The sequence below is a fragment of the Meles meles genome, chromosome 13 (genome assembly GCF_922984935.1).
Source record: "Meles meles chromosome 13, mMelMel3.1 paternal haplotype, whole genome shotgun sequence".
Taxonomy (NCBI): Eukaryota; Metazoa; Chordata; class Mammalia; order Carnivora; family Mustelidae; genus Meles; species Meles meles.
In genome coordinates this window covers 944,493-1,015,664 of record NC_060078.1, presented here as the reverse complement: position 1 = coordinate 1,015,664, position 71,172 = coordinate 944,493, and the positions used below count along the sequence as shown (strand labels likewise).

General features: G+C 45.0%; 2 protein-coding genes across 13 annotated transcripts; one reads left to right on the top strand and one right to left on the bottom strand.

Moving 5' to 3' along the window:
• Positions 1–11,725: 11,725 nt before the first annotated feature.
• On the bottom strand, positions 11,726–39,389 carry URB2 (URB2 ribosome biogenesis homolog). 3 transcript variants are annotated; one of them, XM_046026360.1, is made up of 11 exons: positions 39,269–39,389; positions 37,551–37,744; positions 35,368–35,506; positions 33,734–33,910; positions 28,686–32,004; positions 25,362–25,522; positions 23,350–23,460; positions 21,277–21,519; positions 18,684–18,771; positions 15,948–16,087; positions 11,726–12,194 (listed from the first exon to the last, which is right to left on the bottom strand). In XM_046026360.1, the coding sequence occupies exons 3-11, from the start codon at positions 35,491–35,493 to the stop codon at positions 11,997–11,999; spliced, it is 4,563 nt and encodes a 1,520-aa protein (XP_045882316.1). In that variant the 5' UTR covers positions 35,494–35,506; positions 37,551–37,744; positions 39,269–39,389; the 3' UTR covers positions 11,726–11,996. The 3 variants fall into 3 exon arrangements, with proteins under 3 accessions (XP_045882316.1, XP_045882315.1, XP_045882314.1); XM_046026359.1 differs by lacking the exon at positions 39,269–39,389 and adding an exon at positions 38,201–38,334; XM_046026358.1 differs by lacking the exon at positions 39,269–39,389 and adding an exon at positions 38,172–38,302.
• On the top strand, positions 38,586–68,501 carry TAF5L (TATA-box binding protein associated factor 5 like). 10 transcript variants are annotated; one of them, XM_046026364.1, is made up of 6 exons: positions 38,587–38,722; positions 44,205–44,281; positions 49,250–49,394; positions 51,933–52,037; positions 59,625–60,349; positions 66,454–68,501. In XM_046026364.1, the coding sequence occupies exons 3-6, from the start codon at positions 49,253–49,255 to the stop codon at positions 67,249–67,251; spliced, it is 1,770 nt and encodes a 589-aa protein (XP_045882320.1). In that variant the 5' UTR covers positions 38,587–38,722; positions 44,205–44,281; positions 49,250–49,252; the 3' UTR covers positions 67,252–68,501. The 10 variants fall into 10 exon arrangements, with proteins under 10 accessions (XP_045882318.1, XP_045882320.1, XP_045882322.1 ...); XM_046026365.1 differs by lacking the exon at positions 38,587–38,722 and adding an exon at positions 39,425–39,527; XM_046026362.1 differs by lacking the exon at positions 44,205–44,281 and having other exon boundaries at positions 38,586–38,722.
• Positions 68,502–71,172: the final 2,671 nt, after the last annotated feature.

The window sequence follows — 71,172 nt, the reverse complement described above, 5'->3', positions numbered from 1 at the left end:
ATCATAAGTCTCCTAAATGTGGAACACATCGTATACATAGAATACAGCCCAATGGGGACTAGTCCCATTTCAAGTGCTCAGTAGTCACACATGGCTAGCTAAGGGCTACCATGTTGAACTGCACAGGTCTAGACACTTGATTAGATTACAGGTAAAAATTTTGGTGGCGATTATCTAAGTGATGGTGTGTGAGCAGACCACTACTTGATGATATTAAGTTTACTGGGGTCTTTTTTAAATATTTTATTTATTTATTTGACAGACAGAGATCACAAGTAGGCAGAGAGGCAGGCAGAGGGGGAGGGGGAAGCAGGCTCCCTGCCCAGCAGAGAGCCTGATGCGGGGCTCAATCCCAGGGCCTTGAGATCATGACCTGAGCCAAAGGCAGAGGCTTTAACCCACTGAGCCACCCAGGCACTCCTATTATGTTTATTGTTAACATGTCCAGATCTCTCTGTGATACAGATACCTTCCTCCCTCTCTGTCCTCAGTAAGTAATCCTTGAGCTGATACTTTGGCATCATACAAATACTCTTCTTGGGACAACTGGAAAATTTGAATGTAGAAGACTGAACATTAGAGGACTTTATGGAGTTATTTTGATTTTTCTCAGGTATGATAAGGACATTGCAACAACGCAGGATAATGTCCTTATTACTAGAAGCAGGAACGAAACCTCATGATGTTTGCAACTTATGCTCACACTGTATTAGCAGAAATGTTACATATGAATACGTGCAGATGTACATAAACTGATATGTTCAAAAAGAGGTAAAGCAAATATGTAAAATACTGACAATTTTTAAAATCTAGGTGCACAATATATGGGTGTCCATCATGCTATATTTTCAATCTTTCTATAATTTTGAAATTTTTTACAATAAAAAGCCAATGGCAAAATTTTTGAACAATAAATAATAGCACTTATTTTCTTCCAGGGACTGTACAAAAAATTGTTAAGTCTTTCCTACATGAGCACATTTAATCTCTGAAACAACCATACGAGGTAGGGGCTGTATCATCCGACTCTTCCTGACAAAGAAAACAAGGAACAGAGAGGTTACATGATTTTGCACAAAGTTACACAGAGCTTACCCAATGAATGACAAGACTGAGTTGAGTATGTGTGATCTGGAATCCAAGATTTGAAACACGAAAGTATATTACCCCTCAGTATTCAAGAGAAAGAATTAGAGTTCAGGGAAGTCCTTTTCCTAGGTCTTTCCAAACTCCACCTTTATTCTATTTTTTTAAAAGATTGTATTCATTTATTTGAAAGAAAGAGTGAGCGCACGCGTGAGAATACAAGCATGAGTGGGGAAGGGACGAGGCTCCTGGGATGACCTGAGCTGAAGGCAGACACTTCACTGATGGAGTCACCCAAGTGCCCCTCCTTCTTTATTCTACAGACCTAGAAGCAGTGGGATGTGAACTCAGAGAAACTATAATCTTGACTCAGGACCCTGCTGGCGAGGTCACCCACCATGACTGCAGGGAGGGTGCCGGCCTCCTCCCAGGACCAGAGCCACTGCGTCAGTCTAATGTCTCCAGTAACTATGATGATTTTCTCCAGCCTCCCACAGGCAAAGGGCCAACACAAGTCACTTCAAATACTACCGGCAAGGTCGGATTTCCACTCACTCCCCTCTAATGGCTTACAGAATAGCGATGATGCGAACTATAAGTTACTATGTATTGAACACTTGCTGTGTACCAGACACCTTTCCAAGTGCTCTTCATAAACGGCATAACTAAAGTCTCCTAACAACTCTGAGAGGCATGTTCTAGAAGGAAAATGAGGCACAGCAGTTATAGGTACTAAGTACAGGCTGGATAACATAATTTCAGAGCACATACTTCTCACCACTGCGTGGCAAGATGGAAGGTGGCCTCCCCAGAGTCTGTTACACTGGAACGGGGGTGAGGGCAGGCTGGCCATGAGCGCCTTGCCGGCAGCCACTGCCTCACACTGCCCTCTGGGAAAGGGAGGGAGGACTGGCAGAGAGAGAATTCACAACCGCTGAACTCCTTCTATGTGCTATATTGGGTGAAGCCCTTCAAACTCCATTATCTTGTTTAAGGTACATGACCCCACTAGGGGTAATTAATAGTTATCTCCATTTCACAGATGAGAAAACAGAACTCAGGAAATTAAGCCACTTCCTCAGAGTCTCATAATTAGGAAGCGGTTCCTGCCACATAGCATAAGTTAACAAAGGTTTGCTAAAGCAAAGCACAAGTCGTTTCATGAGTTAAAAAATAAAAATACAGGGACTGTCATACATGCCATAAGCTAAATGTAGCTGCTTGTCAAAAGGAAGACTGTGGCTCAGTGCCTGAGGCTTCCATGTCATAACAGAGACAGCCCTGGCATGGGGGCAGTGCTGGGAGTACCCGGCGGGAGGAGGCAGTAAGCAAAGGGAAGCAACGGGAAAGAAAGGGAAAGAAGCCAGGGCCAAATCCACACATCTGAGCAGGCACAAGAAACCCAAGGCAATACCAGCTACCTCAAAAAAAAAAAAAAAAAAAAGAGTCTGGAATGAAACCTGGGGGCAGGTGGGGAGGAAAGAGGTGCGAGGGGCATTGACCGCTCCTGCAGAGGTATCTGAGCATGCTTTAAGGTGCATGGGTGGGGCACAGGGTCAAGTGGCATGGGAGACCACTGGTCACTGCAGAAAAGCAGGTGAGCAGAACTGCCCTGGAGCTAAGAGGAAAAGGGGCCTGCTCTGGGTGGACACAGGACCCCAGGTACAGTCTCTGCAAACAGAAATCAGCAAATTCCAGCCCTGACTCGTTCCTTCAGCCAGGCACTTTGGCCATCGTGCGAACACACCAGCCCAGAAGCTAACCAGGTTAGTCCAAGAATCCGTATCAGACAACTCTTAGTCCCACTGCAGAGCTCTGTGTAGATTTCCGACTCTCGGAATTCTGAACACTTGCAGACACAGCCTCACCTCCTACACCACTGCTTCCCTCGATGGAGGCCTCCCTCTCCTCCCCTACCTGGTGCCCACACAATGCAGAGGCAGGCCAGAGGCCAAGGCAGGACCGTGCCGTCCTATTAGCTCTCTCTCCTCTGCTTCACGGCCTGTGTCCTCTGTGTCCACTGCTCCCTGGGATTGGACTCCATGAAAAGGAGATCACACACATCCTGTCTCATAGTCTGCTTTCTGGGGAGCCCAGGCTAAGACAGAATAAATGAGCCACAGATCCACTCCTCAGAAAACTTCACATATGAACTGAGGCACGAGGGAGGGTTCAGTAGCTTTCGGCACCCCTGAAGGTCAGCATAAGAATGTGAACTTAAGGGGCGCCTGGGTGGCTCCATTGGATCGAGTCCAACTTGAAGGTGGCTGCCTTCGGATCAAGTCATGATCTCCTTGGTCGTGGGATCAAGCCCCACATCAACCCCCACATCGAACCCCGCATCAGGCCCCCTGCTCAGGAGGGAGTCTGCATCTCCCTCTACCCCTCGCCCCTGCTTGTGCATGCTCTCACTCTCTAATAAATAAATAAAATCTCTAAAAAAAAAAGTGACCTAAGGAGAAAAGGTAGAGGTTATGGTTTCTAAATCGAACCACATTTTCTTCTTCTTACCCTTGGACACACGCCAGGACTTCTGACTCTGGGAAAACTCGGGGATTGGTCACAGAGAGGGGAGCTCAATAGCACTCAGAAGCCTCAAATCTTTCACCAGAAGCTAAAACTGAGGAGTCAAGCAGCTGTCAAAAATGACCAAAAAGGACGCCTGGGTGGCTCAGTTGGTTGGGCGACTGTCTCTGGCTCTGGTCATAACCCTGAAGCCCCGGGGATTGAGGGTGGCATCCAGCTCCTTACTCCGCAGAGCCTATTTCTCCCTCTGACCCTCCCCCCACCTCGCGCTCTCTCTTTCTCATTCTCTCTCTCAAATACATAAATAAAGTCTTTTTTAAAATTACCAAAGAACTGGATGAGGGTTTAAACTGGATTTTGATCTCCAGCTCAAGTTCGAGATTGGTATCCCAATCTCGGCATACATCTTTTCCCCAAACGCCCTTTGTGTTTTAGCAAGAAGCATCAAAATTGTTCAGTAAGATAAAAGGTTCACTACAAAACCTTCCACAGTCCAGAAGCCCACAGGCAGGAAGAGCCATTCGCCCAGATCACAGTTGTCTACGGCCCTGCACACAGCCATCCGAATCACCACACATGGCCCCCAACTCCTACACCAGAAGGAAAATGCCACTGGGGCTTGAGGGGGGATTTCTGTAAGTCACCTCCAACCCAGGTATCCTGAAAGGAGAAACATTTGCCCTTCTGGAGACTTTGAAAGGAAACTTTACTGTTCTCCCTCCTCTTCTCTAAGGAGGAAAGGGAAAAAGCCCCTGGCCACATGCCTACATCTGTGATGAATATGCATTTCAGCGGCCGGAGGAAACCATCAGCAATCGCTGAGCGCACAGCTAATTCAACAGTCTTGGACATGCATGCTAATCATCTTGACAGCCTGTCAGCTAAAAACCAACAGAGGCATCCAAATGCCACCTAGAGAGTCCTAGGAGACCGGTAGTCCATTAGGTCTCTCCTGCACCCTGCTCCATGCAAAGGCACGGCGGACAGAGGGAAGGGCTGCTCTAAATGCACTCCAGCGCCTCTGAATAGTTCCTCCTCTCTTCAGGCCTCCTCTTGCAGAGGAGCCACCAGTCCCTGCATTTCCAGCACCCCATGCCAGAGCCAGCTGCAGGATGTGTGGCCAGGAGCCTCATCAGACCATCAAATCTGGCGAAACTGTCTTCCGCCTGCTCTCAAATCTGAATGACGACCAAAACGAGGGGCCTTAGCAAACACGTTCCAAAAAGCTCAGCCTCTGGGACTGAAAGCAGCCCTCCTGACATGGGTGGATTAGAGATGGTGCATCTGGAACTCTGACAACCAGGAAACTAAAAAACAAAGCAAACGAAACACAACGCTACTGCCACATGTCCCGGTTTTATTGCAGTGGAAACCGTGGCGGTAAGTGGAATGATGACACAGTTGGGTGTCGAGCTTCAGTAACATCCCCAGCAGTAAGCAGTGGCTTGTGCAGACTCTGGCTGGGAGGCTGCAACAGGGGATGCAAATCCTCACTGGCGCCTTCCCCTGTTGTTTCAAATATTTATTACAAAGATGCACTCATTGACATTTATGGAGGCGGGAGGGTGGAACAGAGGTTTTCAAACTACTCTGCTGAAAACCCCGAGTTCCCAGGAGGTCTTCATTTAACGACTACGAACTGAACACCTACTACGTGCCAGGCACCATGCTGGGTGGGTGCTGAGATGGAGCAATGAGCAACAGCACCAACAGCCCAAGTTCATGTGGATCTTAACTCCTAACGAGGACACCAGACAAGTTTAAGGAGTAAAATACACAGTAAGCTGGAAAGTAATAGTAATGATAATTAGCAGTTGTGGTAATAATAGGAAAAAGCAATAAAGCAGGGAGGGTGGGGCTTTAGATCAGGTTTCTAGGGAAGGCTTCACAGAGAGACTTCTGGGTAAAACTCGGAAGGAAAAGGAGACCCTGGTAGTCTAGCAGAGCCAGGGAGGGAGGGTGGGGGCAAAAGCCAGGGAAGTGGGGGCGACTGGGTGGGGGACATGTGGTCAGGGAGGGGAGGGAAGGCAGATCAGAGAGGGAGGACAAAGGAGGGAGGACTGAGCGGGCTATGCCAGGTGACCCAGTTTTCAACTATGGTAGCCCTTTCATCTGTTTGAAATACTGACGTTCTGCATTGGCTTTTGTTTTGGGAAATCATTCACTGCTAAAAAAGAGCAGGGCTGGGGGAAGGGTTGAAAACCCACGTGCAGTACCAAGCCTTCGAAATAAGACAGTGCTGGGTTCAATTCCCAAGTTGGTCACCTGTAGCCTGAGTTTCCTGGAGCTCTCACTTTCACTCTTGTGTGCAGCCAGCGTGGGAAGACTTGGAGAAGGAGCCACTGGCCTAGGGTTTGGAACTTACCAGAGCACAGTGGATGGTTTCCCTGTTTCTATCATGGTTTGGGCTGCACTTGAGGGAAGCATGGACATGGAACCTGCCTTTGAGGAACACATCAGCCAGTAAACAAGGTGAGATGATGCACACAAAGGCAGCACCAGGCCGTGGTGAGCTAGAGAGTTCATTGCCAGAAGCCATTATTTTCAGCTACAGGAACCAGGAGAGGGCAACCCCAGAACGAGGCCTGCAAGCAAAGGCAGCTTTTTTAGCACAGGGTATGAAGCAGGGAGGACACTGCAGGGGAGGGGACGGCACAAACAAGATGCAGGTTTAACAAGCAGGATGTGCTTGAGAGACGACAGAGAGACCACCTTGCTGAAGGTCCCTTCTTGACCGCTAGGAAGATCATAGACGGTAGTGTAGTCTGATCACGGAGAGTTTCTAGCGCGGAGATAAAGGGTCGGTTTTCAGAAGACAAAGGGTCCTTGAAGATTTTCAAGCAAGGCAGAGCTACAATCATTAAAGCGATTTAGAACAATACAGGGGATGACCAGAGGCAGCAAGAGAAAGGAGGGAAGATGGGGGCTGGTGTGGCAACCCAGACACCGGTCATGCAAGCTCAAGCCAAGAGTTAGACGAGAGTCTGGAGGACCCAATGTGAGAAATCCACTCTGTCCTCTCAGGCTGTCAACTCAAGAAACAAGGCAGGGTGGTTCAGTGTAGAAATTGGGCCATTTGAGAGAATCTTGGCACAGAGAAAAGTGGTGACATCAGAAGACTGGAAGGGGGACAAAGTCAAGACAGAACTGCCAAGGACTGATCCTGGGGGACGTGAGCATTGTACGGCGGGATAGAACAGGGAGCCAGTGGAGGTAAGAAAGCATCAGAGATATGGGAGTCCCTAGAAATAGAAAAGCCAGAGAAACCAATGGTGGACCGGACAGACCAAGGGTGCCTCAAGACCAACAAGATGAGCCATGGCGTTGGGTGGTTAAAACTGATCGAATTACCTTTCCGAGGGTTTCAGTGGGAGGATTATCAAGATAAAAGGGTGGCAAGATACGAACAACAAATATAAGCTACCCCCTATATTTGGTTCGCAGTCGAGGCTGTGTTTTGGGAGGATAACAGGAATAATACTCAAATTTTTTAGATTAGGGGCATTCTGTGTACGTCTATAAACAGAAAGGAAACTGACAGACTCAAGACACAGAAGGGATATGGTGAGAACACTGGAAAAAGATTGTTTGGCTCATTTCACCTGTGATAGAAGCTCGAAGGGGGCTTGGAAGAAATGCCAGCACATGTGGCATGTCCACAGAATCTGGACACGGAAGGCTGTGGGCGCCTCCACACTCATGCACAAGACAGCAATCACCTCAGTCTTTAAAAGTGACCACAGTCCGTAAAAGTGAGCGTGACCACGTCCTCCACCGTGATGCTGGTACGTGCCTGTGCGTTTATTCCTGTGGCTTCCCTCGGGACTCTGCCCCTGGGGGATTAGCACCAACGCGGCATCTGGCCAGGCTTCACTGTAGACTCTTCCATGGTCCCATTTTTCTGAAAGTGTCTCTCCTCCCACACACCAGGTGAGCTGGTCCCACTGCATGCGGCATGGTCGGCGCTGAGCCACTTCGCTCAGTCCTCGGAGGCAATGAAACGCCTCTCCTGCTCCTATCGGTTGTGTCCATAATGGAGCACCTTACAGACCTTTCTCTTGTCCATAAATTTATGTTCCACAATCAACCAGAACGTCATACTAAAACCACTATAATAAGCCAGTCACCACTGACTCATAACATGTTGCCTCATGGATGCTTCTTCGATTAAAAAATAAAAATAAAAAATTTTTTTAAAAAGGTATTTTCCTCCAAGCCTGTGGACTCAGCTGAGATAGCAGGATTTTGTGCAGAATCATCCCCAGGATCCTATTCCCCTCTCTAGGAACAAGCTTGTCCCTCTGGAGTAGGACAGGGGGAGGGGGAATGCAGGAGGATAACCAGGGGCATCTCCAGAGCATGACAAAGTGACAACAGCCAAAGGAGGGAGATGCTAGATGTGGCGATGGGAGCAGGGCCATGGTGGACGCAGTGGCAACAGGGAATAAGCTGGGGGGAGGGACAACAGGGCAGACTGAGACGAGGTGGCACAGAGGGAAGGGGACATTGGCTCCTTGGAGAGACGATGGCTGATGGACAGCAGAGGTGGAGACCTGTAAATGTGAGGCCGGAGTGCCAGAAGGGTCTTCCCTGTGGACACTGAGGCTATGAAGGATACCGGGAGGAAACAAGAGGGGAGACTGGGGACAGAGAGCGCTGAGAGCTGCAGGCATAGATGCAGCGGCTGGCAAGAGAGCCTGGCGCAGAAACTGCTGATGGGAATGGCAGCTCAGTGTCCCCAACAGCAACACGGGGAGGAAAGATCCCTCAGGACCCAAGGCCCAGGCGACACAAGTCACACCCATTAGAGAGACAATGGTTACCTACAGGCTGAGCAGGAAAGGAAAAACTAGAAAAAGAAAGGAGAGGGAAACTTGAGCCCCTCAGAAAGGAAAGGAAAATGAAAAAGTGAGTGTTGAGAAGACACACCAGGGAACAAAGAATCAAACCCAGGTAGGACCGCGGCCTCTGCAGTGGATTTTACTGCACCCAACGCATAAAGATGGGAGCTTTTTAGACAAAAGACGCAGGGCTGCAGCCTGACACATGAGCAATCAGAGTAATCTCTGTGACTATTTGGAAGATCTGACCAGATCACTTCCAGGTCCGCCCTGCCCTCCTTGACATTTTTTCTTCTAAGCCTTTTCCTTCCACAGCATCAGGTAGTTTCCACAAAGCAGCAGAGAGGACGTGGCAAGAAAGGAAGGAAGATCACGAGGAAGGTCTGCATTTCAGGAAGCTGAAGAGGAAGATAGGTTGTGAAGACCTACCCACTGTGGTCCAGGGGTGGTGGTCAAGGTCAAGGCTGGAAAGTTGGTGGTGTTCCCACTGGGGCTACCTGACGGGCTACCATCCAGTACCACCCCAGTGGCTCCTGCAGAGCCCACCTCACCGCCCCCCAACCCCAGCCTTCTCCCTCCTAACTTCCCCTACATCTGCCCCTCCCTTCAGGTGCCTTATCTCTGCCCAAACCAGTCTGACAAGCGAATTCCGAGCTGGCCTCCTTAAAAGCCCCTGCCCTTCCATCAGGCAGCTCTCAGCTCAAAGGTCACCTCCCCAGGATGGCCACCTCCCCACCAGCCTCTGCACTTGTTTTCTTTGCTGCCCATCACTGTGACCACACCCCAGAATGATCCTGCTTAACCGACTGCTGGCTCCTTGTCCCTGTCCCCCAGGGGAAAGCAAGCTATGAAGACCAAGAGCACAGCCCCAGCACTTGGCAGAACACAGAAGAGACTGATGCCCACTTGTCTAAAGAATGTAGCCAGAGCCTTCCAGTGCGGAGGCGTCTGGTTCCACGTGGATCTGATGGGGTCCTGCTCAAGCCATCTTTCACTGTCACCCCGAAAGCCTCCCCCCCGCCTTGCAGACAGCTAGCCGGGGCCGACTCTCCTGGCCTGTGAGATCTACTCTAATCAAATAAAATATACCGCGTAGCTGCCCTGACTGCCGCTACAAGGAATGTCTCCTCTTCCCATTAACCAGCAAAATAGAGTTGAAAATCATTCTTTCCTGAGGGAGGTTTAGAGTTCCCCGAGCAATGATGGTGAGGAGAGGGGCACAGTGTTTCTCAGGAACAGGCACACTGCAGAGGCAGCATGTCTGAACTGTGCAGGAAGGCCACGGGGTCCACAGCCTTCTCTCCCTCATTGCCTTTCTTCCCAGGCGGGGAGCCCTTACACACAGGCGTCCCTGCATTTGCTCCGCGGCCGCGCAGGAAGGCCTTCAGCTGCGGCCCGCAGTGCCACCGTGAGGACGCCCGAGGAACTGCTCCGTGTTGGTCGGGGCCTCATGCACATTCCCAAGGAGGAGAAAACGAACACTACTCATCTCTGGCCACGGTGAACTCTGTCTGGGCAGGAAAAAATAGTTACGACTTCATGAGGGAATTCTGAGACCAGCGACCCTCATGTCTGGGCACTTGATCAAAACGATAAAACCAAGAATGTGGTTTTAATTCCAGCTTTTTTTTTTATAGCCTGTGTCCTTGAAAGGTCACCTGCTTGCTCCAACACACCATCTCCAAGTGTGAACAAGAAATAACCATCAACCACGTCTCTTGGAGGATTCTTCAGGGAACTGGGCACAGAAACAAAATTTCATCAGTACAGCACATTAAGCAAAAAGATGCCAGACCACCTGAATCCACTTTGGGTTACTGGAGCTTAGAAGCTTCTGCACACATACCGTCTAGACAGAGGGAAGGAAGCGGACCGAGCATGTAGCATGCAAAGCAGAACCATCTCCACAACTCAGTCAGTCGATGAAAGAAACAAAATCAAATCTGCGGCATGAAAAACGAGCTGTTTCTCTTAGGTAGCCAAAAAAAAATCCATTTTATATTGTCTACTCCAATCATATGTGCTTGAAAAAGTAGGGTAAAAACAAGCCTTTGCTTAGGTATGATCCTTCAAATAATTTAAGTCTCTATTTCAGGAGAATTCCAACACAAATTCCACAGTGTAAGAAAAAAGGCAAATATCCCAATTGAGAAACAGGCTAATATTACATAAGAAACCTAATTACATAAATAGAATTTAAACAAGAAATAAGAAACGGTGAATATGAAAAATGTATAATCTCCAGGTAACTAAAGAAATTCAAGACAAAATAACATTTCTCTATCAAGGAAACATAAAACCAGGAAAATCAATTAAAGTTGATTCACTGGTGAGAAAATAAACTAGTACTCTTTCTGGAAGTAATTTGGCAATATTTATGTAAATAAAAATGCATAGGATTTTTTGACAAACTATGCAAGTAGGGGAGTTCATCTTATGGAAATAAAGATAGAAGGAAAGAGTCAGCTGCAAGCACCATGTGTAAAAGGAAGTTTGGAAAGATCCGATGTCTAACCATGGAAGATGTATTAAATTAAACAGCTGTATCTACGCAATGGACTACTACACAGCTGTTAAAAAGTATGTCAAATATCTTTACTGATCCAAAGATGTTACTGCAATATTACACAGGAAAAAGCTAAGTAACTGAAACAAAACAAATATGCATTTAAGATCTGATTTGGCAACTATGTATTTACTTACATATATATCTAGACAGATAAATGCACAGCAAAGAGATGGAAACAAGGGACTCAAGATGACAGACACTATCCGTGTAGCTGATACGAGGTGTATTCTGTTAAATTTTTTCCCTTTTATTTTTATTTTCTGAGGTTAGTACAATAAAATATATTGGTTAATTAAAAAAAAAAAAAGTATTTCTCAGACTGAAAAGAAAAAAAAAATTCCAAAATAAACTTCAGAGAGCTGAAGCAGGAAGAGCAGAGCAGGCAGGAGAAAGGAGCGCTGACGAAGCAGACCCACATCACACAGGCTGCGCACCCCTGCCCCGGAGCAGGCCCCTCAGCTAACACCGCGTCTCAAAGCTCTAACGGTCCCCAGCCCCCATCAGAAGATATAGTCGGGGAAGGTAGAGCAAGTGACATTTCAAGAACACTATGCGTTTTACTTGGAGAATATAAAAGGCAAAGATATTTAAATGGAATTTAATTATACAGCCACGTACCGAGGTAGTTTCCCATGGGGAGAAGAGATACCAAACTTCTGGATGAGAGAGACAAGAATTCCATTTGGAACGGCCACGAAAGACATTCGGCAATCTTTTTATTCAAGTCACCTTATTCTGGGGTCAATTATCAGGATTCTATTTGTAATACATAGGCTTAAAAAATATGTTAAAAAATATTCATTATGAAAAGCATAGCTATCGAAGACAGTATATACAACACGAAGTCCAGAGTGTAGTCCGCATATCCCAACGTCACAAATGAGAACACCTCTGGTCCCCCTTCCCCAGCTCTTTCAGACTGGAGGGCCAGAGCCACTCCACAGTACGGCCAGCAGTGCTTCCAGAAGACAGCCTCAGGCCGTGTATCTTCTCTCTCCTTCGTGTTTTGCCTTGTGATATTTCACATAATCATTGTGCAGTTCCTTAAAGATGTCTCTCACCCCCGGCTGCAGGGAGACCCGCAGGAACTGGACGTCCGGCTCAATGCAGAGGTCTAGGATGAGGTAAATGCCCTCCTGCAGAAGGCTCTTCACCGCCGGATACAAGGTGACCTGTGAAAGGAGGACACACCGTATGTGAGAGCAAACACAGACCAGGCCCTCGGAAGACCTGACAAGGAGGCTGAAGTTCGCCCCTCGACTTGAGAAAAGACATCCCTTTTAAACTATCGCTTTGCACAGAAATAAATATTCCTATCTTCAAAATTTGTAGTTTAGGGAAATAAAAGCCAACTTGAGTGACAAAAGGCTGGAATAAAACCTCACAAAATCACAGGGGTAGCTTTGCTATTTGGTGAATGATGCCTACCGGGGGCATTTAAAAACCAGAATCTTTAAACTTACAAATTGTATGAGAGCCACTTGCATATTGTGCCAAGTTCTTCAACATGACCAGTCGCCCGGGAAGTTGCGCTAACGTGGGACAATGGCAGCGATGTTCGCTATGTCACTGACACCCCCCACCCCCAGCAAGGCAGGTGGCCGGGCGGGATCCAACACTCCGCAAACTGATCACTGACTATATTATAATTAGGTCACATCATAGCCAAACAAATCATATGTGACTTACAATGACACTTAATACATCTTTTATTCCTATGAACAACAGCTCAATGGGACCTGAATATCTAACTGCCCCCGAATGGCTGAATCGCTTCTTGAGCCTCGAGATGCCTTTCTTCCCCGAACTTCTGGGTTAACGAAAATCTGGGGCACAGCAGGAGTGGGCAGTCTGGCTCCAACGTGGCTGCACTGGCTGCTGCACACACGCTTTCAGATCAGAGGTTCACACTGTCTAGACAAAAAGGCCAGCAGAGCAGGCTCTACTCGCATCCGCCGCGACCACTGAGGCTACAGCCAAACTGCGCACTGAACCTCTGGACACTCCAGGATCCGAAACCAAAGAGCAACTGGACGGTCCGGACAGGCAGGCCTGGGATTTGGCAGATTCTTTATTAACATCTTAATGGCCTAAAAGCGTGAGAGCCCCTCTGCAAGCACGCAGCTTCTGGGGAGGATACGTGGTATTCACTTGGAGAAGTCTGATTCGCCAAAGCAACGGCTGGGAGGACAGTTTGTTTCTGTCGCTACGACAGTACTGATTTTCAAGTTGCCGTCATTTTCACAAGACAGCTCAAAAAACTTCTAACAATCATCTTAAGTTTTACTGTTTATAGATGGTAAGAACACTCGAGAACGGACAGTGGAACTGTCCGTGATTTCAGTGGAAAGCGTTAGAAGGAAGGAAAAATAAAACAAAAGAAGTCCTGAATCTTACCAGCCGGGTGAGGACCCTGTAAATGGACCACCCATCTATTCCTCTCATCAGCACTCACTAAACAGGTAACTCCACCTCCAAAAGCAAAGGTGAACCAACTGTCCCAGCGACAGAATGAGAGCAGAGCCCCCCAGTCGGAGGCCAGGGCCCATGCGCTCCACCATCCCCTCACCCGGGGGCTCCTTAGCCAGAGGACAGCGCTGAGCACACAGCCCTGCTGGGTCACTGGAAGGCCAGCCACATCTGGTCTACACAACCACTGCGCCTCTTTGTGTTTCAGCCCACTTATTCATAAAACAAGTGGAAAAAACTCAGTTTCTGTGACACTAAGATCACTGACCTCTGAATGAAAATATCTCTAGGTGGCATAATGGGACCTTACGCAGGACAGGCAGTACAAATTATGTACTCTAGGCTGTCAACACAGACAGATGTAAGTCTGATCTATGGATAAGATACCGGCGACCATCATTTCCCCTGGAGCCTCCCCACTATGACACATTACTGCACGGAGGGTCCAAGGTCTGTAGGAGTCACTGCGTGTCCTTCCTGACACGGTCTCACCAGGTCACCACCAGACCTTCACCGATACCCATTCCAGAGGACTACCAGGGGAATGCAAAGGAAATTCATTTAGCTGTGCTCACTATCTAGCAATTAATTAAACTTATAAATGTCTTTCTGGTCTGGAAACATTCTCAGGAGAAGCCTCTAATACATATGGAATATTTTCTTCATTACTGAGTTAAAAAACAAATGAAAGATAAAACACAGACTCTTGCCAACAAATTCTGGGATGCTACAGCCTTAGATAATTCCCAAGGCCTTTGGCTTTCAAGATTAAAAATTTTAAAAAAATAACTGAGAAGCATAAATTAGACATGAATACCGAAGCCAGGAAACTAGAGACTTTTCATAAAATAAATCTCAGAATAATAATTAGTGATTTAAGGGTTCAAATTATCCCCTCCCTTCTTGGCCCTTAGTTAAATGATATTACTATCTCTCATTTTATTTTTCACTGAAACACAAAATAATGCCAGCTTTTCTTTCAGCAAAGGCTTACATATCAATGACTTGAGTGCCTGTGAAATATCAAGATTCTATAAAAATGCTAAGAAATTCCAAGGAAACCAAACACAAAGCCCAACATTCATTCAAAGGCTGACCTGAAGAGGCCTCACATGTTGCCCCCACTCCTCCACACACCGTGCCTGGTGGGGACCCCATGCACACCCATAGGGTGGGCTGCGTCCTACAGCGCCCCTCCACCTCCCTACCCCAGCCCCATCTCAAACACAGCCAACACATGACACACCCACATGACAGGCATCCCCACTGGCTGAGATGAGTGGGGCCAGAGTGTTCGAAAATTATTTAATAGTTATAGATTCATCCTGAAACGGGGTCAGAATGAAAATGGATGCAACACCAGATTTTCTGAGAAAGCTCATTCAGCCCAATCTCCCTTGAGAAATCTCTTAGTGTAACAAGTTTACCAGGGTTCTAACATTATTCTTACAAGATTTACAAAGGGGGGCTATTCTATGGAGAGCAATATAAACAACGCAGATGTATATATCTACGCCTGCAAAAGCAGATACACACAGAAATACACTGTACTCTAAGCCTCTGACATTCAATTTAAACCAAGGAAGATAGGAAGTCTTCACAGGTCACACAGGGTCTTGTGGAATTTTGGAAATAACATGCTAACATTCCAAAGTGAGACCAGCACTGAACGATGAATTAACTAACCAGAATATTAAGTCAAAAAGTCAGATTAGGGGCACCTGGGTGGCTCAGTGGGTTAAAGCCTCTGCCTTCGGCTCAGGTCATAATCTCAGGGTCCTGGGATCGAGCCCTGCTTCGGGCTCTCTGCTCAGCGGGGAGCCTGCTTCCCCCACCTCTCTCTGCCTGCCTCTCTGCCTACTTGTGATCTTTGTCAAATAAATAAATAAAATCTTCAAAACAAAACAAAAAGTCAGATTAAATAGGACAAAGGTCCTTTCGCTTAATGGAACCGAAAGAATATACCGGTATCTCTACTACGTCATCTCCTCTGAGTGTCTGAGAGCAGCTGACTCACATACATGATGCACTGCGAGAGGATAAAGCCAGGAACTCCTGCTGTTGGGGGTCCCAAGACCCTTCTTCCTCATCACCATTAAGCCTGGCCCTAGCAGAACTCCTGTTCTTGAATCTGGGAATCATTTCAGCTTGCTCATTACTCAAGAAACTGACCAAAACAGGCCCCGCTTGTGCTGCAGCAGGAATGGGGAGAGCTAGCGGTCACAGAGCGCCTTCTAGGTACCAGGCACCACCAGCCCTTTGAATGTTGCCTCACTCAGTGGTTCCGGTAACCCTGCAGGGCTGCTGCGGAACCCTGCAGATGGGCAGGACAGCCTGCTACGATGCAGGTTTGGGACCATCAGGACCAAGACATCGCTTGCCACTATGGCTGAGAAGCCCTGCTACAAAGGACTACAAATGAAAGCACTTAGTGAAAGAGAGGGAGTTCCGTTTACCTTCTGCACCTCTGTGACGTACTGGGCCACCATAAAGGGGGAAAACACCGTGAACTCTTCAGCCCGAGCTGCAATGTGGCTGTACATCCTTTCCACCAGGCGGGCACACTCGAGGACCACTGACAGATCATCTGTGCTTCCTAAGGGAGCAAAGGTTTGCCAAACTGATTAGTCCAAAACCCATCGGTTTAACCCTTCTAGCTTTATGCATTTACTATAGTTGAAAATTATTCAAGTCTTCCCTTTTTTCCAGGCTCCTTAATCGGCTTATTTCACAGACAGAATGAGGGAGAGATACTAGGTCTAAATATTTATCTATATTACAAAAGAGAAAACACTTAAAATACTCAAGTACATGTATTTAGGAGTCTAGAAGAATCGAAAATTTTAAGATGAAATCTGACTGCTATTGTATTTTTTTTTTTAAGGTGGAGGTCTATAAGAAAGGTTTAAATTAGAAAACTATCTTAAAAACATGGTTTTTGGCAACGTATAACTTTACAGATAAGAAGACCTAATTATGCCTTTCCCTCCTTATGTTTCAGAGATCATGTAGACAGAGAGATATAAGACTCAGCTACCAATACTAGATAATCTTCCTGTTTCCCCAGATTTACTTCCTATTTCCTAGTTCTGTCTACCTTAAAGTGCTTGGACCACTCAAGGCCTTCTTTAAAAACTCCTCTAAAGGATTCCAACCGCCTAGAATGGCCCTGAGGCCCTGGTCACACCCCCGCTCCCCTAGGCCGTCACAGCAGAGCCGGTGGGGAAGCCCAGTACAGGCCAGAGCACCTTCCCCAGCTTTCATTCAGCATAGAAATACACCCATTTTTGTAAAATTCCAGAAACTGCAAACAAATCTACAGTGACAATAAGCAGATCAGTGGTTGGCTGGGGCTGCGGCCAGAATGGGAAGAGGCTACAAGAGGACTCTTCTGGAGATGATGTGAATGTCCTGTTTTGTGACTGCGGAGATGGCTTCCTACATGAGTTTACCTATCAAAACTCATTCAAACTGTATAAACAGATGTGGTTTGTTACACATACTTTATGAATCAATAAACTTCAGTTTTAAAATGCACAATGTCTTTTCTTAAAACCTTGAATGTACAAACATGTTACATATATGCATTTTTCCAGATACAATATGAAAATCTCTAACATTCACTGGGCATTTCAATAGCCAAGTACTTTAGCCAAGCACTGGAGTATCTACCATGTTCCATTGCTTCCCTCCTGTCAGAGTGCTCAGCACACACATGCAGTTCAGGGACTGCCTGGCAGTTATGACAGTTCATGGGTGCTTATGAAGGGTGCACTGGATACCAACAAGAAAAGAGCGAACAGTTAAAACTCTGCTCAGTTAAGTTCTGAACACGTCCGAGAAGCAAGTCTTGGCTCACCAGAGATAACTGAGCTGCACCAACATGGACACAGACACTCCCCGACACTCCCTCAGAACACACGACAAAGGACACACTGCGTCACAGGACACGCCTGTGGCAGTGTGTGACAAGGGCTCTGCTCCCCTACTGCTCAGCAAGGGCTGGACCGGGGCCTTCCCTACCTTGCCACTTCCCATCTCCTGCCCAGGCAGACATCGCTAGTAAAACAGGGATTCTTCTTGCTGAGCTCAGACAGGACGACGACCGTAGGGGCCTCAACACAACGCTACAGACCGCCACCACCAACTGACCAAGGCCAGCTTGGGAGATGGAACCTGTGTTCCTACCCTGCTCCTAAACACAGTCACAATTGTACACTGACACCAACATTATATCACTCGGCAGCAGGCCTGGGAGAAAGCGAAAGACCTCAATGTGCCACTGGCTGATCTCAAAACCAGGCACAATAATTAGGGAATTACAGTCCAGGGTTAACTATACCTTTTCTCTTTTCTCAATAGTTACTTGGTTTCAGTAGCGCAAATCACAAGTCTGAACCCATCAAAGTGGTTCCCCCGGGGTGGAGGAGGGAGGGACTGAGTACCACTAATGTTTCTAGTTAGTCCAGAACTGCTGCCACACGGTCTTCCCAGACACCCTCCAAGTTGAGTCATAAAGCCCTCCTCGTTGGTCCCAGAGCATTCCATCAGGTACCACACCATGCAAATTTGAAGTAGCGCAATATAGACCACCGCAATCTATATGCAAATTTTTAAATAATGAGACTCTCCCCCAAATTAGAAATTCAGCAAGGATCAACAACCTTCAAGGCTGAAAACAAGTTGCACACATAATTTATGCTATCACCATATGGCAGTTCATTTCATTGGTAAACAATCACAACCTTGCCAAGATAAGGCTGAAATGATGACTTGCCAGACGTCACCCCTTTTATAAAATGAAATAGCTCTGTAACAGCCCATTCTTATTTAACTTCCCCATCAAACTAGGACCTCCTTTAGGGCAAGAACGGAATTGTAGTCACTTTCTGTGCCCTCTACATGAGAATAAACATTTCCTAAATCTAGGTACTTCTGTTCCCCCCAGGAAAAGAACTATTTCAATTAGGAGATCATAAGCGCAGTCATTGTTTTGGACATAGCAAAAAAAAAAAAAAAAAGGAAAAACAGCTTGAAATTTTTAGAAAATTATTTTAGGTATTCATTTAATGATCTGAACATTTCTTACTTAGACTCAACTTGGTGGTTTTATTTTCTGTAACATGAGGCTGGAGACATCATAAGACAAACACATCTGAAATCACGTATCTGATACTGTTACTCTGAATTACCTTTGTCTTTCTGCCTCCCTTCGTGCATGACCGAATACACCAATCTATTAAAACAGTTCAAGAAAGAAGGAATGGCTTTCAGCATTACCTGTAATAATAATAGGCAAAAGAATATAAAAACATATAATTGTTTATTTCAAGTTCTACTTTATTTTTTAAAACATTTTCTATTTAAAATTAATTAATATATAACGTATTATTTGTTTCAGAGGTAAAGCCTGTGATTCATCAGTCATATAATACCCGGTGCTCATTACATCACATGCGTTCCTTAATGTCCATCCCCCTGTTATCCCACCCCTTCACCCCCCTGCCCTCCAGCAACCCTCAGTTTGTTTCCCATGATCAAGAGTCTCTTACAGTTTGTCTCTACTTAAAGGAGCGCATGTTTATTTCCTTCCTAACCGTACCTAGCAGGATATTCAAAACAGCGTGGCAACTTCTTTTTGCCTGAACTTTCTAGGGAAATAGCTCACTCATCTTACTGGACTCTTTAATATTTGTTTTAATGGTTTGGGAAAGAGCTTCTAACTTTAAGAATCTAATGGAGTGATCTCAGCTTAGAATCTGCTTAACCTGTTACTCTAAATTGTTAGTGCATTCTAGAAATGGGTAGAAATAAATAACAGAAGCAACAGTAACAACATATTTAAGTGTAACGGGCACTAGAAAGAGTTTACATAAAACAAACCCATTTAAAAAAAGGACCCAAACTTCTCATTTTTTAGTGATGAAAAGTTCTGGCTAGACTATATTTTAAAGAATGACATGAAAATTTTGAATATGCTTCTTTTATATGCAACCACCTTTTAGATAGTGATCAAAACAACACACTACCCAATAGAGCAGCCATAAGCTACATGAGGCTACTAAACTTAAATCAACTAAAATTCAGTTCCTAGTCATACAGCTCCTGGACCCACATTTCAAGACATGAGTGGCCTGTGATTACTGTGCGGACAACAGAGACATAAAACACACCCAACAGTGCTTTAAAGATCTACTGGCCAGTCCTGCTCTTTTCTCAGAATTCTTAGAATGAATAAAGACTAAATCAAGAGTTGAGATTTTTTCATTTGGTATAATTCATCCAACAGAATTCTTGATAGCATAACATCCCGTTCTTTACATCAAATTACTGACATCCACAGCATGCTCTGAAAAAACTCATTTTTGCAAAAGTGTTCCAGAGTTTCATCAAACTTCCCAAGGACCCCTCATAAACCTCTGCTATCATATTGATTAAAGGCACACAAATCCACAGCCAGACTACTTGAGTTCACACCCTGGCTTAATATGACACCAGCTGATCGTTCTGCTGGGTACGCTGCCTGAGCTGACCTCATGCTATCCCCTTTAGATTTACCTAAGCAGACTGTAGCCTGGTGCTTCTAGCAACTCAATGTGCACAGGGCCAACAGTGTGATCATGCACTACATAGGGCCCCCATCCCCCCCACTCTAACCCACAGGCAGTGAGTGGCAGTGTGGTTATCAGTCACATCATTCTTCATTGCAATACCATGTCATCATTCCTGTCGATTTTCTCCTTTCATCAAATGGTCTAATTCTGCTAAATGGTCATTTGTCAATGGTTCTGCAGGAGACTCCCACAGTTTTCTAACATTACTTTCATCAACTGCATGGAATCCTGCATTTTTCTGCAAGATGGGCAATTTCGGCTTGTAATTGACATGTATTGCATTTATATGGTATGGCCACATAAAAATTTAACAATCAGCAGAGACTGAAAACAAAGATGCTCACAAGATTAGGCAGGGTCAAAGGCCCTGCAGTAAGACCCAATGTCATGAGTGCTTAGTTTACCAGACAATAAATTTTTTAAAAACAGCACTGCGGTCAGGTTTCTAACCTGAGAACATTAAAACACTTAAAAATGTATGAATGTGCCTGTGTATACGTGTATGTATCTTATTTATGATTTCCTACATGTCACATGCACAGCAGTGGTGCAATGGAAAGAACCCAGACCAAAGAATCTCGAGCCCTGCAGCTAAGACTCAGCCCCAGCCAGGTGACAGTGGTGAAATCACACAACAGCTCTGAGCCGCAGTTTCTTTATCCATAAGACGGATGACCATCTACTTTACAGACTTACTGCAGGGGTAAAACGAGACACGTAGCAAATGTTCAACAGATGGTGGCTGAACTAGAATCTTTTCTGTAGGACAATTATTCCCACTCAGTTTAATTTCAAAGGCAGCATACTATAAAACTGGAACTCAGGAAGCCTCACTCCCTACACCCATCTGAGTTATAAACCCACAAAGACATCTAAGCAAGTCAGTGAGATTCGAATGTATGGCCTGCAAAAACAGAACAATTTGCAATGAGCATCCTTAAACAGCTAGTATACAAACACTGTCTAAGTGTCAGACCCAACAAAGATGAAACTCACTCCAACACGCTGATGTGAAGATCAAACATTTTTGTGCTAGAGAAACCACTGTGACCCTGGAAATTACTGGAACCAAAACGTTTGCTTAGCAAATCACTGTTTTTCTTATCCTCTAATAGTAAAACTCTGCTGCCGCTGTCCTGCAGGCTGAAACTACCCTGCTCCTCCCTCTCACCTTCGGATGACACTGAAGGATGGAGAAGAGCACGTTGTGCACCCGCAGGAAGATGCCCCCATACTCAGAAGGCTTCAGGTGGTCCAAAGGGACCGTCAGCAGGATGCTGAAGGCCAGGCTGACGTGGTGCGGGTTGCGGATGGTCTCCTCCCCCTGTCGCAGCAGGGCCGCCAGGACGTCCAAAATAGGCCCCACCACCGCCAGGGGCACAGGCTGCTCCTGACAAGCCTCTCGGTTTAGCAGCTACAGGAAAAGGAATAAAGGAAAGAAAATGAAGGCGATTCTCTAAAGAAAGAATATAAAAACTGAAGTAGACAGAGGTAAGAACTGAAGTGACGGAGGTAAGAATGTCCAAAAGGTCTGGATGCGGTCAGGAGACACTTTGAAGAGACAAGGAGGCCAGCGTTCAATCTCTGAAGGCAATCTACTGTGGACTTGGCCATTCTGGTCCATGCTTTTTGTTGGACTCATCAACCACAGAGAGAAATAACTTCTTACGAGAGCTGACCTATCCAACTTCTCAGAACAGGAAAACTTCATCAGACATCAGACATACGTAACAATATTTTCCCAAAAAATACCATTAGTTGTAAATATCTATCATTGAAGTTCATTTGTTACATTTCTTAAAAATCAGCTCTACAGGCGCCGGGGTGGCCCAGTCGTTAAGCTGTGCCCAGGATCCTGGGATAGAGCCCTGCACTGGGCTCCTTGCTCAGCAGGAAGCCTGCTTCTCCCTCTGCCGCTACTCCCCCTCCTTGTGCTCACTCTCTCTCTGTCACATAAATAAGCAAAACCTTAAAAACAAATCAGCTCTAATTAAGATGTTCAATTACTATTCTAGAGAATGAAGAGAACAAGCTCAAAATGAGGTCTAGCTCAAAGTTCTACCCGCCTAACCTGGGAGAGCTCACCTGTGACCCGCATCCTCAGGCTGCAGCTATAAACAGCAGCTCTGGTGTGGCCTGCTGGAGCCTCGCACACCACTGCCGTGGCCTGGGGTCTCCAACTGTGCTGACTTCATGCTATTAGATCTACTTTTAGATTTAATCTGTGTGGTTTCTACCCAGTGTCTCTATTAACACAGCCCTATTGTACACACTACCAACACTGCGCATCACGCGAGTCCCGCCTCCTCCCTCCCCCATTCCCTGCACTCTTCCTCCTGACACCTGCCACACACACCAGGGAAGGATGAGATTCATCCACTAATGCAGGATTCCCAGGAAAACAACAAAGCAACAAAACAGAATAGGAGGGAACATTATGTCTACTCTTCAGATCCTTCTGCCCTGGGAAGATGCTAATCCAGGGCAATTCTCTCAGGTAGCACAAGACAATTACGGTTGATAATGATCGTAAAATAGATATTGATCTTTTGAAGCCAAGTGCAAGAATACTGACTGGAGACTCTCCAGATGGCAGAAACACTTGAGACAGTCCCCATCAAAACGAGGTTTTTGTGTGAGTGAAACAAAGTCATGTGGCTGCCATGCACATTCACCAAGTGCCAAAATCTAACAAATGGGTAAGATTATAACAATAATCTACCTGCAACATTACTGTTCTGCTCTATAAAGCCATTCCTTTCTCACTGAATCACAGATTTTGAAAGTGGACAACCTCCCTATGAATGAACAAATGCACTAAACTAACCACAGCATTTTGTAAGAACCAAAAAAAGCCCCAGAATTCCTTCTCATCTCATCTACTTTCAACAGGCTTCCAAGGGAGCCCATCTTATCACTGCACGCCTCTGTTACGGCCTGCCTAATGCTTCCCGAGGCTCAACACCCCTTCGCACCACCTTCCACCACAGCTGGAGCAGACACCAGCGTCTGCAGACACAAAAGCACACACACGGTACACACACTGACAGGACACAAAAGCACACACACGGTACACACACTGACAGGACAGCATCTTGCCAGCCGCCGTCTTCAAGCCGCAGTTCCCAGAAACCTACACCGCATAAAACCAGAGATGGCAGAAGCCAAAATGCGGCCTTTTGTCTGTAGAGGGACGGGGTGATAAGATGAACTGAGATGAAGGGCACAGCCCAGGGGTACTCACAGTGAGAGCCGTGATTATCTGGGGGCACGCACACCAGAATAGACTCGCTTTCTCTCCACCAAGTGTGCATTTCAGAAGCAACTTGGTCAGTGTAACAGCTGAAAGAATGGCCTAAGAGAAAAGGGACAAAAACTTAGCAGAAATAGCCAACTCTCTCTTAAGAAGTCCATCTTGAGAAGAAACCCAATCACTGGTCCTGAAAAGAGGAGCAGAACCCATTAGAACCGTGGGGTCAGGTCACAGACAAGCCCTGGTTTGGGCTCAAGACTGAGGGAGAGGTCTCTTCCATCACCAGGCAGCCAGGAAATAAATGCATAAGATGAGCAGAACTGTGGCCAAGGGGAGGCCGTTTTTAGTAGCATCTCACTAAACCAAGCATGCAAATGTGCCAGGATAGTGAAATAAAAGAAGGCTACACATGGACACAGCAACCTAATTACTAAGATCCCATCTTGTCAAGGCAGTGTGGAAAGAGGCAGCAAGCTATAACTTACCTACGAAAGAAAACCACATGCTTGTGGGTAACAGGAGAAGCCAGGGGAAAACATGGACAAAGTAAAAAAAACTAGATTAGGTGCTATGATTGCAGGTGAGGGTTTTAAACCATGAGAAAGAAACTATGTGGGAAGGGAACTCACTTTATTGAGTACCTGTGTCATTAAACATCTAACCCTATGCTGACACCTGACACCATCAATTTCAGCCCAAGGCCAGCCCTTCCGCCCCTAACACCGCAGCCCCACAACCCATGCAATTCTGGCCTCAGCCCTCTGCTCTCAGCTGCTTTCCCATCTCTCCCTCCCTGACTAGCCATTCCCCTACCTATTCTCCCTCCCCCAACCCCAGGCAGCTCGGCCCTCTCTCCTGAGTTGGGGGCTCACTTTCCTGCCCACCTGTAGGACTTGTGTACCCACATAGGGCCTGCATGCTGATGCCTTCCTTGCTGTCTACCTCTCACACTCACACAACCTCTGCCCCGCTGTGCATGAACACCCTCCTCATCTCCATAGCAACATCCCCCATCCAAATCCTTTCGGCTCTGAATGCTCAGGATCCAGCCTTGCCTCCTCCATACCTTCTGACTGGTTTAAATAGAAATTCACAGCGAGGCCTTCTCAAAGCTGGGTCCCAACCATGCTGCAAATGCACACAATGAAAACTTCCAGAGAGAAGGGCAAGTACCATGGGCAATGATTAGGGGGCTGGTGCAGAGCAGTAGCTCTGGTCTAGCCCGGGCTTCTTGCTCACATACAGGAGATGTGAGTTCTCCCTGCTGCCCCTCTGTGGCCTCAATTACCCTCTCTAGCTCTCCTCCCATCCAAATCAAAACCCAAGCTTGAACGCTGATTATACCCTCAAGTCAAGAAGCCACTCATGGGGCAGAGAAAGCTCCGAACCAGAAGACGTGGCCTGCATTGCTGGCTCTGAGATACTTAGCTCTGTAACATTCTTCCTCCTGTGCGAGCAGGGACGTCTGATCAGTCCAGCGAACAGCGCTGCTCAGCAGGCCAAATCCCAGCATGTACGCTCCGTAGAGAGGCTCTCCGAAATGTGCAATGCCAGATGCAAATACAGGGCTTCATTACCAACTACCAAACACACTAAGGTGCAAAGGACCGCAGGGCAGCTTGCTAATCGGACTGATTCTCACACAGGATCAGGGCGACGTGACCAAGTCAAGTAAAATTTTTAAAAAGTATGATGAGAGGTTATCTTACACATAGGATAAACAGAGTTTGGCTCTTTTTATATATTGATAATTTTAAGTATGCGTTACTTAGTACTTCATATAATAAGCACTCATAGTTTAGATGTGAAAAAGTTCCTCTTTAAAGAATAAGGGCTCCTTACACTAAAGCCCCATGCCTCTTCACATGCCAGGACTACCTTCATAAACCTCCCTTGAAGTTTGATCTTGTGTGTTTAATTTTAAGGGTGACATCACATCTCAAATAAGTTTTCCCATCTGAACTATCATTTATGTGCCTGCCGTACCAGGGAGGAGTACACACCTGCAGATCGGCTTTCCACATGTTACTGATGTCCAATCCTTGGAGAATACACCGCATCATCATCCTAAAGTCCTCTGTGGTCCCAACTTCTAACATCTGGGTGAGTAAGGCTCCCAAATCAGGTTCAATATCCTGAATTACCTCAACCGGAACTGCAGGATCTGTGTGGAAAAGAAACCAAAACTGCTAACATAAGATAAAAAGGGGGCAGGTGAAATATACTAGAATAACCACATGATAAATGGAGCCCTAGCCCTTAAAAGTCATGATCTGAGAGGCATGGAAATACTTGTGGAGCAAGCAAAGAAGGCGGGGCCCACGCCACAGAGTGATAGTGTTCTCTTGCACACAGCTGATCTGTGCAGAGTGCACACACACAGCACAGGGAAGGGGCAAGCCCGAGAGGATGACGACAATGGTCGGCAGTGCTGAACGCTGGACTATGGGACACAAATGATTGCTACTTTCTCTATACTCTCTTCTACTTTCCTTGTACAGATGTACCTTGCTGACAGGACAGGGTCAGTTCCAGACCACCGCAATGTACCAAGTGTTGCAATAAAACGAATCAAATGAATTTTTGGGGTTACCCAGAGCAGATAAAAGTTTTATTTACACTATACTGTGGTCTACTGAGTGTATGACAGCATCACATCCAAAAAAACAATGCACGTACCTTAATTTAAAAATATTTTCTTGATAAAAAATGCTAACCACCATCTAGCTGTGAGTCTTAATCACTGATCACAAATCATCGTAACAAATGTAATAACGAAAAATTTGAGATACCATAAGATTTACCAAAATGTTGTTGGAAAAATGCTGCAACAGACTTGCTTGAGCAAGTTTGCCCCAAGCCTTCAAAAAACGGAGTATCTGTGAAGCTCAATAAAGAAAAGCACAATAAAATGAGGTTCGCCCACATTCTTTGGTAAAATCAGTAGGGACACAGGCGTGGCGTGGTACGTTGAGAGAGACGGGAGCGTTGAAGACATTAACAGAGCTTCAAACTTCTGGGGCCTGTCTGCCGCAGTCATCCAGAAGTTTCCCACTCGATGTGGGAAAGCCTGCTAATGGCCCCTCCTGGGTCATTCCATGGTCTGCTACCAGCTTACCTTCCTAGCACATTTCAGTCCACAGACCATTCCACATTGCCAGAATACTCCCCATGTCCCAGTCTTTGCTCACTACGTCAGCACTTGGGGGGTGGGGGGGAGGAACAACAGGATTTGAGAGAGAAAGACCTCAGCCCAGAAGTGTCCTATAAGCTTTAAGATCCTGGACTCATAAGCTCTCATCAGTGAAATGGGCATAACAGCACTAACTCCCATGGTTGGCAAATAAAGGAAGGAGCACCGCACTGTCCGCTGCATGGAGGCTCAACATTAGCGCTCCCCACTGTCTCCCCCTACCCTGCCTATCCCTTGAAGGCCACCGCCAACTACTGCTTTGCCTACACAAACTCTCACCCCACAGTCCCCTAGTTCTGGTGTACACGACAGCATTGCACTGTTCTACAATTTCTGATTTGCGTGAATGTCTGCTTACCTGATTAGACAGATCAAAATCAACACTGCACTCAACTCTAGAGCAGGACGTGGTTCCACATATATGAAACATTTGTAAAAATAATCATTTGTGATCGAATTGAAGTTGTCTATTCTAGTCTACCATCAGAAAGCATTCCTTACAAATGCTTACTTTTATGTGCTACAACCTACCTGAAACACCCCTGAGGACACCAGAGGGCCACACTCTGGTTATTCATAGCCACCTTAACTCTCCCTCTCCCCACTCAAAGTTTTGGGCCCTCCCCAGTAGGAATTTCTTCCGGACCTCTCAGTCTGGTCTTTTCTAGACAAAGTCCAGCAGCTCAAGGGCATGAGGCCTGGACCCAATAGCAACACCTGAGCCTGTGGTCTGAGGGGCAGCCAGGCAGCACCCCCTCACTGCCACAACTGAGGCTCTGTCCCTGGGGCCAGAGGCATCTGAAGTCCACGGACACAGAGTTAGGACCTATAGGCCACCTCAAGTCATGAGGACTGGAGGGAAAAATTAAGACACAGTATTCTAACAAAGGGGAAGAGAATCAAAGCTTCAGACCACCAGCTGCCATTTCTTAGATCGCTCATTTTGGACACTATGAAAGTGTTACCGAAAGACTAAAGCCTAGCCTCTACTAAGGTGAACACCATTCCCGGAAAGAGTGGCTGACAGAATAAGACAGAACATGTGACGCCAAAGCCTTTTCAGTCAATCCACAATCACGGTAGGGATAGAAAGGCTATTGAGAGGGAGACAACAGGAGTGTTATTCTGGCCTTAACACTCCATCTCTGGCGCTGGCCCCGGCAGCCTGGGCAGCTTTGCTTTCTACAAGGCCCTATTTTCCACTCTTGTATCAGAGCACACCTGCAGCCCCATCTGCATCTCCCTCCCGCCTGTCGTTCGTTCTGACAACTAGGGACTCCCCAGCCTCACCTCTAAGGACTGTCCTAACTACGCTCAACCCCTCAGGAACAACCAAAACAAAAAGAAAACAAACCTACACCAACTTGAAAGAGTGCTATCTTGAAACAGAGACAAATCTGGCCCACTGGCCTTTGAGCTAAGGGACAGCAGATACTGAACGCTTCTGCACAAAGACGTGGGCTAGGTTTGCAGTCCTGATTGGCTGGCCCAGAGGATGACATCAGACTAAAAGACCAAGATGACAGCTGAGTTTCTGCCCTATTCGCACCCACAGCCTGATGACAGCACCACCCTAAGACCTAGAAGTGGGAGTCTGGCCTTCAAGGAATTTTCGGATATTCCTTGTAAATAAAGTCAGCTGCATTTTTCAAGTTCGCCAATTTTAGGTCTTTCTTAAGTCATCGAAGATGGCACTGAAGATCAAATACAGAAAAGACTACTAAGAAGGATGAAGTTACACATGTTGACCATCCAGAGCCAAGACACATAAAAGCTAAAAAAGATAAGAGTAATAGATTTCAAAACTATAACCTAGAACAATCTCCAAAATAAATGAAAAACCACACTGACAAACACCTAGGAGGTTACTACTATCTGTGTACAAAGCAGGACTGTGAGGGTCACTGCTGGTCCATGCAGAGAATGCAGATACTAGAAATGAGCTCCTCAGAGAGGACTGGGGGATTGGGGTCGGGGTGGGGAGGGTTCTCCTGGCTCATCGGCCTGTACCTTCTAAAATGAACACCTGTTCCAAAAGGGTGTAAGGGATGGGGGGCACTCACCTTGCTGGTGGCTTAGTAGCTTTTACCAAAAGCTCTACAGCACAGAACTAGCTCAAAAGAAAATACCTTACCTGCAAGAACTTTTCTCACAGCATGAAACATGGAGGTAAAAACAGACTCTTTCTTGGGATGTAGTTCTAGGGCCAAAAAGAACAGAGTTAAAAACCGCATGGCCGCCTGGAAACACTGTCTATCTCCTGCAAGGGCTGGCAACTCTGAGAGCAGCTGAGAGTAAACACTCTGGTAGAAGGCAGTATGGGACAGCGGCACCTCGTCTGTCATTGTGGAAATCTCTGTCCTGTGCCTGGAGTGCTGGCCCACATCCACCTCCAAGAGCGTGCTGACCGACGCGATGAAGACAGAGGGAAGGCGCGGGCCCGGGGCCCCCTGGGCCCAGCACTGCTGCAGCATGGCTCCCGTGTGGAGAATGGCCTTCTGCAGCAGCTCGCACAGCGCTTCTGGGGCCTCACGCTGCTGCTTCCGCTCTCTGACAAAAGGCCCCAGGACTTGGCACAACTTGGTTAAAGACACCAAAAGGAGCTGTTGGCCCCAAGGATTCTGATTTTTCACCTGTTTGCCTGCAACTGCTTCAGTGTACAGTTCGCGGAGGAATCCAACGATTTTCCTGAAATTGAGCACCAAGCTGAGCTTCATCTGGGTGAGTGTCTGCATTAGCTGCTCTAAGAATGCCCCCACCACTTGGAGGAATTCCAACCAAGAGGGGTCATCCACATTAACAAGAAATCTACCACTGGCTTTGAACAACGAGGTCAATGTGATCTCAAATATATCACTAACATACATAATCTTGAGCACTGAGCGAGCACTTTTCCCTCTCTGCAGGTAACCGAGAAGCCGGTAGCAAGTCATCAAAAATCTGAGGGTCACTGAAGAGGAGCAAGAGCTCCCCAGCTTGGTGATGGCCAAGGACAGTAACAGAAGAAAAGAATGCACGTGATAGGGAGTCAAGAGGCTATCCAGTTGCAGAGTAGAAATAACTTCCAAAAGTCCCAGGATGCTCTCCAATTGTTCTCCCTCCAGCTGAATGGGGAAGCCACTCTTCACCAAGGACAGCAAGTTTTGGGCAATTTCTCCTTTTGGTTCTACACCTTCAGGTCCAACTTTTGCAAATTTGTTTTCCCAAAGAGCCACCACCAGATGGTCCTTTTCAAAAAGCCAGGGCAGTTGTTCACCGAGAAGACTCGGGTGGCTCTGGGCACCAGAACACAAGACGCTAGTACACCCTTCAGTTAGGCACATTAAGAAAGCAGAATGAAGGGACTGCATTTCTGGAAAGAGAGGGCTATGGAGGACAGCACTGGATATTTTTTCAAGCGTGAGGCTTGGCTCTTCCTCTGCTGAGCCTTCCTGGGCTTTGCTCCCTGGTAAAGTTCTTAGCAGCACACTGGCCAGAGATCTCACATCATCTGGACTAAGATACGATATCAAAATTGTGAGATTCGACACAACCAAGTGCCAGTGAGCTACAGGGTATGTGAGCGCACTCACTGTCCCAACCTGGCCATCCCAGGAAGCTGTTGTCCCTCGATTCAAGCTTTCTCTGCCAGAACCAAGAATGTAGGCAGCATCACACTTCAAACTGTGGAGGGCTTCTTCAGACTGGAAACTGGTTTGCATTAAAGTCCTTTTCATTTTCTGCAGGTAGAGCTGTGCTAAGCAGTACCTGCCAAGAGAGTCAAACTGAGCTATCTTTTCTATCTCCTTCCAATGGCACGTTTCAATACCAGGGAGCAACAAGGGCAAGTGTGAGATCTCTACAGCAACATCTGCAAGAGCCCCAGACACAGAGTGATACTGGCTACAGTTCATACTGAGCATGGCATCAACCTGGGCCCAAGTGTAAGAGAGCAGGAGCGCAGAGTCACTGACCTTCTGTAGCCAGAGCTCAAGCTGTGGGCCTTGGGGGTCCAGAAGAAGGTCCAACAGGGGCCTCACAAGCTCTCGGAGCATCCTCTCCATTGTGCACTGCATCCGTCTGATGACGGGCAGAGGGGTGCTGCTGTCCAGACTCCGCATATTGAACATGACGCAGTGCAGCAGAGAGCTCAGCGACAGCGACTTCAAGGCCATGTCGGCATCACCCCGCAAATAAGGTAAGACCGAAGACTGGAACTTCTCCAACAGGAGGGACCAAGTGTCCAAGATCTGACTTGGAGGCAAGTCCAGGAGGCACTCGCAGAGCACCCTGGAGGGGCCTGAGGTCAGCACAGGCTGCCTCAGTGCCTCAGCAGCTGGACGACAGATCACTCCCAAAATCTCTTCAAACAGCCGCGGCACTTGTCGGAGTCTGACATATGTCTGGAAGACAGTGTGAAGAAGGGCCTCCTGTGCTTTTTTCATTCGAAAGTCTGTCACTTCTGCATCGATCCAAGCTGAAGCCAACAGGTCATCCAGGTCTGGCTCCAAAATCAAATGATTCAGAGACATCAAAGCCTTGAGGCAGCGGAACCAGGCTGGCACAGATGCCTGGGAGTGGTTTATCAGCAGCTCGGCCACGCGGCGGTAGAAGTGGAACTGAGCCTCTCCGTGCCGGATCCTATCAGCAGCAATGTTGTAGATATTGTTGTTGGCCACTAAGCTGAGCAGCTGCTCTAGAACCAGGAGTTCTGTGGTCCAATCTGACACAGCCAGGCCTTTTAGCTGCTCCTCCTGCAGGCGTGAAATCCTCAAGCAGCCAAACAGCCTGGGGAGTACCTGGAAGCAGAGAAGCTGGTTCCCCTCCTTGAAGTAAGAATCAAAAAAGAGCTTATACAGCAAGGCCACTGAGTTGGCTACAACAGCAGCATGAAGGGACGGTTCACAGTAACCAGCATCTACCAGCCTGGCAATCACAGTGTCCAGAGGAGCTAGAAGATTCTTCATGGCACCTATCTTCGTGTCACCCTGCTGCTGGTCTAAGAGCTCCTCTTTGTAGGACGAGAGCAACTCGGGCTGAAAAGCTCCACCTCGAAGCATGGCCTCAATCTGACTCCTTACATCCCGACTCAGCGCCTGCCGCAGCTGGCCCTGGCCAGTCTGTGTCCACGTGCCCCCCGAGAGTAAGTGCCTCAGGACCAGGCAGGGCTGGAGCAAGTGCCCAGTCACCTCCCCAAAGGCCCGTCTTGGGTTGACTTGCTGTTGCTGGATCAAGAGGTAGTGGCCAAGCGCCAGGTGAATGACCTCGAATAACTGGGCCACCACGGCTCCTTCCGGCCGCCGACAGGCCAGCCAGCACAGCTGGCTCAGCAAGGCCACTATCAGCTCCTGTCTAGCCGTGTAGACGACAGCAAGGGCGGGCGTCGAGAGAATGCCCTGGCAGCAGCTCAGCACAGCACACACACTTCTTCGGGATTCCGAAAGAGAGAAGTCAGTTATTCTCTCATTTATGATCTGAACATTAAGAAGAAAAAACTCATTACTGACTCCACACATATACAAGAAAAATACAAGAGAATCAATGAATTCACTCTTTGCACTTATCTTGATGAGAAAGAAATCCCCAGGTTATCACACCTAAATGAACTTGACATTTGCTTAATGCACCGAGCGAAAGCAGAGTACCTGTTTTAAGTCCTGCATACATCCATCTCCCACCAACATGAATTCTGAAAAGGGATCAGTGCCTTTGTAATTTTGTTGTCCCTAGTTAAAGAGCTCTTGGTTTTTATAAGACTTAAACTCCAAAGATTACTTTTGCTTAGATCCTAAACCTGCAACTCAGCTTAGATGCTACAGATGGAAGGACAGTAGGCATGGGCTATGATCCTGTGGCCCAAAATACATTTTTAGAGTTGATTACACTGCTTTTCCATTTTAAAAAACCAAAGCAAAAGGTACTCTGACAGAGGAAAGCCAATGTTGGCAGTCACTACATACTATACAGCAAACCTACAGTTTTCTGCTTCTAAAATTCTGAAATTCAAAAGCACCAGAAATTATGAGGCCTAGGCAGATTCCAAAATTCACTCATAGGCTCAGTGGCTTGCTCCCTGCCTTACAGTATCTGAGAACCAAATGTATCCTGAGGGCTAAATTATCAGTATCCCAAAGACACAGGTGCACTTATCTCCATCCAAGTAACTGCTGGCTCTGGAAAAACTGAAACGAAAATGTCAAATACTTAAATGCCAAAGTACTACTACAGGGACCATCAATATTTCTGATTATACAAACTCATCTATCAAATTTTTTTCATGTTTGTACCCAATAATTTATTCATAAATCATATGCATACACTGCAGTACAAATATCTCATGGAAGCATAAAGTGTATCTAAAATTAAAATATGACATTTAGAAACATAACATTTTCTTTCCATACTCCCAAAGGACAAATTAGAATAACCCACCTTGGTGGCCAGTCTATTATTTTAAGAAGTAACATACAATTTAGAACATGATTTTAAAAATCACTAATGTCTGTGAACCATCAGGCAGCTCAACTACTTAATTTTCTTATTATCAGCCTTTACTAATTTTTTCGTTCGGTCTACACACTCCTGTGGGCAAGACAGAATGAGGGTTAAGAGCACAAGCTTTGCAATCAGGCAGGTCTATGTTCAAATGCCAGCTCTGCCACTTACTAGCTGTGTGGCTTTTAACAAGTTCCTGAACCCCTTTGTGGCTGGCACACACCAAGCGCTCATTAGAACTTTCTACTGTTACCAACTACGCTCACAGTACTTCAAAACACTCAGTTTTGACAATGAAGTTCACAAATCTAATCTGAGACTTCAAAATTGCTTTGACTCAAAAAACGAGGAAATTCCTACTCAGATTTTGGCCTTTGATCTTCCTTTAGGCCAATGACAAAGTGGGGCGGGGAGAGGTAGAGAGCACAAAGTAGTATTATTTGCCGGCAACATTTTCCAATTAAAAGGTAATCAACAACCACTCTATGAAATAGTTCTAAGCTTTCCTTGAACATTAAACAATAGAAAATGCTTCACACAGCATAAAGCATACCATATGCATTCAATAAATACCAGTAATCATTATAAATCCAGTATCATTTCCTTCTCTTCTTCTACCTTAATACTTCCTGCATCTTTAATAAGTAACAGAAAATCAACAGAGATGCACGTCACACATACAGGACAACAGGGGAAACAGATAATTACCTTGACTAGGGAAACCTGAAGGTTAATTGTCTTCCCATTCTTGAGGAGATCCTGCAGTTTTTTGCTGTGTAGAATGTTATCTATATAGATCCAAAGCCTTTCAACAATGTCTTCCTTCAGTTCAAGTTTTTTCTTATAAAATGCAATCAATGACTGTCTTGCCCAATCAAGTAGTACCTGAATTTGGAAGAAATAATACTCTAAAAATAAATGAATTCCTTTGCCAAGAAAGATGCTGGACATCTAAAAGGACATTCCATGTGTGGCCAAATCTCATTGCCAGGGGAAAAGCTGTCCTTTAAAACTTACCTTTGGTAATATTATATAAATATCTCAGTATCTTAAAATGTTTATTATTATAGAATCAATACAAAGAAAAAATAATAATTTTGTCTTCATGTAGGGCCATTTAAATATTTCAAATGAAACTCTGTTTCTTCTAACTTTTCTGAAGTTATACTCATTTTCAAAAGTTAGAAGCACAATAACTGCTCAGAACGGCCACAAAATGAATAACACACAAAAGCAAAAATGCAGAGCCAAAAGACAGAGCTTGTGTCCTGGTTTCCCATGTTACATGTATCCTCTAGGTACATTTACTTCCTCAGAAGACAGAGACAGTCTTCTGTGAAATAATGCACAAGTGCTTTATGAAAAGGAGGGTCGGTCATACATAGTTTCTATTACTGTGATACATTCCCTTATTTGTAAACACAAGAAAAGGCGGTGAGGCCTCAGCTCATGCCGCCAGCTCTGTCAATAACAGTATGCAAGTGTCAGGTGCTAAAAGGGAAAAAAAGTTCTGAGCATGAGACTGGGTGAGACCTTAATCGAACTGCCACCACTTCCTCTTCCATCTCACCCTGGCTAGCCCTTGCCTAGTGACTATCAAGCCGCCAAGGCGATCCTCAGGTGCAGCCAGGTGTAGAGACCACTGGATGTACGAGTGCTCTGCTCCACATACTGCGCATCATTATCATCTTAAAAGGTGTCATCCACCTGGGACACACTTTGCGTGGTCTTCCTGAATACCAGCATATGGGTGTGTGTTAATACAATATCAGAAGCCCAACACCCTGGGGTTTCTAGTGTTTTACAGTAAGTTTTTTGGGGTGTTTTTGTTTTTTTGCCAAATAAGCTTGAAAAATGTTAACAAAGAGAAAAGCCTTTCTTGGTTCCTAATCTATTTCTAGAATGGCTTACTACAAATACCGAAGTTTCTCTACTTCCCTTCCTGTCAATTTACCAAATTCAAAGACGTTTAACAAAGCACCAACAAGCACTTGCTTATGGAGCAGCAGCTTGGATTTATCAACAAATGGAGCTACCCAGACTCAGATTCTAATTTCTGTAACTCAATTCCCAACTTGTTCACTGATGCATACACTTGATTCAAAATATAAGAAATGTTTCCAAATACAAAAGAAATGCTGAGACTTTGTAATAGAAAACTCTGTCAATGAAATTTTTAACTCAGGCATTTTTTTCATTGACTTTACTTTTAACCTGCAACCATGTTTCCTTCCCCAACCTTTTCTTGAATCTTTTTAAATTTTAACTAAATGTCGATATACAATTCGTGTAACTGATCATTCTTTTCGGTTGTAAAAATGTAAATTTCGCGGTACACTTACTTGCTCTTTATTTGGGAGAACGCACTGGTGGGAAATCCAAGCAAAGTGAGCTAGTTTTAGTTTATCTTCCCAAGAAGTTGTCTTGCTTTTAAGCTTAAAGGAAATGCCAGAGTAAACAGCAGCCATTGCTACACTTTATCTACAATTTAAAATGGAAAAAACATATTAAGGTCAAACTCAATAGGCACCAAAAATGAGCATCGCATACACTATTACGCACGTAACATATATTCCTTAAAAAAAAAAATTAGTGAATTAAAATACCTCAGCAAAATGGATGGGTATAAATCTATATATAAAATGTTGTAGCTGTGCTCACTTCGGCAGCACATATACTAAAATGCTATAGCCCACGATCACAGAAATACAAATCAAAACCACAATAAGATAACACTTTGCACTAGTCAGAATGGCTAAAATTGACAACTCGGGAAACGAGATGTTGGAGAGGATGCACAGGAAGGGGAACCCCTTTACGCTGTTGGTGGGAATGCAAACTTCTAGAGGAAAGTATGGACATTCCTCAAAAAGTTAAAAATAGAGCTACCCAGCAATTGTACTACCAGGTATTTATCCAAAGGATACAAACATAGTGATTCAAAGGGGCACGTGCACCCCCATGTATACAGCAGCAAAGTCCACAATAGCCAAACTATGGAAAGAGCCCAGATATCCATAGACAGATGAATGGATAAAGAAAATGTAGTATATAAATTAAAATGGAACATTACTCAGCCATCAAAAAGAATGAGAGCTTGCCATCTGCAAAGATGTGGATGGAAATAGAGAATATTATGCTAAGTGAAATAAGACAGAGAAAGATAAATACCATATGATTTTACTCATGTGGAATTTAAGAAAGAAAACAGATGAACACAAGGGAAGGGAAGGGAAATAAAGACAAAAACAGAGAGGGAAGCAAACCATAAAAGACTTAACTACAGGAAACAGAGTTGCTGAAGGGGAGGATGGGAGGAATGGAGTAACTGAGCGATGGGCATTAAGGAGGGCACTTGAAGTAATGAGCACTAGGTATTGAATCAAACTGATAAATCACTAAATTCTACCTCTGAAACCAATAATACAATATATGTTGATTAAATAACAATATATGTTGAATTGAAATAAAAAAATTTTTAAATGCTTTACCCCATGAATTTTCCGGGAGAAATTCAGACAAAAGTGGACAGAAATATTACACAGACATACGTAGGAGTATTCCTGCTGTGAGGTGACTGTGCACAAATACAACTGGGCAAAAATCCTCAAGAGGTGATTGTGAAGAAATACAACTGGGCAAAACCTAAAGTGTTCAAATTATTTGTAAAAGGAGAGTCACAGGTGGTTTTAGACTGAAAGTTTCTGCACAAATCATCTGAAATATAGTATATATTAAGAAAAGCTCCATTGAAGAGTTGAAAGAAAGGGACGCCTGGGTGGCTCAGTCGGTCATGACCCCAGAGTCCTGGGATGGAGCCTGGCATCTGGCTCCCTGTTCTGCGGGGAGCCTGCTTCTCCCTCTCCAGCCCCACCCGCTGCTCCTGCTCTCGCTGTCTCTTCTGCAAGTGCTCTCTCTCAAATAAATAATCAGTGTTATAAAAAATTAGTTGAGAGAGAAAAATAAGCAGTATTTGGAAACAGTAATATTTCACCAAGTAAAAAAGAAATACAGTATAAAACCAGTCCCAAAAGAAATACTGTTGTTTCAGCTGCAACAGTAACTTCCCACTACATTATTCATTTACATATGAGCTTAAGGACACGCACTGCTTCCAAAAAGACTCTACAAAATACAGTTACGTAATTGAAACTGTAAAAATAGAGCACAATAAAATCGTGAACAAAGAAAAGCAAGCATACCAACCAGCTGTAATTCTACAAACCTGAAGTAAACATAGCTTTGAGTTTCCTAAGTCATAATAAAAAGGGGAAATGTATCACATTAAGTCATTTTCACTATATAAAAGAAGTCAGTTCCTCAAAAGTGAAAATTTTTCAAATTACTGAAATAAAAGTATTATGTATAAAAACAAAATAGGACAATACACACACACACAGAAAAAAAATCGGAGTCCTTTAATTCTAATAAACTATGAAACCAAAAGGATACGGCCAGGGCTGGATCCCTTTCATTTCTTCATCTATGGGGCCTGAAATCCTGCAGGCCGACCTTCGGGACTTACCCTCAACAGGTAATCCTGCAGGGAACAGCAAGCGCCGCACGCAGGGCGCTAACATTCAGTAGGGCGTCCTTCACGCTACTACGCAGAGGAGGGCCGTCAGTTCTCCCGTTTCGTCAAAACGTCCAAGACGAGCGCGTTCAACAACTGACTTCTCGCTCGGCGTGTCAGGGAGCCACCGTACCGGCTACAAAGTACTTAAAAAGTGTTCGCAGAATTGGTTACAAAGTCGCCCCAGACACCTCCCGGAGGCTACGCCCGTTCCGCGCTCGGGGCCCTGCAGAGGTCTCTGCCCGGACGGAGGAAGCCCAGCGCCCAGCGCCACACCCCGCCAGTCCTCACGCACAGGGCGCGCCCGCGCGGCCACACGCGGCATCCCGCGGAGCCGCAGGAAACCAAGTAACAAGAATCCGCGGAGAGCACAGAGGAGCGACGGGAGAGGCCGGGCCAGCGGCGAGCACAGGAGGCTCTCCCCAGCGCCCGCTGTCCGCTCGAGGGCCCGCGGCCGCACCAGGGCGGAGGATCCTCCTCGGTTAAGGGGCTCCCTCCCAGGCCGACCGGATAGGGACGGCGGGAGGGGGCGCAGCGCCGGCCCCGGGCAGCGGGGCGCAGGGGTGCGCTCACCTCAGGGCCGGCCCCGGGAAGGGGCTCACCTGGACGCCGTCCTCAGGTAAGGAGCTCCCCTCAGACCCGCCCCGGACGGGGCCGGCGGGCGCGACGGAAGGCGGTGTCCGGGTGAAGGAGCTCACAGGGCGCCACCCCGCTCGGGGACCGCGGCGGCGGTGCGGGCTCCCCGGTGCCCCAGCACGTGGGCGCGGCCCCGCACTGCTTCCGCCCGACGCCGGCGGCGCGGAGGGGCGGGGCGGCGCGGAGGGGAGGGGCGGGGCGGCGCGCACGCCAGGCATCGCCAGCAGAGCGCCGAGGCGCCTCGCCCATTGGTGGAGACGGTTGCGCGTTGGAGGCCCGAGCGGCCCACCCCGCGGCCCGCTCCGTGTCAGTCAGTCATGGAGCGGCCGCCCAGAGCCGCCGCCGCGGGGGCGGCAAGGCGCGGGGCGCGGGGGCCCGGCTGAGCCGGCCGTCGGAGCGAGACCCTGCGGCAGAGACGACGGAGGCGGAAGCGACCCGATCGCGGAGGCGGCGGCGGCGGGAGGAGCCGGAGCCGCCTGGGATGTTCAGTGAGTGCGGGGCGCGCGGGCGGGGAGGGCCGGGGGAGGGGGTCGCGAGCCGGGAGCGCGCGGGCGGGCGGGGGCCGGGAGGGAGGGAGCGCGGGCGGCGGCGCGGCGGCGCGCGGCGAGGCCTAGGCGGGGCGCGCGCCCGCAGCTCCCGCCGGCGGGGCGGTGGGGGCGGGGCGGGCGGGCGGGGCCGGCTGTGCGCGGGCGCGGCGGCCGCGCCTCCGCCCTCGGCCTCCGAGTCCCAAGCGGCCGCGGGCGGCGTGGCCTGCAGTCGCCAGCTACACCTGGAGGGCTCCGCGTTCCTGCTCGGGGTGGGTCCAGCCGGGGCGGCTGCCGGGCACCCGCCGGGAAGGGGTCCTGAGCGCCGGGCAGCCGGGCAGGAGCTCAGGTCCGAACCTCCTTTTCATTTAAGGAAAAAGGAAATGCCTTTGGCCGAACTCGGGGTTAAACTTCGCACATGGTGATTTCGGGTGGCCGGGTGGGAGATCGACCTCTCCATGTGACAGGGCAGATCTCAAGTTAGACGGGTCGTTGCTAGAGAATACCGACCTGCAAGGTTGCCTTCGGGGTGGCTTAAGTCCTGACAGCCAGGGATTTGTGCGCTCGGGCGGTACTCGCGCAGCTCCAGGGCTTCTGAAAATGTGCTGCGTGAGGCGTTGGTCCGAAGTCAGGGATGGGTAGAAATAGTGGTGTCATTTTAGACTTAGCGGAAGTGGAGCGCTGGAAGGCTTCATGCAGTTCTCCCATCAGTTGTGAAAGTGTCGCTATACTGCGGATCTCGCAGCTTGTGTGGTTCTGGGATCAGAAGGTAAGTCTGCCAGTCCCATGCGGCGTTCGTCTTACATTCCCTAAACTCTGACCTTGCAGATTGAAATCTTGGAATGGTGACTCCCGCGAACAAGCAGTTGGGTGCTGTGTCGGGAGGAACCGCGAGGGCGGAGTTTGTCTTCTCTTGTGATACGAGCGTGTGACATACCTGAGTTGTGGCGTGGAAGGAGGACAAGGTGGCCGTTCCCCAGCCTGGCTCACAAGCCCCGCTTGAAAGTCAGAGCAGGAAGGGGAGTTTGGGCCACATCTTTAAACTCGGAGAAACTTAATGTAGTGAATGGGGCTTGCCGACTGTCTAGAGCTAAGGTTGAAACCATGTAACTATCCGTGCAACTCTCTGTGAGCCTTAGTTTCCTCTTCTGTAAAACCAAGGTGATGGCTGCTGACTCAAAAGTGGATCTTTTAAAGGCCAGCGCAGAAAGAAATAATGAATGGGAAAATGCCTGGTATATAGAAAACACTCTAAATATTAGCTGTTGTAATTTCCTTTTTGGGAAACTGCCTTTTAGATTCCTTGCAGGCCTAAATATTTTGTGTTGAGTGGGAAGCCTGTACTAACATTGATTTGCTTTATGAATTACAAATTATTCTTGCCTTGAAAAATCAGTGTTAAACTAGGAAACCAAAGGGTGGGCTTGCCTTGAGGTTTTTTTTTTTTTTCTTTATCATCAAACAATAAATGAGGTTATTGTGTCTTGGAATAGTCTTGTTGCTTCTGCCTATAAACATGAGGTTTATGTGTGCTTTTGTCACTGTGAAGCTAGGTGAAGGCCTCACATAACTTCTCAGCAACTAGTGGGGTGGGGGTGGTTTTTGCAAATATATGTCCTTCATAACACCTGTGAAGGACATCTTTGGAGAAGGAGACAGGGTTTTGGTTTTGACGATTGATTTTCACTGGAAGGGAGCTCTAGGGATCCTCTGTTAAACCAACATTACTCAGTGGGTAGTACTAGAAGTCCTTGCCAGCCTCCTTTCATCTTCTCAGGTGGTAATTGTTCTACCTGTAATTATTCGGATCATTCTCTCAACGAGCAACTGGTAAGCCTTCACTATTGTCAAGAAGCCTCTGATTTAATGTAGAACCCTTTGGGCAGTAGGACATTGCAAAGGGTAAGAGTTCAGACCCTGAAGCCAGATGACCTTTCCATCCTAGCACTATGGAATCTTGGGACTGTGTCTGACCTCTGTGGGCCTCAGCTTTCCTGTCCTGAGAGTATTACCTAGCTTAGAAAGCTGTCGAGGTATTCAGGAGATAACTTACGTGCAGCAGTTAAAATAGCGTCTTACCAGTGGCATACACTGAGTAAGTATTAGTTATTGTAGTGATAGTGTAGGAAGCAAATATTATGATAAGCGGTGAGACGAAGTTGTTTCTGGATTCAGTGGTGGAGGAAGCTGGACTGAGCTGGGAAAAGACTAGGATTTACCCAAGTGGAAGTGCCCCTGTCGAGGGCACCTCCAGTTACTGGAGAGGTCTTGGCCAAAGCCCATGAGATGAGAAAGCGGGGTGGTACCTATCAGTTAAGTGAATGAAGGTGGATCAGAGTAACCTCAGAATGACACAAGGGAGATTGAATTTTTTATCCTCCACACGGGTGGAAGCGGTAGAGTCTTGAAGCTGAGCAGATGCCATCAGATTAGTTTTTTGGAAAGATTGTGTCGATTGTGCCTGCAGTCGTGTGGGATTGGATTAAAAGTAGGGAAGGCCCATCCATCCACTTGTCCTGGCAGCTTTGTATCTGCCTGTGACTCGAAAAGGAAAATGACTGCTTAGCAGAGACAGGCACTTCATTCCAAATCTGGAAGCTTAGAGAGCATTTACAGAAGACAAGAAGAAATCCTTAGCTCATCCCAGGCAGCCTTCCCTCTTAAACGTTGACTTCAAGGATATACTGTATATACCTGTTTATAAAGCAAAGTGCCCCCCAAATGTATCCCTCCTGTAAGAAGCGTGTCACCACGTGCTCAAGTCTCTCCTATTACAGGACACTCTGAGTTGCGCTTTTTTTTTTTTTTAAGATTTTATTTATTTATTTGTCAGAGAGAGAGACGGAGGTAGGCAGAAGGAGAAGCAGGCTTCCTGTTGAGCAAGGAGCCTGATGGTGGACTCAATCCCAGGACCCTGGGATCATGACCTAGCTAAAGGCAGATGCTTAATGGACTGAGCCACCCAAGTGTCCCTCAGTCATTCTATTTTAAACAACAGGTTGCTGTTTAGGAAATACATTTTGGGTGACAATAACTTCAGTTGATGCTAGTTTGATATATTTATCCAATCAATCAGTATAATCAGTGATGAACTGAAAAATGTTCTGCCCTCCTGAGGAGGTATTGATGGCTTTTGTTGGTTGAGATTTCCAATGAGAGCATCATGTATGGATTCAAGAGGTTCTCTGTAATAGCTGATTTGGTAATTGTGGCTCTAGAAAATGGAATTTGATAATTCCGAGTGGCTTAAGTGACCATAGAGACACCGATAAGTAGAAGATGAAAGTGAAATAGAGTAAAATTGTTTTTGCGAATTAATATATTGCATTATATAATGTATTTTAAATATATGTAAGTTAATAAATTAAAGGTTATAAGCAGACATTTGACTGTTTCCTCTATAGTTCTCAAAGTTTGTTTGTTTGTTTTTTTCATTTAAATTAACCCCCAAAATTTCTTAATTTTCTCATTGCAAGCATATCATTGTCTTCGGTTTGAACTTAACCTTTTATTTGGATGTTTCACGGAAATTGACTGCTGATCTTTCTCTCTACTGGAAAAATTCCCTTTTCTCATTTTTTAACTTTTAGAAGGTTTAAAGAACATTGCATACTGGCAAGGTTTATTAGAAAACACTGTGGAGAATTTCCATTCATAATTCTTTGTTCAGCAGTCAAATAAGATACTCATCTGGTAAAATGTATTGAAATGTATCATAGTCACAGTGGTTGGTTGTCATAGAGGGTAGATCTGTTTTACCAGCAAAATACAGGCGACCCGTGAACAACACAGGTATAACTGTGGGATCCACTTATACACAGACTTTTTTTTCCATAAAGACAGAACAGTGCTATAAATATTTTCCTTACGATTTTTGTAACATTTTCTTTTCTCTAGCTTTCTTTATTGTAAAAATACAATATATAACTCTTACTTGAAACCTGTTAATCCACTGTTTATGTTATCAGTAAGCCTTTCAGTCAACAGGCTATCGGTAATGAAGTTTTGGGGGAGTCAAATGTTATATGCAGATTTTTGATGGGGTGGCAGGGAGGGTCACTTGTGTTGTTCAGTCAACGGTACTCAGTTTCAGTTATTTGGTAATTTAGTAATGAGACATGTTTACAAAACTTTGTCAATCAGCATCTTTAGGCTAAGACGCTAGTACATTAGTTTCACAAAGTAATGCCATGCTTTAGAACTGTTGTCTAGTACAGTAACCGTTGGCACGTGTGTTTGCTTAAATTTAATTAAAATACAAATTCAGCACTAGTCATAGTTTAATTGCTCAATAGCTCTGTGTGGCTGTTGGCTAGCATACTGAACAGTGAGGACTTAGAACATTTTTATTGGGGAAAGTCCTATAGGACAGAACTACTCTAAAATGAAAAATTAACATCATTCTACTTTGGGACACATGCATAAATGTTTTAATGTCAAACTGTTTCCAAAACCTGGCTACATTTGATTCAGTTTCATGGAGAAAGATTAACATAGGAAAACATATTCCTCCTAATTCTCTGAGAACAAAACGTCTGTTTTTTTCCATCTACAACGGTGTTCACAAATAAAACACGTATGAAAGTTTTCTTTCTGAAGTCATAGTAAATAATGTAGATATCCGTTCTTGTGCCATACTCTTCTGTGTTACTGAGATTTTGTGTAGGAATTTTTTTTTTCTGTGCTGTTAAACAGTATTAAAGCAGGAATCAAATATTTGTGGCTCATAAAAATTCAGAAAGATCATAAACCTAAACTGTCAAGAATTCCAAACAGAAGCTAGACAACCCTCACTTTATTTTTTTTTTAGGTTTTATTAATTTAGTTCACACAGAGCAGGCACAGGCAGGGAGAGTGGGAGAGGGAGAAGCAGCAGAGAGCCTGTGGTGGGGCTCCATCCCAGGACCCTGAGATCACAGCCTGAGCCAGAGGCAGACATAACCAGCTGAGCCACCTAGGCGTCCCAACCCTCACTTTATTTTTAACGTGATTTTCAAAGATAAGAAAAACTCTGTTCTCCAGGAATTCTCCATCTATCTGGACAAACTAAGGAACAGTGATGGCAGGATTGGACAACCTGCATTGGGGCAGGGCTGCGGAGCAATTTTAAGCTTGGTAGTAGCATAATCAGATTTGTCTTCTACCCTGGCTGCGTTCTAGAGGGTGCTTTGAGGGAGGATACTGGAATATTCCAGTCGAGAAGTGATTTGTGCTGTCGCAGCACAGCAGTGAAGATGGGGTAGCAGCAATGGCCACAAGAAAGAATTCTGTGTGGAATAGAAGGAGTTGGTGGCCTCTTAGAAATGAGAGACATGAAAAGTCTCAAGATGATGACTGGGGTTTTTGCTTTTGTGATAGATCATGGCCCTGTCAAGCTGGCTATGAACAGTAGGAGAACAAAGTGGTTTTGAAGGAAGATAATAAATTTGAGCATGTTGAATTTCAGATGTTTGCAGCATCTACGTAGAGATGTCCACGTAGAGCTCAAGAAGGTGGTCTAACTAGAGACAGCATAAGTCTTGTGTAAGTAGTATGATGATGTAGGGAATGCAAAGAATGAGAAACGGACCAAGAATGGGAGAGGGGGAGCAACCAAGGGAGGGGAGTTTCAAGGGAGGAGGGACGTGCGCAGCCAAGAGACCTTGTGGAATAGAGTGGAAAAGTGACTGTTTGATTTGGCAAGAGCTGAGGAATCTCAGGTCTTAGTAAATAAATAGCCTGCCAAGGGAGGGGGCAGAGTCAGTTGACTGGATAAGGATACTGGGATAGCTGGGCAGGAAGCTGTCAGGAAGGAAACGAGTTAGTGAGAAAAGACTTCTGGAACATGATAGAGGTCCCAGGTGATGTTAGAGAAGATCAATTTTAGTGGCATCTGTCTGTCTAGTTGGGTGAGTTCTGCTTGTCCCCCCCACCAACCCCCACCCACCACAAAACCAAATGAAAACAAACCAAAAAACTCCAGGTGCTGTGTTATATCCTGAGCCCCTAGTTCCAAGCATTATTCTCATTCATGCCATTTAGTTCTTGGGACACCATTAGAAAGCACCCAGCTTCTAGTTCAAGTATATTCATGTCAGTCTGTGAGGAAAGATCAAATGTGAAAGGCCATCATACTGTTAAAATTATGTTAGGTGTTCCTAAAACTGAGAGTACTATGGCTCATTTGTCAGCTGTGATTTATGTTTTCACAAAGATAATTGAATACACTTCACCATGATGATTAATGAAAAAGCTGGCTTTTTAGGTCCTCCTTAGAATGGCCTTTTGATAGATATTACATTTAGACTTCTGCAAGTAAAGAGACGAGAACTGATGTATTTGGGCACCTAATATGCACTTTACACAGCATCTTATTTAACAGAAAATAAAATCATTTTTATCTGTTTCTAACCATAAATTTATAATGGGAATACATTTGCTTCAAAGCACAGTCACTGTCAGTAGACTCGTTCGGGGAGCTGATTTGAGAATCGGGGTGGTGAATTTGCCTGGGTGCATCCCGAATTCACACATGCTCAAAGCTGCCACCTTACCCAAGAGGTATTGTCCATGCAGTATTCTGTTAACACGTAATGGAATTGTGTAGTATTTGGCCTGCTTAGCCCTTCCCATGGTGCCCTGAGGAGTCTTCTCCTAATACCCTCCACCAGCACACACGTTTGAACATGAGTGGGCGGAGTTAGGATGCAATCTGTAACCAGTCAGAAGTTTACTTGGTCGCTGTCCCATATTATCATCATCTTTAGAGTGTGCCTGGGTTCCATGCGTCTTTGCCCCTGGTATTTCTGTAGTTAAATATCAGGACTGTGACTGGGGTTTTTCCTGCACAGTTGTTACTTTGAGACAGGAAGATGATCTTGCCTTGATTTTATGTAGCAACTTTGTTAAAGTATTAGTTAAACAGTAGGCAGCTGTTGATATGTGAGAAATAGATACATATTGTGTCAGAATTCTTTTTAATTTCCAGAAATACTACTAATATGACATGAAGAGAAAGGTATGTGATTATCTATTTTTACTTTTAAAGTTAAGATATTATGTAATTTGGGGCGCCTGGGTGGCTCAGTGGGTTAAGCTGCTGCCTTCGGCTCAGGTTATGATGTCGGAGTCCTGGGATCGAGTCCCACATCGGGCTCTCTGCTCAGCAGCGAGTCTGCTTCCCTCTCTCTCTGCCTGCCTCTCTGTCTGCTTGTGATCTCTCTCTCTGTCAATTAAATAAATAAAAAAATCTTAAAAAAGATATTATGTAATTTGAAAATCATGGGAAATCCTGAAATTTTAACAAGGATATAATTATATCCAAACTTCATTTAAATTTTAAAGATTTCATAATTGTGGGAAAAGCTAAGCAAGTAACTGGAAATTGCAGTATTATGTCGTGTCTGAGTCCCGAAAGACAGGTCTATTTTAAGGAGGTTTTTTCCCCCCCATCATGTGTCCATTTATGGATATTAGTATTACAGAAATCAGAAGGGGGGGGGCGCGACTGGTTTCTGCACAGAACTCTTCATTATTTATTTTATTTGAAATATGTGTGCATTGGAATCAAATCCACTTAAGTCCATTGGGTCATGTGTCTGGTATTTCAGTTGAGTGTGGTTATAAAAGACAGCAAATGGCAGCATTCGTGCTCTGAAGGTCCTTGGTCCTACAGTTGGCTCACCGCCCACCCTCGGGGAAGGTCCCTTGTCATAAATCGGTTTGGGTTCTGAGAAACTGCCATTTGGGGCAGCTAATTTGGACAAAGTCATCAGAATCAGTATTTATAAACTAATTTGTAGCAGTCCCAAATATGGCCAGTTTTTGCTGTCGTTCGTTTGTTCTCACTCCTGTTTACTCTTCCTTACCTTTCATATCTTTTGCCTCGTCCTGTGATGTTCATAAACATTGCCCTGCTATGAGGACAGTGTGTCATCGCAGGGTCTGTTCTGTCAGTTCTGTGTCTTTCACATGTGTGGTTTCTTCCTGTTAGAGAGGTGATCTCTTATGTCCATCTTATTTGGAGCACTGAGGGACACACATTGATACAAGCATGTATTCCCATAGCAACAGGAGATTGGCAGGAGGAAGTCTGAAAAAGTGTTAGTCTCAGCTAAAATACGGGGAACCAGGCTCCTTTGGAAGAGTTCGGAGACTAGGAGCTCTTGAAGTTAGATTAAAAGCAGCTTTAGCAAGCATCATGCGGAGAAGGGGGAAGGCACAGGATGGGGCGGTGGGAGCTGGTTGGATTTGACGAGTCCTGACTTGGGGCCAAACTGGGAAGGGGCAGTATTGTCACCATCTCTGTGTACATTTCATTGTTTTCCTCTAAATATAACATTGAATCAGACTCTCCAGGGCTGAAATTATTTATACACACAGTTATAGGAGGTTCTTAGGTGTAGCCAGGTTAGGGAACCATAGAGAATCACTGATACAGTGAAAATGATACACCACCAAAAATACTTATTAATAACCACTAGAAAACAATTATCTGTTTTCATTGATGAACAGATGAATGTTTAGAGCAGGGATTTCCACTCTCAAAGTATCAAAATCCTTGTGTTGGCAAAAAAAAACAAACAAACACTTAATTAAAAAAATAATCTAAATTAGCAATATAGTGAAAGATTAATACACCAAAACTGAGTGAGGCAAATGCTACAGTCTTGGGAAATTTATTAGTAATTTTCATTGTATCACTGTCAACCATATCACACCCAGTGCCCCTCATTTTTATTTTTTAGCAAATGTTTTGGACTTTCTTTGATAATCCAAAACTGAAATGCGTAAGTATTATAATTTTTCTAAATACAGAGTTTAAAATAACATATTTATGATATCCTAACATTTATATTTTTATATAGATATTTATGTTTTAGTGTGGGTATGTTCTGCCTTCAATGTTTGCTCTGTTGTAGGACTTTTAGGAAATTGAAAAGTAGATATTCAGAGTATATTTTAAAAGGGCTACCACATCAGTTTGGAAAGAAACAATTATTTGCAAATAATTATAAAATAATTTGTTGCCCAGTATCTGTGTAAAATATGTGGCCATTCGTCACATGTATACACTAAAAGAAATAGCAGATGGATAAAAATTAGATACAACAAAAATTTTTTGAAACATTTAATAAAAAAAAGATTTCTGGAATAGGGGGAATTTCAAATCTTTTTTTTTTTTTAAGATTTTATTTATTTATTTGACAGAGGGAGAGAGCAATCACAAGTAGGCAGAGAGGCAGGCAGAGGGAGAGGGGGAAGCAGGCTCCCTGCCGAGCAGAGAGCCCGATGCGGGGCTCCATCCCAGCACCCTGGGATCATGACCTGAGCTGAAGGCAGAGGCTGAACCCACTGAGCCACCCAGGCGCCTAGGGGAATTTCAGATCTTAAAAAGGAATCGAGGAAGTCACAAAGGAGAAGGCTGGTGCATGTCATTGAAACAGAAAACTCAGACACACCAGATAAATTACCAAAAGCAGATTTCCCACTCATAAAACATTGGGAGCCATTGATTTAGGAAAGTTACTTTGATGGGGACAATCACATGTGTATGAATAATGTTGCAAGCGTTCCATTTTTACATGGCAGAAGCAAACGTAGAAAATTTATCCAGCTGTCATGGGTCACCCAGACGTCAGTATCCTTTACTTGTGGCAGAGCAGTGTTTGAGACCTGTGCGACCTTCAGGAGATCCTCTTCTTCTTGATCATTAATTGAGTCATCAAGGAAAATAGTCCTTTTTGAGGGGAACCCTCAAATTAGCTTGAATTATCAAAAAAGTAATGTAGCCCTATTTGGTGCACTGCCTACCATTTTCTTTTCCTTTCTTGTAAGAATTGTGAGAGCTGTTCTAATGCACGTACATACTCTCTTACCATGTTGATGCTTTCCTGCGCCTGAGGTTACAAATAAAGAGTGAGGGGGGTAAATAGTGGGATCACAGCGAAGACACATTGCTCAAATCACTGACGTAGTGCTGCCAGGCTTTTCCTGTTAGGAAAGACATAGCATTCTTTCCTCATTGTTAACTGCTCACTTTCTCAACATCCTGTATCCAGTTTCTGAGTTTCTCGGATCTTTGATTTTCGTATTGCCTCCTGCCCGCTTTTTTTGGCCCGCTGACTGCCAATCAACACCTCTCTCCCGGAGTCAGGAGGAGAAGTGAAAGGCTCCAGAACCGACCTGGTCCTGTTGGCTCGTTGTTACCAGCTCTAATGAAAAGTTCCACCAGGAGGATGGAAACCGTGTTAAATCAAGTTTGGGGGGTGGTCTGTGCGGTTTTAGTCTCCATAATATTTCTATGTTCCGCAATTGAACTTGACCATATCACTACTGAGAAACTAGATACATGAGAGAGTGCATCAGGTTAGGAACTAAGACACTTGGCTTTGCATCTTAACTAGGTCACTGAACTAGCCACGTCTTTCTCTACTCCTTACTTGACCCGTGCGTCCTGGCTGGGTTGGGTCATCTCCCACGTGGCTTAGCATTCTGTGGTTCCCCCCGAAGGTCATGAAACGAGTGCGCACCGAGCAGATTCAGATGGCAGTGTCCTGCTACCTCAAACGCCGGCAGTACGTGGACTCCGACGGTCCCCTGAAGCAAGGACTGCGACTGTCACAGACTGCTGAGGAGATGGCGGCCAACCTCACAGGTAACACGGGGCTGGGGGGGCCTCCGGGGGGGCAGGCTGGAGCAGAACTCAGGCAGAGGTCCGTGAGAAGTTACTCGCCCTCCTCTTCTAGAGAGACCTGCACCACATGGTTTTGCTGGCCCTCAGAGATGCTATCTTTCCTTCAAAGCCACTTCTAGAAGCCTCCTGTCGCAACCCATCCTGCCTTGGAATTCTCTGCTTTTCTCTGTATCTGATGTTATGTGCAGCTTTTCCCCTCTGTGAGCTAGTATGCTACAAGAGCCGGAGGGCCAGGGTTTCCATCGTGTCCCTCCCCATAGCCCGGAGCCTTGCCCACAGAGTCAGGTTGGCTGGGTGAACAATACTTTGGTATCAGTGGTCGGAAAGATTTGCATCCTAGATATGTTCCTGAGGTTTTTAAGATTTGTTTTTGGCCTTTGTTTTGAAATCAGATTCTTTTTTAGAAAAATGCGTCTTAAATCTATTTAGACCAGCAAATAGTTATTACTTAGCTATGTTGTGAGTTCAGTTTTTACGTGATATAATTTTCTTCCGTTGGATCTGGGTACTGGAGACTTTGCGAAAAAACAGATGGCCGCAGTTCTTGTCGGGTGACGGGGAGCTGCTCTAATGGCTGTATGTGGAGTTCAACATCACAGCATTTTCTCCAGCTCAGCCCTGGTTCCTCTTACCTGCTCAGACTGGACTCTTCTCTCTCTCTCATTCCTGTACTTCTTTCTGCTCTTCTAAGTATCCGTCACCACGTGCTTCATCCTGTGATGGTTCCAGCCCCCATCCTGGTAGCAGCAGCTCCCTCTGCCCCCCCTTCTTGTCTTCAGGGTCACAAACCCAGACTCTTCACACTCTAAGGATATATTGCCATTACCGCTGCCATAGGAAAAGAATAATGGGACAGTAAAAACTGAGGATGTCCTCAAAGGTGCTTCCTAACTCCCCCTGCGACAGTAGAAGTAGCCCAGTCAGGCATCTGCCTTCTTATCCCTTTTTTTTGGGGGGGGGGGGATTTTTTATTGATTTATTTGAAAGAGAGACACAGAGAGGGAATACAAGCGGGGGGAGTAGGAGAGGGAGAAGCAGGCCTTTTGCCCAGCTGGGAGCCTGAGGTGGGCCTCGATCCCAGGACCTCGGGATCATGACCTGAGCTGAAGGAAGATGCATGTCTTCCTGCTTCAGGAAGTTCTCACAGGGCACACTGACTTCTCAGCCACATCCTGCCTTTCTGTACATGTTATGTTGTGGCTACCTCAGTCCTGCGGCATTAATTTCATTCCTACATCCGTATTCTGTCTTCTGAAACGTGTTAATGTTTCATCCAGATTATTAAAGATGGCTTCCTCGGTCCCCAGCCACCTCTCCCCAGTGCTCCCTTACCCTCGCAGAAAGGGTAAGGGAATGTTGTTTTTCTTTTTAGAAAGCGTAAACTCACAGAATGGCCATGAAGCACGTGTTTACATACTGTATATCTGAATATTGAGACCCTGTCTTCTTCCCCACATCCCGCTCCCTAGAACACTAGTAGCTAGTCTCAAATCCATCAGGAGGGTGATTACACGTTCTTTCCTGGTGACTCTGACCCGCCCAAGAGAGAAGACCTCTAAAGACATTGACGTTGGGAAATGGTCCATGCAGGTCATGCTGGGTGATAAACACACAGAGTTTCCATCAGCTCTGTAGTAAGCCACTTAAGAACCTAACATACTCACCGTGAGGAGGAGAGGAAGAGGAGAGGTGGCAGGAATCAGCGAGAAGCAACTTGAGTGAAGCAAACAGCCAACAGAAGAAAACTTCATAAATACCATCATTGATAGCCTTGAGCCAAGAAGAAAATGCTATTTTTAAAGAAAGAACATTGGGAAAACAGGAAGAAATGTGGCAAATTTAAGTGGTAGTAAAGATGAGAAATCAGTAGAAAGGTTGGAAGTTGAGGAAGCAGATCAGTTCAGGGATCTAATCTTGCCATAGTAGGGGTCCCAGGACACGTGGCTGAGTCCGTCAGTAGAGCGTGTGACTCTTGATCTCGGGTTGTGAGTTTGAGCCCCACATTGGGCCTAGAGCTTTCTTGAAGAAGAAGAAGAAGGAGAAGGAGAAATAGTAGGGGTTCCTGAGAGAGAAAACAGCGAACCAACAAATGTCTCAGAACCAAGAGACGTGAATTTTTGTTGAAAGGGCCTAAGTGTCCATGGTTTGCAAGTAGACCCACAACACGGCACATTATTGTAGGATGTCAAAACATGGGGTCAGGTGCTTTCCAGTATGTCCCTCGTGAACTTACGTACATGTCCTCTCTCATTCAGCTTAATCCTGTGCTTTATACCTTTTCATTCCTCCACTGTCAATTCATCATGCGTATCAGGAAGGAGAGGAGATACGTGTCATCACTCGGCCTATTTAACTAGAAGCCCCACCACATTTTGAAAGTCTACTGAAGTGTCCGTTGCTACTGATGCATATACTTAGCACTGTCTTCCATCCATCTTGCCACACCCTGGGGTAATAATTGTGTTTCCCATCCCCACCTTATGATCTTTTCCTCCTCAGTCCAATCAGAATCCGGGTGTGCCAACATAGTGTCTGCAGCCCCTTGCCAGGCAGAGCCCCAGCAGTATGAAATACAGTTTGGACGACTACGGAATTTTCTCACTGGTAAGTGCTCAGCACTAAGAACTTCCTCTTATTGAGAAGGAATCATGCAAGTTTCCCTCAGAACCTATTAGATTCCAGGTCTGGTGTACTGAGTGCAGATTCGAAGGTAGTTGAGCACAGTCCTTGCATTCACTCTTACGATCCATTGGAACTCCTAGGAGAGTTAAGTCACGAGTTAAAGTTGGTGAGGGCTAGGGCTCCCGGTGTTTTGTACGCAGAATGCCCACAGCTTGCATTGAAGTAGCGAAGTTAAATCAGCCATGTAGAGAAACATCCTTAAATGCAGAGAATTTGAAATGTACATTGAAATCGCTATTAATAATATAGTACATCTCAAAATGACCTTTTCCTCTTACTTCCCGAAGTGCGAGACCCTAGTCCTCATGAATCAGCAAGACAAAAAAATTAGAAGTAGTTTAGTCCAGTTTGTGGCTGGTGTAATGACCACTAAAACACAAAATCAGTAGATAGGGGTTCCAGTCAGTTCTTCTAACTCACTGTATGACTTTTTAAATGAATCGCTTAAAAAAAACGGAATTGTTTAGCATCTCTGGGGCCCTGGTTTCTTCCCCGGTGAAATAAGGCAATTCAAAGGTACAAGCAAGTGATTTCATCCAGGCCTGGGATAGCAGATTATAATTTTAATTTTGGAAAGATTATTGCAGTGAGGGAGACCGTGTTGATTCAGATTATTAAAGTCCTTTGTTGAGTGCTTTCTTCGTACAAAACACCTCGAGGTGTAAGAAATAACAAAAATTTTGTGCCCTCAAAGGGTTGAGAGTAATTAGCAGGTATTGGTTAGTGGTAAATTGTAGTTAAAACACTTTGAGGTTATTTCATTTTTCTTTTTTTATTTGAAAAAGTCCTCAGGGTAGTAAGTTTTCATGGTAAAGATTTATGCAAGGCGCACGCACACACACACACACAGATGCATATAAGACAGTGTATAAACCACAATAATATACTCAGTTTTATATCACTTAAGGTTGTCCTGATTTTACGTGACCCTCATAATGCTCTGTATTTTTTAAAGGAAAGATTCCACATTTTCTGTTTTCTAGGGAAAATGGCCAAAATGTTACAAGAAATAATGGTTACAAAATAAAACCGTAGAGAGGGTTATCTTATCCGCCTCAGAGTTACTTGAGTGATAGAATTCATATGAATTAAATTAAATTAAATTGTTATAAAAATGAAAAAATCATGAAGCTTAAAGGTTTAGCAAAGAGTCTAGTACGTCTAAACTGAAAAGAAGGAAGTTCTGTTAAGATCCTCATGTTATGTGAATGTTAAATATCTCAGAACAGTGATCAGCTGCTTTCCATCTCCAGTAAGGATAAAAAAAGAAAAATTGAATTTATGGGAAGGCTTTCATTCAGAGGTAAGCAAGAACTTGAAGATAACGCATTATGTAATCACTGGCATTGGTTTTTGAGGCTTTAGGCAGTTTTCTTTTTATTTTAAAATTTTTATCTTTAGATCTTTAGGAATCTTTAGGAAGGCATCTTACTCTGTTTTTAAAAGATAACTGTTTATTTCCCCACGATCGATTCTTCTCTGCATGCTAGTGTTGAGGAAGCCGGTTTAAGAAGGAATGCCTGGCTTCTCTCACCCTTTCTCGTTCATTCATTCCGCCAGTGTTTATGTCAGGCACGGACTGTTTGCTGGGCTAGATGTTGCCATAGAGCACATTGATGCGGAGCCTGCTGCCTAATGAGAAACGGACAGAAGCATAAAGCCCCAGTGTATCACAGTAGTGATGCCCTCCATGTACTCATGCCATGAGTTGGCTCTTGTCATAGGCATGACTGACTTTCATTACAAATGACACCCGTGACTGTGTGACATACCAGTTTTTGTTTTTTTTTTTGTTTTTTTTTAAGATTTTATTTATTTGACAGAGATCTCAAGTTGGCAGAGAGGCAGGTGTGGGGGGAGGCTGGAAGCAGGCTCCCTGCTGAGCAGAGATCCCAATGTGGGGCTCGATCCCAGGACCCTGAGATCATGACCTGAGCCGAAGGCAGAGGCTTTAACCCACTGAGCCACCCAGGTTGCCCCTTACATTTTTTTAATCAGTGAAGCATAGTTGTCATAAAATAGACTCATTGAATAATTTATTCCAGAACTGTGATTACTTTTCACAATGAAGAATTAATACATTTAATTGATCACTAAAGTGATGCATCCTGGTGCAAAGTTTTCTGCTTAAATTTATTTCTTTAGGGGGCACGTGGACGGCTCAGTGGGTTAAGCATATGCCTTTAGCTCGGGTCATGATCCAAGGTCCTGGGATCCAGCCCTGTGTTGGGCTTTGTGCTCCACAGGGAGTCTGCTTCTCCCTTTCTCTCTGCCCTTGTCCCTGCTCATGCTCTCTCTCTCACTCACGCTATCTCTAAAATACATTTTTTAAAAATCTTGAAAAAAATGTTTATTTCTTTGGGCTCTTGCCATTTTTCTTGAATATTTACTGAACTCTTATTGTAGAATAGCTGTTGACTCCTTGTGTCTTTATGATGCCAGTTTTTTCCTAATATGTGGTACTTTCTTTGGTCTTCTTTCATAATTTCCTCCCCTCAGAACTTCAAATTTCAATGAATGGTAATCTATTAACCTTCTTCTTTGTCTTGTTTCAAAACTGAGGAAGTTGTCTGCTATAAATCTTTAATCCGCTGGGCCCAGGTTATTTGGAGAGGTAAATAAATATTTTGTGGGGTTTTTTATTTTGGTTTTTCTTTTATTTTTTACTTTATTGATTGATTGATTGATTTTTTAGCAAGGTTTATTGAGCGATAGCAAAGTGATAGCCCAAAGCTCCCGAGGAGGGAGGAGACCCGAAAAGGTTGCCCTGTTTTTGTGTTTTTACAGACTGCTTTTCCTGGATTATGTTTCCCTATCCTCAGGCCTCTGAAGAGCAGTCAGCCAGTCAAATGAACAAGAATTTCCTGAGCACCAAGATAAAGTGAAAGATACAGTCATTAATCTAAATAGGGAGCAATCTAAGAAGGCTAGAAGTAAAACTTTTTAAATAAAGTTCAAATACGGTGGAAGAGTTTTCACGGGCCAGGATGAGATCCGTGCTGAAGTTTGTACGAGAGGAACTGTGGCATGAAAGGAGAACATGGATGGAGTACCCAAGAAGGCCCTACTGAGTTTCAGGAGGAGGTGGAATTGAAGTCAGTGTTTGGGTTGGATTTCAGTAAACTGGGGAAGAGAAGTAGGAGGATTCGGGGTGTGTGGAAAGACATGAGCAAAAAAGCAAAGATTCTTTGTGCAGGAGCAGCCTTGTTGAGATTGGGGTTTTCAGTTTGGAGATAAAGCAGCCACACCAGAGCGGTTGAGGAGCGACCTGACCATCAGGCCTAGGAGACAAGTCTGAAAGCAGTGGGATGACCAGGAGGCGGGCCCAAAGTCCACTGCAGTACTGGAAAAGCGAGCTGGAAAGGACCACAGCTCAGAAGTGCTGTGCCTGTGGAAAGCCAGGTCTTGACTGCGTACTTAAAATTCCCAAGGTAGACTCTCCACGGCTCAGGATTACAGGGGGAAGAGTTGAGGATGACTCGGACTCTGTGACAAATGGGGGCTTAAGCCACATTGAGCAGAATTAAATTAGGTTGTTTTTTACATCATTATGATGGCGGTCTCCTACTGTATTGCTTGGAGTAGGAAACTGGAAGCTAGTATTTAAGAGAAAGATAGAGACTTGTGATAAAGAACTCAGTTATCAGCTTCATGGAGGCACAAATGCCAGTTTGAGGAGGTAATAAATCTCAAAGGAAGATACGAGGAAAATAAGAGCATCTCGGGCTATAGTACCTTAAGTGTGTCTTTCCTCTGTAAGTTATCTGTGGGTGAGAGATTCTGCGAGCTCCCCTGTTGCTCTGGGCCCTTCTCTTCAGGAGGCATAGTAGGAAGAGCATAGACTTTGGACTCAAGCTGGGTGTGAGTCTGTGACCCTTGGACACCGCAGTAGTTGTCAGGTATCTGGCTCACAGGAAGCACACACTCAGTGTTCGTCCTTGACACGAAGTGAGTGAGTGAGGGATGAGAGGAGCAAGAGGGGCCCGAAAGGGAGGGAGGTAAAGAGTCGAGCTGGGGAGTGTGACGTTTCAGAACAAAAGACAGGGGTGTGAGGTTAGTGGGGTCAGCCCTACAGAGACAGGCAGGAGAACAAGGACTGACAAGCTTGGTTTCCATTTAATGTAGTTAAATGGAAATTAATTCACTACTAATTTCTGCAAACTCTGTGAAAACTTCCTCTTACACCACCAGCAGAGTGTGGCACTGAGTAGGAGTTTGTTACATAGCCGGTGGATAGATGGATAGAAGGAAAGGAAAGCGCACTTTTCAGAGGACATTTTACTTTTGAAATCAGAAAAAAATTATTTCAAGCCAATACACTTTCAGTAAAATATAAAACATATGTGACGATTTCAAGGAAACGAGATTAAAAATGAGAATTAGGTCTTATGTGAGTCTTTGTTCCACATCATGAATATGTTGATCAAAATTTTGTTTTATACATGATATGCTGTTCTCTTCAGACAAGAGAGAACAATTAAACAATTTTGAAACTGAGCTGAAACCACAGTGAATTACAGTAAGTTTTAAAGTAATGCAGCCCTATCTCTTGGTGGCTGGGTTGCTTTTTTTTTGTTTTGGGTTTTTTTTTTTCCCTAAACTTACTAAACTAAAATGCCTCTTATTTTGAAAAAGAAGCCTAAAACTAAGATTTTAAGGAATTGCAAACAATCCTTCATTGTGTAATTGGTAAGGGTTGAGTTTTGGGGTTTTTGGTTTTTTTCATTAGTATTTTGGGGGAAAATTTTTTCCAGAGATCTTCCAAAGAATTATAGCATTTAAGGAAACACCAAAATCTGAATTCACCAGGATCCTCCACAGAAACAGAACCAATAAGATGTATAAACAGAAAGATGTATTTTAAGGAATTGGCTCATGCAGTTATGGAAACTAGCAAGTCCAAAATCTGCAAGACAGGAAGGCAGGCTGGAGACCCAGGGAAGAGCTGCAGCTCAAACCCAAAGTCAATCTGCTGGCAGAATCCCCTCTTCTGGGCACGTCGGCCTTTGTTCTCAGAAGGCCTTCAGCTGATTGAACAAGGCTCACCCACATTATGGAGGGTAATCTGCTTTCCTCAAAGTCTGCGGACTTAACTTAATCTCATCTAAAAAATACCTTCACAGAAGCATTTAGATAATGTTTTAACCAAGTATCTGGGCACTGTGGCCCAGCCAAGATGACACAGAATTAACCACCCCCAAGTTTACCCCCAGTTCAATTTGGTACCCGTCTTTATCCCCTTAAACCATACTTAATCTCCAGATAACAATTAACAAGGTCTTTAATCCACCTAACATGGTATAACTCTCCTGGGTACAACCAAAAATGCACAAATCCCTTCCCCAGAAGAGAAAGCAAAGTCCTTAGGTGACTGACTCTTCTCCTTGATCTCCTGTAACTCAAAGACTGGTGTAGCCCTAACAACACTGAAGTACTCTGATACAAAGTAAGGGTAACTTACGTACCTGGTAAGGGAACAAAGAAGGAAGGAAACAAAGATGTGTAGATATACACACACACATACTCATAACAAAATAGGGTAACTTCAATAATTAGTCTTCGTTTCTGTAACTGGTCACATACTTCATAGCTGGTATTTAACTACTTTCTTCCACTACCCATTCTGCATTTTCTTTGCCTTCAGCAAACACCTCAGTTGGTCCTGGTTCTTTACTGGATAGGATGACCCAAACCTCCTTTCTTTCTTTCTTTTCCTTTTTTTTTTTTCTAAACCTCATTTCTGAAGAGTCTTGGGCCGTAACTGGTCCTACCTGGATTCAGTTTTTATAGCTTTCCATTAACCTTAACCACAGGGCAGAAGAATACAAAGAGATGCCCTGGGGGATCTCCTTTAGTGCAGACATACTCTGCCTTACCTCTGCTGTGGACTAGCAGTCCAGTGTCCCCGTGGTAGTCAGGATCAGTCACCCCAGCCAGCACCATTACTCCCTTCTTGGCCTATTAAAGACATGAGGAGCCCAAAATGGCCAGGTAACAGTCTTAAGTTTATTGGAATCATCATTGTAATTTAAGTTCATTTTCTAAATATGTCTTTGAGTAGGGACACATTTATTCTAAAATACACATATTATGCAATTAATTCACCTGCAATAAAGTGAAACAGGGTATTGGGCAGAGATAGCATGCTGGGGTCATTTGTCATCAAATTGGGGAGGCAAGATTCCCTAATGTAATGTTCCTGATCTTGAGCCATAGATGGATTCTTTTTTCATGAAGGAAAAAAAAATGCTAGCAGAAGTACTAAGTGCTGACTTATAGCCTTTTGATATTAATTTACTTAAATATGCACAAATGTTACACAAGATATAAAATGTTTATGGTTACTGTATTTCTGTATGAAACTGAAACTCACTTACAAGTAAAGTACAAGCAAAACCACAAAAGCAATAAAGTTCAAAATTAACAGCAAGTGAATGTAACGGATAGATTTTGCCAGAACTCGCCTGCTGCTCCCCAGGGGCATGGGGCCAGTCCCGATGGCTGTGACACAGCCTAGTCTGTCTTCAGCTTCCCAAGGCGCTTGCGCCCTGCGTCGGTCCTGCTGCCCCCGCTCGCCTCCGGTGGTGTGGCTGCGGGACCTCTGCGCCATCACAGCTCCCCCCAACCCTCACATACTTGGGCATCACATACACCTCTGTGCTTTTCTCACTCGCCTGTGGCAGCTAAAGCTGGACACTTCGGAACATCCTCAGTCACGTAGTCGCATGGTGTTCAAGTCTCAAATCAGTAAGTGGCTTAGTCTTAATGACATGAAGATGTCTCATTTGTAATTATCACTGCAAAAGAGTAGTTTTCCTTTTTAGCCAACCTAATCAAAATGATTACACTGGCAGATATGGAACAGTTTTGGGTGAATGTTGTCATCTTGGTGTTAGGGCGTGCCAGCCTGGGTAGCTAGGCATGTCCATGAACTCACTCAAATAAGTACTCTGATAATCCTGTTGGATGATGGAGGCCAAAAGTAATCACAAAACAAAATAGAGCACTAAAATCGTATGTCAGTCCTTGCTTCATGGCCAGCCAGATAATTATGAATATGCCTTTGTTCATTGTTTGTAGAAATTATCCAACCAAAAAGATTCTGTGAAGAACTCACAGTCTCCCAAGAATATAACTACGGACCCTCAGAGGTCTGTGCCTCCCAATCTGAGAAACACTAATGTGTTGGGGAGAAACCATGAGCCTTGAAGACCTGGGGACAAGCCGTGAAGTGTTGGGAGAACTTAGGCAAGTCACTTGGCCTCTCTGGGCATCAAATTCCCGATCTGTGGCCGACTTCCGGGCCAGGTTTGCTGGACTTCAGAGTCCCTGCTCTTCCTTCTTCAGTCAAAAGGCTTGGACTTTGAGTTTCCATAATTTTATGTTGGGCTTCTCTTTCAGTCAGCAGTCCTGACCAGAATGTGTTGTGTGACGGTGGGCTCCCCAGGAGGGCCACATTATTCTTTGAAATTGTACTGATGATAAAGCCCTCACTCTTTTCCGTTATAGATTCTGATTCCCAGCATAGCCACGAAGTGATGCCTCTCCTCTATCCTCTCTTTGTCTACCTCCATCTCAACCTGGTCCAGAATAGTCCGAAGAGCACAGTGGAAAGTTTTTACAGCCGCTTCCATGGAATGTTTCTGCAGAATGCTAGCCAGAAGGATGTCATTGAGCAGCTACAGACCACTCAAACCATCCAGGACATCCTGTCTAACTTCAAGCTTCGAGCATTCCTAGATAACAAGTACGTGGTCCGTCTCCAGGAAGACAGCTATGACTACCTTATCCGCTACCTCCAAAGTGACAACAACACCGCCCTGTGCAAAGTCCTCACCTTACATATCCATCTTGACGTGCAGCCCGCCAAGAGAACAGATTACCAGCTCTACGCCAGCGGCAGCTCCTCTCGAAGCGAGGGCAGCGGCCTCGAGCCCACCGACATGCCCGCCCCTATTCTGCAGAACGAGGCTGCCCTGGAGGTCTTGCAGGAGAGCATTAAGCGCGTCAAGGATGGCCCTCCCTCCCTCACCACCATCTGTTTCTATGCCTTCTATAACACAGAGCAGCTGTTGAACACTGCAGAAATCTCCCCAGATAGCAAGCTGCTTGCTGCGGGGTTTGACAACTCCTGTATAAAACTGTGGAGTTTACGATCCAAGAAGTTAAAATCAGAACCCCATCCAGTAGACGTGTCCCGCATCCACTTGGCTTGTGACATTCTGGAGGAGGAGGTATGAATATCATTTTTCTTCCCTACACCTGCCTTACTAATTTGCTTAGAATTCTTAGCACATATGACAGCTCTTGTGGAGAATGGACTTCATTATTTCCTCCATCGTGTAGCTAAGGCCAGACTAATACCTGTGTAACCTGTAACCGCTGAATTCCTGCTCATGCCTAACCTTGGAAGAGATGAAAACTATGTTTAACAACATTAACTGAACATTATTGATTGGTCAGTATTTATTACTGTCTGAACGTGGATAACACTGCTAAGCCTAATTAAAGGCCTCTAGCCAATATTAAGATTTACAGTAAGTGTGTGTGTGTGTGTGGTGTATGTGTGTGTACATTTATGCAAATATAAACAATTAGAAGTAGGATTACTGGGTCAAAGGGTCTGCATTTTAAATTGTGATGGATATTGTCACTTGCCAGTCTCATCGACAGTAACAAGAACACTGGTTGCTCTTCCCCTCACCAGCACGGGGTGTTACCCGCCCGAGGCCAGGGCACGTCCTCTGGCTTCATGTGCTCCAGGGCATTCCCCAGCCCCATTTTGAAAAGTGCACAGGAAGTATAGTGGCTATTTTATCCATCATTCAGTGTAATGGTTTGGGGTGGTTGCTGAAAAGCACAGGCCAAGTGGCCTGCGTTTCAGGTCACAAACTTGCACAAAGAGAGAGAAAATTGAACTTCACAGAGTTAACTTCCCCTGCGAGTGGCCCACAAAAGCTGAGAGCTAGAATATTTTTTGTCATCTTTCCACTGAAATTCAGGTAGTTCTGCCTCAGGTTACTTTCCATGGAAAATTATTTACACGGTGTAGAAAAATTAAGGAGTCAAAACAAAACAAAACCAACATTCAAGGTAATTTCCACAGGTGACAAGGATACCAAGAATATTAGATGCACAAAATAAGCCTTTTTTTCTGATTCTCAATCTCTTAGTCACCTTCCAGTTAGCATGGTCTTTGAATCTTTGTTTCTTGCAACTCAGACAATATAATTAGAGGAGTTTGTTGTGATGAGTAAAAGGCCTACATTCCAATGTACGCACTTTGATTTCTAGGATTTTATAGTACCCTCCAAAATTTTTTTATTGCACATGTATTTGAGTTTTAAAATTTGCTTTCCTAGGAGATAATTGTAGCCTGTTGAGCGTTCTTCACATACAACTGAAGGACGCTGCCATCATTCATTTACAACTTTCTGTAAATACAAGGAAAAGTACTTTTCACTGACTTTATTCCGCTGACATTGTGTTGGGAGATTATTCTCAGCATTACAAATTAATATAAAGGAAGATAGCAAAGACAGAAAGGTAGATACAAAGAGGGAAAGAACATTAGACTAAAAAAATGTTTAAGATTCTACCCTGGGTTGAAAATTAGCTCTGTGACGTATTCTGTGAAGATTTCCAGACTTTGGAAGGTATGCATTTGAAGACCCAGAAGTAAAGAATAACATAATGGATTCCAGCAAGTGAGAGAAATTCAAGCAGGCTAGAGTTGGGAGGGCTTACATAGGGAGCAGCCGGGCACAGGCTGTACTGGGGATTACGGTGGCCTGAGCTAAGGGAGTGGCAGCAGGAGAGAGCACAGGGGCTGATGAGAGGAGAGCTCTGGTGGGAGGTGCTGTTCCACTCCAAAAGAAGATACTTTGTTTAAGTATCTTCCTGATGGAGTCCCGGTTGTCCACATTGAAAGTACTGTAGATTCTGCTACAGTGTAAAGGTATCGCTTTCCTTGTGAACAAACTTTTGTTTCATTTTAGAACTAAAGTTGCGATCTTCTCATGTTGTCTAGGAGTTTTCTGTTTGGGATTTCTACATCCCCCACCCATTTTGTTATAGCAGTTCACAAAAGTTTTTGTTGTTGATGGGGTTCGGGGGGGGGTGGTTTTTTGGTTTTGGGGGGTGTTCTTTGGGTTTTTTGATTTGGGGGTTTTTGGGGGGGGTTGTTCCTGACAAGGAACATTTTGGGAAAAGCAAGGTAAAAATCAGTTCTGGTAGTTAGTTTTTAATATTTCTTCAATGAGAACTTGGACTTTTTGTTTTCCTTAGAGAATTCACAATTAAAATAGAAACTCTTAGTGCAGAGGTCACACATTCACATACCTGTAGAATCCGAGCAGGTAACTGTAAACTTTTAAAGCTACCTGGATCAAAGAGATGGGAGGAAGTATGAAACCGCATGAAAACCCAACTAAAAAGCCAGTTTGCAACCTCTACCTTAATCTTTGTGAAGGAATAGCGGCTGCATAAATTAGTGGATAAAATGTTTTACTGGTGGGTATTTAAAATGTTGACCAGACCCACCGATTCCATTTCTAGGTCTATACCCAAAGGAATTGAAAACCTAAGTCCCCACAAAAACTTGCACATGAACGCTCGAAACATCATTATTCATAATTGCCCAAAAGTGGGAGCAGCCCAGGTGTCAGCCAGCCGAGGCAGAGAGAAACAAAATGGCATGTATCCGCGTAATAGAATATTGTTCTGCCCTAGAAAGGAGTACATCTACATGAGACATGCTGTGTTGTGGATGAGCCTTGTAAACATTGTGCTAACTAAATAAAAGAAGCCAGCCACAAAGGCCCTCATGCTATATGATTCCGTTTCTAGGAAATATCCAGAATAGGCATATCCATAAAACAGAAAGCAGATTGATGGTGGCCGGGGGCTGGGGACAGGGAAATAGGCAGCACTAATGGGTAAAAGGTTCTTTTTTGAGGTGATGAAAATGGTCTGCAGTAGAGAATGGTGATAGTTGCACAACTCTGTGAGTTTACTAAAAGCCATTGAATTATACTTCCTAAAAGAGTGAATTTTGTAGTACATGAATTATATCTCCGTTTTAGAAAGTCAAAAACAGTAATCAAAATCTTCTATGAGGGCATAAAATTTTCTCTATTAAGCCAAAAAAAACTGGATCTACAGCACTGCCCTTAGCTTCTGATATCTGCAACTTAAAGATATTTCTAGATTAACCTTTGAAATGCTATTAATTGGCATAGCGGTGCCCCTCCTCCTGCTCGGACCAGTAGCCCCCGTATTGTCCGAGACCCTCCGTCCTCTGTTCCACACTAAATGGAGTTGGAAATGAAGTCCAACTTTTACCCTCGTTGATTGGTAACTATGTATTTTTAATATGTGAGCAACATGGCAAAACCACAGATGCCAAATCAAGGATTTGCTCTTCGTTTCAGGGATGTGTACACGATCACCCTCGTCACTGCCCACCTCCCGCCCTCCTAGGCCAGCACTATACCACCAGTCCTGGGTTCATGCACTGGCTAGTGAGCCTTCCCCCAATCCAGCAGTCTCTAAGTTTCAAAAGTAAAGAAGTCAGTGTTGTATAAAATTCAGTTCTGGGATTTGTATATAAAACGGTCATGTAGGTCTGTGCTGGCTTAGAGGAATATAATGTGAGCCATGTTTGTAACTTTGATTTTTCGAGTAGCCACGTGGAAAAAGTAAAAAGAAATAGTCAATTAATTTTAACAATGTATTTTATTCAATCCAGTATGGCCAAAATATTATTTCAACGTGTAAGCAATATTAAAAGATTATTAATGAAATCTGTTACATTCTCCTTTTTTGTCCTCAGTCTTGGAAATCTGGTGTGTTTTACACTCACAGCACATGTTCAGCTCAGCTAGCCGATAGCCGCCTTTTCTAGTTCAGGCCGCCGTCATCTCTCCCGGAGAGAGCAACCCCCCCACTTGCTTCCAAGTCTTAACCCAGCCCCAAGCCCAGCCAGATTTAAGTTCTTTCAGTTCCATTGGAAGCTGATGTTGGGAGAACAGCCCAAGGCTACATTTCAGACCCCAAAAAGTACCCTGGAGCTGAGCTGAGGCACTCTGAACCTCCTAGGCCAGGAGCAGACGTCTGTAACAAGTCTGAGATTTCTAGGGCCCCCGTGGTCTAAAGCAGGGCTTAGCAAACTGTGGCAGAGGGGTACAGAAGATAATGTTTGAAAGTCTTTTTACATTTACTTTTCTTATTATTTTTAAGTTTCTTTATGCATGTTGTATAATGTACATAGTATGATTTATCATGACACGAATATACTTGACAAATTAAAAATTCGTGTTTGGGATGCATGCCCATCACTCGAGGGTGTTCAGGCAGTTGTAGGGAATTTGGGGTTTTGCCCTGTGAGCAGGGAAGGAAGGAAAGAGAGAATCTGGGGCTGGGCATGTGTGAATCAGCTGCTTGTTCAGAGTTTTAGCTCTGTGCTGAGGCCCTTGTGGGACTGGGTTGAGCCACAGAAGAAAATGTGGCTGGGTTATTTTAAGCTGTGGTCCTGGCAAAGGGCTGATAGCGATAGCCAGTATGAATGCTCTGGTTTCCCATCTCCTCCATAGAGTCCACCAGGCACTTGTCCGTGTGCTCGAGACAGTCATCAAGACCCCTGGGAAGTGCCAGCTTGACTCCTGGCGCACCACCACCACCGCCCCTGCCCCCCCCCCACCGTCCCGTCTCTGAGCTCGCTGTTTAGGTCCCCACTAAGGAGATGAAGACCCGCTTCCCTAACTTCTGCTCCAAACGAAGACCACTTAAGCCTCAGAGATGATAACGGGCCCTTTAATCCACCACTCCCTTCCAAAGGGTCTCAGTGTAATTCATCTGGGGTCATTTTTTGCTCCCACGGTTTTTATCTAAACTTTCTGGTGTACAGCAGTGAGTCATCCTTGAAATTTTGAAGTGTTGTCATAACCTCTTTTGAAAGGAAAATTACTAATATTCTTGGTAACACGCGGTAGAACGTTAAGCTCCCAAATGCTTATGTAGTTTTAATGTTGAGTGTCTGGAATAGCCATTTTGAATATTCATGGACATCAGTGTTTATTTTCTCTTAACTTTTTCTGAAATCTGTACACATTGAAGGCGTTTGTTTTATTTTGAATTTAATAGTCTTCAAATGGGAGTTAGAAAGATGCAATTTTCCTGTACAGGAACTTAAGGCCCACAGACATATTTATATCAGCTAACCAAGCCGATTGGTTCAGGACTCTTCTTACTCCTCCTTCTTCTGGCATTGAATGAAAACCCATTTTAATTTGTGAATTCTTGGGTAGAGATAGCTGTAGCGTTAAGGAGCTTGTCTGTGAGGGAATGAAGGGAAAACGGATTTTGAACAGAGATACTGTCCTTGTGGGGAAGACGGTGAGGAAGAGGGACTCCCTCCCTCGGTACCATGAGTGCTTGTCTTCTTGTCTGTCCCCACACATGGGAATTTAGTTCCAAGAATCCCATGAGTCATTCGGCTTGTTTAAAGCCATTCTGAACCCAGGCCTCTCTTGGGAAAATGTTTGAGACCCTCCAGAAAGTCAGAGTTTTAAAACTTCATCTTTCTTTCTTTTTGGACACTGGCAGTTTACGCCTGTCACAAGGTGTGAGTGTTGCTTACTGATAACTGCCCCTTTCTGGTCTGCTGTTTGTTCCGATATGTCCAGGCTTTATTTTGGCTAACCTCCTACACCAGTTTCGTGTAAATTTAAAGTGAGACCATGTCTACCTTCATCACTGACCCCACTCATGGGAGTAATGAACGTGCCAGAAATTTTCTTAGTGGATTCGAAACAGAGAGCAATGTGGCTTAGAAAGCAGCTAAAACCAGCAGATGAAGACAGACCCACAGAATAAAAGAATCTGAGAACTTAATGTAAACTCAGCAGTAAATCTTTCCAAATTATGTCTGTCAGGATTAACAGTAGAAGTTACCGCAGGCCATCTTTGAAGCAGCCTTGGAAACCTGTTCCGCCCAGCCTGACAGTAAGGTCCACAGTCGTTACCGTGTAATGATAGCTTGGCATTTGTGTACTTTTAATTTGATTGAGTCTTAGCTGCAAGATGGACTTGAGGAAGACAATTTGTAAGTTGCACGAGACTTTGTGTTTCCTTGTGCAATTGTGAGTTGTTTTCCTGGGGTCGCCCTTATGGGCAAGACCACTGTCATCTACTGGGCAGAGGCTATTTCCCAAGTAGTGGCTTTTTTTCCTTTCTTTCTTTTTCTTTTTGCTGGACTGTTTGGTTTTCATGGCAGACCACTAAACATGTTTCCCTTGTGTGTCTCTCTGCCACCCGCCCCTCCCCCCACTGTCCCCAGGATGATGAGGATGACAATGCGGGCACAGAGATGAAGATCCTCCGGGGACACTGTGGACCAGTATACAGCACAAGGTTCCTTGCAGACAGCTCAGGGTTGCTCTCTTGTTCTGAAGACATGTCCATTAGGTACTGGGACCTCGGCAGTTTCACCAACACTGTGTTGTACCAAGGACATGCCTACCCTGTGTGGGACCTGGACATTAGCCCGTATAGCCTGTACTTTGCCAGCGGGTCCCATGACCGCACCGCAAGGCTGTGGTCATTTGATCGGACGTACCCGCTGAGAATATATGCCGGACACCTGGCAGATGTGGACTGTGTCAAATTCCACCCTAATTCAAACTACTTAGCCACGGGCTCGACCGACAAGACTGTCCGGCTGTGGAGCGCTCAACAGGGCAACTCAGTGAGGCTCTTCACGGGCCACCGCGGCCCCGTGCTCTCTCTTGCCTTCTCTCCCAACGGTAAGTACTTGGCATCAGCCGGCGAGGACCAGCGGCTGAAGCTATGGGACTTGGCCTCTGGGACCCTTTATAAAGAACTGAGGGGCCACACGGACAATATCACCAGCCTCACCTTCAGCCCGGACAGCAGCCTGATCGCGTCGGCGTCCATGGACAACTCCGTGCGCGTCTGGGACATTAGGAACACGCACTGCAGTGCACCCGCCGACGGCTCCTCGGGCGAACTTGTGGGCGTGTACACCGGGCAGATGAGCAACGTGCTGAGCGTGCAGTTCATGGCCTGCAACCTCCTTCTGGTGACTGGACTCACACAAGAAAATCAGGAACATTAAATTTTTTTTTTTTTAATCTTTGTCGTAAGGGACTGGGGCAGTCGTGGAAAGCCTCCAGGCTGCCAGTCTTAGGACACATCAAGATCGAATCACTGACTGACTGTGAAAGACTCCCTGCTTCTCCCCTCCCCCCCCCCCGCCTCCATCCCGTGCAGACATCCTGAGCTCGTCACCCCTTCGCTTGCTGCCCCCCCCCCCATAATGTCGAAGGACCGGAGGGGGAAGGTGCTGTGATTGGACATGAGACGGAGAAGGAAGAGGCTCCGGAGGTCAGATTGCGAGTTCTTACAAAGATCCCGCCCGTGTCCTCGTGTGAGCACCTTCGTGTCTCTGTCTCATTCTCCCGCGCATAAGAGATGCTGCTTACCTCGCCGCCGGGTGCTGCGTTTGGTTCGAGGAAGGTTGTAGCGCACCCTTCCGAGGAGCGCTGCCACCTGCTCACGGCTGCTCCGTCGGCGGCTGGGGCGGGATCTCCACTGGTGTAGGAAGGCGGGGCTGGGAACGAGGACCGGGGCCGGGGATCGTCCTGGCAAAAAGTCTCTCCTTTTCCGTACTTACAGAGAACCAGGATTTTTTATTATTATAATTATAATTATTATTATTATTGAGAAGAGGAAACCTAGCACTGGCAGAGGGGCCGTCTCTGCTCTCATCTTTCAGGTTTTACTCCTGGCACTGGCTGTGATCCTTGGAATCTTGAGGTTCAGGGAATTCAGAGAATTGGGTAGCACAGTGTTTGGGGAGAAAGGGAAACTTCCTGGGTGATGGACGGATCACTCCAGCTGACATGTCTAGAAGTGGGGTGGGGGGGGAGGGTTGGTCTGAGAAAGTCCTGGGCTCCCGCAGTGATGGTGGGAGAGGAAGAGGTTCCTCACGGCTGCACTTGTATGAACAGTTCTCTCCCCCGAAAGGACAGATGGTGGTAAAGAAATGAAAAGGATTGGAAGCGATACGTCAAAAGATAGAATTAGAAGATGTGAAATTTCCAAATGCCCATTTATTTGGAGGTGTGAGGCTCTCTCAACGTCTTCTCCTCCTGCCCTCATTGGCTCCCACCTCCTGCATTGCAATAGCGGTTTAACGAACACTTTGTGAAACAAATCGTAAGTACATACGCACGCATCCAAAACTGTGCTTTGAGGATAAAGCGAGTTCAAATTCGTGGAAAAAAGGATTAAATATTTCTGTTTTCTGAAAAGAGTTATTTTGTATTTTGTTTTCTATTAAAATGTATTTAGTTTCCAAAAAAAGACAAAACAAGTGTTGTCATCTCATTTAAACCGTGAGGACAGGCGGGTGTGTGGTCTCTCCTGATGTGACGTGCAGCCCACCTGTCTTGGGGACAGTAGCCGATCGTGTCAGCCAGACGGGCCCCAACTCAGGGACACTCCCACCTGTCCCTGTGTTCTGTTCAGCTTACTTTGAATTGTGATTCCTCTTGGCGTTCACAGGAATTTTTGGTACCATTTACTACTGTTCACACATCCAAGATGGGCAGTTGCCAACAGGAGACAGCGTCTATTTTACCATCTAGACAAATTTGGGAAGATCCCGCCTCTAGTTTTCTTTAATGATCCCCATTATAAAATTTCTCAGGGGCTTCAACTCTGCTCTGTAATTAAGTTAAACTATTTCTCAAACAATTCCAGATAAAAGACTCGTTCAAAAATTTAAATGATGCCAGAATTTTTTAAATGTACTGTGAAACAGAATTTCCTGGCAAGAACACCAAGGATTATGAGGAAATTAAAGGAAGACTCTAGAATTCTATGCCAAAAAAAAAAAAACAACAAAAACTTTCTTTAGTTGAGCCTTAGATACTGATTAATAGGAAATGTTTCTCATTCATAAAAACTGATGTATTTGAAATGTTTTAAGAAGGGTCCGTTAGTGCCTCAGCCAGCTTTCCCTTCCACGTAGTGTGCAGGGAAGACGCCCAGATAGAATTCAAATGTGTTCTTATCTACAATAAGTGAGCTCTTTGGTTAAATTGCCTGGTATATTGCTAGAACCAATAAAATCCCTAAATTGGGCCGAATCATTCTCAGAAGTGAAAATACCACTGATAATGGATGATTTGGAAAGGCTTTGTGTTTGTTTTTTAATGCAAAAATTTTTTTGAGTAAATACAAAAATGTATTAGGTTGCTCAGTCTTCAAATGACTGATCATGTATATACTTTGTTATTTGAATTCAACCTTTTAGTGTTCTGCATGTTTGGCCTCTTTTTTTGAACTAACTTTAGTGTGGGATAATTTAACTTTATAGAATGCCCCTCACAATGCTCCCAGAATCTTAGAACTATCATAAGGGGTACATATGTATGTTTATGGCCACAAGGATGCATAAGAACACACTCTTCGCGTTGCTGTCTTGCGTTTTATTTTCTCTTCAGAGCAATTCTGTTAGGCGGACAGGGCTGGTGATACTACCATTTTGTAGATGAAATAGCCAAAGCCCAGAGAAGCTCTGTTATCTATACATAATGTGGAACGGTCCCACAGCTTGGATGTGTTACGTAGAAGCTCTATATTCAGTATCCTCAAGTTCTAGCTGGAGGATACAGCCCTGATGATAGGAAAACCTTTTTTTATTTTTTATTTTTTTAAAGATTTTTTTTTATTTATTTTTTGACAGAGTTTGAGTACAAGTAGGGGGAGCGGCAGGCAGAGGGAGAGAGAAGCAGACTCAATGCTGAGCAGGGAGCCCGGTGTGGGGCTTGATCCCAGGACTCTGGGATCATGACCTGAGCCAAAGGCAGACGCTTAACAATGGAGCCACCCAGGTGCTCCAGAAAAACCTTTTTGGGGGAAAAAACCTTTTTTGGGGAAAATAAAAAACCTCCAAAAAGGAAATATGAATATATAACATATATATATAGTACTTACTATCTACCAGAAATCATCCCATGAGCTTTATGAAAATTAACTTTTTATCTCCATAACAACCCTGTGAGATAAACGCCATTTTTGTCTGCATTTTGAAGATGAGGATTCTAAGGCCGTGTTGGAGTAAGTCACTTTGTCAGAGGGTCACAGAGCTCATAAATGATGAAGCCAGAATGTCCATCTGGGAAGTGTGGCTCCAGAGTTCATGCCCTTCCCCAGGCTCTTGTCTCTCCTCATTCCCACAGTACCAGGTAAAGAGTGGCCTGAGGTTACTAGTAACTAAATGTTCCTGGCAATAGTTATAAGACTCATGTTTCCCTTTGCCAGATAAGTCAGCGGCATCTAGCAGGATCAGAAATTGGCAGCGAGAACAAACTTAAATAATATATAATTTAAAAAACTTGAAAATATTTAATTATTATGAACCACAATGATAAATCTCTGCAATGTATATATGGTGCAGGAAGAAAAGCAAAAACAAAAACAAAACAGAAAAAACAAACCTCTTGAAATTTCATAGACTGATAGGCTCAGGAAAACCTGACTGTAATTTCAATGTAGCAGTACGCTGGCCAAAAGAAAGAGAACGTTGAGACAAAGGAAAGTAAGAAATAGAAATGAAATGGGAATCAATTTGAAAATTTTACATTCAAGATCCAGCTTCTAAGGATAGCTGTGATTACTAGCTTTTCATTTGTTTTATTCATATATCAAAAATGTCTTGGTTGTATAAAAAAAATCCATTGAATATGTAGGCTTCTAATTTTTCTATTACCCAGATTGGTATTTAAATACATGGATTAAAAGATTAGTCTGTACTTCAACTTGTCTTTCAGTTAAATGTTTTAGAAAAGTGTCCATTATATCTATGCCCAGCCCACAGCAAGGATTCATATTATTGACCCCTACATAGCAACCAAATGAGTCTGAAACTGCTTTATGGTAAACAGAAAATCTTCATTATAGAATTTGAGGAATCCAAATGTTCCTTGGCAGTTTCACCCATTGAAGGACAACTTAGATACTTTCCCAT

What these genes read in the sequence shown, in the direction of transcription:
- URB2 (XM_046026360.1), bottom strand. Translation starts at nt 35,493, where the DNA reads ATGGCTGCTGTTTACTCTGGCATTTCCTTTAAGCTTAAAAGCAAGACA. An exon ending in TGTGAGAAAAGTTCTTGCAG is followed by an intron (nt 25,523 to 28,685) that starts GTAAGGTATTTT and finishes TTTTCCACACAG; the next exon opens with ATCCTGCAGTTCCGGTTGAG. An exon ending in ACGTCACAGAGGTGCAGAAG is followed by an intron (nt 12,195 to 15,947) that starts GTAAACGGAACT and finishes CTCCTTTCACAG; the next exon opens with GTCACCTTGTATCCGGCGGT.
- TAF5L (XM_046026361.1), top strand. Translation starts at nt 39,393, where the DNA reads ATGGGTAGAAATAGTGGTGTCATTTTAGACTTAGCGGAAGTGGAGCGC. An exon ending in TGTGGTTCTGGGATCAGAAG is followed by an intron (nt 39,528 to 49,249) that starts GTAAGTCTGCCA and finishes TTCCCCCCGAAG; the next exon opens with GTCATGAAACGAGTGCGCAC. An exon ending in GATGGCGGCCAACCTCACAG is followed by an intron (nt 49,395 to 51,932) that starts GTAACACGGGGC and finishes TTTCCTCCTCAG; the next exon opens with TCCAATCAGAATCCGGGTGT.